The sequence below is a fragment of the Castanea sativa genome, chromosome 5 (genome assembly GCF_040712315.1).
Source record: "Castanea sativa cultivar Marrone di Chiusa Pesio chromosome 5, ASM4071231v1".
Classification (NCBI taxonomy): Eukaryota; Viridiplantae; Streptophyta; class Magnoliopsida; order Fagales; family Fagaceae; genus Castanea; species Castanea sativa.
The window spans coordinates 60,198,796-60,260,745 of NC_134017.1; the positions used below are offsets into that span (position 1 = coordinate 60,198,796).

General features: G+C 35.7%; 1 protein-coding gene and 1 pseudogene across 1 annotated transcript; both read left to right on the forward strand.

Annotated features, from left to right (window-relative positions):
• Positions 1-291: 291 nt before the first annotated feature.
• On the forward strand, positions 292-985 carry LOC142635542 (uncharacterized). The gene is made up of 2 exons (XM_075809679.1): positions 292-420; positions 653-985. Exons 1-2 carry the CDS (start codon positions 292-294, stop codon positions 983-985), a joined length of 462 nt encoding a protein of 153 aa, XP_075665794.1.
• A 6,493-nt stretch (positions 986-7,478) lies between these two features.
• On the forward strand, positions 7,479-41,598 carry LOC142636732 (putative LRR receptor-like serine/threonine-protein kinase At1g56130; annotated as a pseudogene).
• The last annotated feature ends 20,352 nt before the right edge of the window (positions 41,599-61,950 follow it).

The following is a 61,950-nucleotide window of genomic DNA, read 5'->3' on the forward strand; positions in this document are numbered from 1 at the left end:
TCTCGCAGAAGATTGAGCCCCGGAAGATGAGAAAGAGGCAGCCAGAGTACGGCAAACCTCCGCTCAGTACTGGTTATCTTTTGATCGGAAGCTATATCGCAGATCATTCGAAGGGTCATACCTGCAATGCCTTCACCCCAGCTAGGCTAAATAACTATTAGCTGAACTGCACGAGGGAGTCTACGGTAGCCATGTGGGGGGACGCTCGCTGGCGCACCGGGCAATGACCCAGGGGTTCTGGTGGCCGCAGATGAGGAAGGAAGCTACCGAGTACGCTCAGAGGTGTGAACAATGTCAGGTGTATGCGCCAATGATCTACCAACCGGCCGGGAACTTGAATCCAGTTTGCAGCTCGTGGCCATTCGCCCACTGGGGGTTGGATATAGTCGGGCCATTTCCCCAAGCAATGGGCAACCGAAGGTTCGTGCTGGTGGCAGTAGACTACTTCACAAAGTGGGCAGAAGCTGAGGCACTGGCCAACATCTGAGACGTTGACATTAAGAGATTCGTGTGAAGGAACATTATAACTAGGTTCGGCGTGCCGGAATCTTTAATATCGGACAATGGCCTGCAGTTTGACAGTAGGGTTTTCCGGGAGTTCTGCGAGAACCTCGGTATCCGGAACCGATACTCCACACCAGCCTACCTGTAGAGTAACGGCCAGGCAGAAGCGACCAATAAGGCCATCTTGAGCGGTTTGAAGAAAAGATTGGAGGGCGCCAAGGGTAGATGGGCCGAGGAGTTGCTAAGTGTCCTATGGGCATACCGAACCACTCCAAGGAGATCCACGGGAGAAACACCATTCTCTCTAACTTATAGGGCAGAGGCAGTCATCCCTGCTGAAGTAAACCTGTGTAGCACCCGAGTTGCGAGATTCACTTCTGATGAGAACGAGAAGTTGATGGTCAAGGAGCTGAACTTGCTGGAGAAACACCGAGATGTGGCTGCCATTCGGCTGGCAGAGTATCAACAGAAGCTTGTCTAAAGGTACAATAGAGCCGTCAGAAGGAGGGAGTTCACTGCGGGATATCTGGTACTCCGAAAGGTCATGGGGAATACGTGAGAGACGAGCGCGGGAAAGCTAGCTCTGTCCTAGGAAGGGCCCTACCGTGTGACTGCTATTGCCGGAGCAGGGGCATACTATCTGGAGGATATGGAGGAAAAACCGCTCCACCGGCCATGAAATGTTTGCAATTTGAAATTTTTTTATCAATGACCGGACACCTTCCAAAGATATAAACTTGATATAATCTTGCATTACCGCATGTTTAATATGAAGGAATTTATTCAGCTAGATTCCCCATTTTTCTTATTTCAAGTTATTATCGCCAGGCAAGAATTATAAAGAGGATCGCGAGGGTAAAGGCAACTCATTCATGGTAAGGGCAGAAACCTGCCCTCAATTCGATTCCTATCACTGAGCAGGTGAAAACCTTACGCTATTTTCGTCTAAGGACAGAAACCTGCCCTCGGTTCGATTCCTATCACTGAGAAGGTGAAAACCTTAGGCAATTTTATCTAAGGACAGAAACCTGCCCTCGGTTCGATTCCTATCACCGAGAAGGTGAAAACCTTAGGTTATTTTCATCTAAGGACAAAAACTTGCCCTCAGTTCAATTCCTATCATCGAGAAGGTGAAAACCTTATGCTATTTTCATCTAAGGACAGAAACCTACCCTCAGTTCGATTCCTATCACCGAGAAGGTGAAAACCTTAGGCAATTTTATCTAAGGATAAAAACCTGCCCTCAGTTCGATTCCTATCACCGAGAAGGTGAAAACCTTAGGCAATTTTATCTAAGGATAGAAACCTGCCCTCGGTTCGATTCCTATCACCAAGAAGGTGAAAACCTTAGGCTATTTTATCTAAGGAGAGAAACCTGCCCTCGGTTTGATTCCTATCACCAAGAAGGTGAAAACCTTAGGCTATTTTATCTAAGGACAAAAACCTGCCCTCGGTTCGATTTCTATCACCGAGAAGGTGAAAACCATAGGCTATTTTCATCTAAGGACAAAAACTTGCCTTTAGTTCGATTCCTATCACCGAGAAGGTGAAAACCTTACGCTATTTTCATCTAAGGACAGAAACCTGCCCTCGGTTCGATTCCTATCACCGAGAAGGTGAAAACCTTAGGCAATTTTATCTAAGGACGGAAACCTGCCCTCGGTTCGATTCCTATCACCGAGAAGGTGAAAACCTTAGGCAATTTTATCTAAGGACAGAAAACCTTAGGCAATTTTATCTAAGGACAGAAACCTGCCCTCGGTTCGATTTCTATCACCGAGAAGGTGAAAACCTTAGGCTATTTTATCTAAGGATAAAAACCTGCCCTCGGTTCGATTCCTATCACCGAGAAGGTGAAAACCTTAGGCTATTTTCATCTAAGGACAAAAACTTGCCCTCAGTTCGATTCCTATCACCGAGAAGGTGAAAACCTTAGGCTATTTTATCTAAGGACAGAAACCTGTCCTCGGTCCGATTCCTATCACCGAGCAGGTGAAAACCTTACGCTATTCTCGCCTAGGTACAAGGACCCATTCTCGGCATGGCCAACGACGCCGAGCGTCCAGTAACATAAGCCACTACGGCTTGAATTTAAAGGGGCTACTCCTGGCCCCTAAAAGCGAGAAAGTAAGGTATGATGGGCAACCTAACCTTAATCATGTACAGGATCGGCAGTTACCAAGCAAGCGACAGGGAAGCACAAACGATATTTAAACGACATTAATTAAAACAACGATATTCAAACGACATTAATTAAAACAACGATATTCAAACGACATTAATTATAATTGTCCGGAAGACAGGGAAATTGTTCCATCGCCACAGCCCGGCGATTTAAGCTCATCAAACGTCAAAAAAAAAAAATAATAATAACAGTAATAAAAAAAAAAAAAGAAACAAAGAAAGGCTAAATCTTCAAACGGCAGGGTCGGTTGGTGTGACCGTAGGAATAGGTTGCTCAGTTCCACTCACAGTTGTCTGGATTATTGGTGGGACCTGGTCTGGTGCAGCTCCGGCCCCAATGCGGATGTTTCTTGTAACCTCCGGGTTAGCTGCCTCCCCGTGAGCATCAATATCCTGCATGAGGTCAATCATACTCGGAGTCTCCTCCTCATCTGAAGCCTCGGTCCGACTTTGAACGACGGGGGGAGGAGGGGCCGGGTAAGGGATCTGCTCAGGGTCCCACAGCAAAGAGTCCACGGCTACTCCTATCGCCTAAAGGGCAGCTAACCATCCCCCCCCAAATCCATGGCGCCAAGCTTGGTGAATGATCGGCTCTGCAGAGTTTTCAGCCTTTGAGAAGCCAACATTATACCACTTTTCCTCGCAGGCTTCGAGGGACTCTTTCAGGCCGACGATTTCATTAGCTTAGGCAAGACTCAAGCTATCCACCGTTGCTAGCTTGAGCTCTGTCTCCCCTAGCTTCGCCTCCAGGATGGTCAGCTTTCTCTCGGCGGCCTGCCGGGCGTTCTCGACATCTGTTGCCTTCCTCTCCGATGTCGCAGCGGCCTCCCCCTTTTCCCTGGCCGTGGCCTCAGCAACAGCCTTTAGAGCCTTTTCCCCCTCCAGGGCCTCGGCCGCATCCTTCAACCGCCCGTTCACAATGCTGGTCATCTGTGTAGCTTGGAGATAGGATAGTAGCCAAATGGTGAAATTGAAAAAAAAAAAAAAAAAAAAAAAAAAAAAAAAAGACCACTCATTACAATGTACACAGCCAAGGGGAATAGAGTGTTACCGCAATGGAATGCCATTGTAGTCGTGTAGCAAGTGTCTCGTCATCGCCCTGGGCATAATAATGGACATCCTCAGGCAGCGTGAGGCCTTGCACCAAACTTTAGGCCACTCGCCCCCTTGCACCCCTGTCCCATAGCCGGACGCTGGTGGTTTCCGGCAAGCACTCATCACCTAATCGGAAGGTGTGCTGCCAGCCGACTCCCGGTCGGGAAGAGGATGCCACGTTGGTTCCAACCTGAACCGTAGGGGGTATGACCACTGGCCCCTCCGGAAGCCTAGAACCGTCCACTGCACGGGGAGGGGTCTTCAGCAAAGTGTCACCTGGGACAGGAGGGGTTTTCTTGGCAACCCTTTTTCTGCTCCTGTTTTCGCTCCCAGGAGAAGTTTGACCCGTTCCTTTTGGGGACTGAGTTTGAGCCGCAGGTCCGGTGCCAGGAATGAACTGAGAAAGGGTCATCTCCCAATGCTTCACCATTCTCTCCGCGTGGTCAGATGTAACGCCCGGAATACCTACTGGCTCGGCAGCTCGTTCCTCGGCTACGGGGGCGGTGTCCTCTGGCTATCCGATCGCTTCGTGCCTCTGTCGATTCTGGGACATGCGCTCAGCAGAACCGTCCCTCATAGGCGCGATGTCGTCTGCAGTAGTATAGCGCGGACCACGTTCTCGAGCCTCGCCTGTGGTGAGCCCGGGGGGAAGGAATGTCTTGTACCGCACGTCGATGTATGACAGGAGCGGGCTGTCTACCAAAAGCGCCTGGTTGAAGTTTTGCCAAGTGGTGTACACAGGGTTAACGCCGAGGATCAAATGAGATGCCCTAAGTTGCCTGTCGTCGTGCACGAAGATCTCCAACCTAAGAACGAAGTTGAGGTCTCTTGCGTGTATAACTCAAGGGTCCGTAAAGAACCTTTTGGATTATGCAATAAGTCCGGGAACAAACCGATTAGCTATAAAAGAAAAAATATATAAGATGCAAGAACAAATCAAACGGGGATTGTCGGTACTGACTAACTTCATGTGGTGAGAGCAGGCAAAGAAGCTCATTGGCATGCCAATTACCACGCACCTGAACGAACTCTCTGGCCGAGTTCCTATTAGAGTCGAGCAGGCAGGATATAAGCCGGACACGTATATCTCTAGTTTTCAAGTAATAACCACGTGTGAAGTTGCCGCACAGTTTATACATGAAATTTATGTCATGTTGGTTCAACTGCAGCCCGAATATGTGATTTAACCGGATGACACAACTAACAACCCTATAAAAGTTGGGGGGAAACTGGTCGGGGTACAGACCATAAAACCCTAGGGTACCTATTACGAGAGTGTCTACAGGAAACCTAACCCCACCCTTAAGTATGGACATCAACGGAAGGAACGCTGCGTTCGAGTCAGCAGCCCTCTGAAGTTCGAGATTGCCCACATTGCAATACTCAACGTTGACATCCCCTGGGACGCTAAAGGTCTCTCTAAAACTAGCCAAGGCAGCCCCAGGGGTAAGTAGGTGAGAAAACCCATTCCTAGAGTATGAAATGGAAGAGAATCGAAAAGGAAAGAGAGACAGAAAGAACTTATTTTGGGCTCTAAAGAGTGAAGAATTGAGGAAGTTTTTGCACAGGAGAAGAATGCTCGGCAAAGGAGGGATTGAGAGCGAGAGAAACACGAAAAGTGAAAAAGGAGTCTAAAATGTGCTTTTTATAGGAATTTAAAGCATTTAATGAGGCCAGGAGCGGGAAAAAACCTCCCAAATCCCTTTCTTGGATAACCCTCCATACGCGTGGGCACGGTTCACGAACCGTCGGGCGGTTCGCCAACTACCAAATATTAATTATTGACGTGACGACCTAATACATCGCCATTTTCGAGAAATCTGCTATGACAATTGCCCTGGCCGTGTGCAGAGAGTATACGTCCTCGGGAAGCCATCACCACGACTTGCCTGGGATCCTTGATTCATCGCCTAAAGTAGAGCATGAATCAAGGGGGGGCTATTGTACAGGCCTCACCCTCGTCAAGCTCAATCACCTTGAGGCCCATGAAGCTAACCCGTATAAGAGCCCCGCATTGATCACACATGGTAACGCATGTGCCATCTGAGGGGTTTGAGCTCGGAGTGCTCGAAGCAGCCTGTGGCGTGCCCCTGCCGAGTACAGAACTTACAGGCGGGGCTGGTCCCAACGCCACTATCATTTTCTCCCTCCCGTCACCAAACATCCACTTAGGCGAAACAGAATTGGACCTCCCTTCCATTGCCTAGGGAACGCCCCTACCGAGCATCAAATCCAGTGGTGGAGCCAGTTCCAATGCCACTGCTACCTTCCTCACTCACCATTAAACCTCCACCTAGGGGAGAAGGTATTGGACCTCTCATTCCACCCACCAAGGGAGTGATGATGATCACTCCACTAACATTTACCATAAATAGGCAAGGGGAACTTAGTTGGAGGGGTTGGCAATTCCAGAGTGGAAAGACTAGAGAAAATAATATTAATCATCCCCGAGGAAGAAAGGGGAGTGTTAGTGAGAAAAGAGGAGAGACTCAGGAAACGGGGCAACCGAGCATAGCGCCACCCGTGGAAATTCAAAAGCCCACTATACAAATAAATTGTAAGCTCAAATTCCCCCTAGGCCTAGTAGCCTTATTTTGGAGCGCACACTTATGATTTGTTGTGAAAATATCGTGGACATAACATTTTTTTTGTGTGAAAATGTTAAGATATCTTTGTTGTGACAATATTTTCAAAACTGGTGAGCTGTCAATTCTTTACAAGTCAAAATAAAATATATCAAAATTATAAATGTATGATGAAAATTTTGTGTCATTCTGTTGTGTTTTTAGAAATTTTTTGTTGGCTTAGTCAACTTTGTTGAGCTAAAATTCATCGTTTCACATTCAATTTTCTTGGGTTGACTTTTTGTAATTTTTTTTTTCTATACGCATCAATTTAAGTAAAAACATATAGTTTTATATACCAAAAAAAAAAAAAAAACACTTTTTATCCTTCATGTTTGGGATAGTTTATAATTCCTCCTTAAACTTTAAAATCAAACAATTTTTTCCTTAATATTTTGGGAAATAGCAAATATGTCATTTTGTTATTCCCTCAGTTAAACCTAAATGAAAGTTTATGATTATTAAAATATTTATTATGTAATGTCTAAAATGCTCCTACTAAATTTTAACATTCCAAAAATTTTCTTCATGTGTTTTGAGTTTTAGATAATAATAATTCTTGGAAAGTTAGAATGATGATATAAAGTGTTTTATTTGTTATCTAAAAAATATTGATTTTCTATGTTTAAATTTTCAAAACTTATAATTTATCTAATGAAAAATTCAATGACACATGCCTTTTGTTATCTTTTTTATTTATTTATAGCAAAACTCAGTTGTTTATTGTTGAAAGATGGTTATATTTGTTACCATTCTTAGAAGTTTTTAATGAGTGGATATATTGCTTTTAGCAAATAAGTACTAAAAAAACTATTAAAATAAAATAGATATTTATATGTTAAATAGCTACTCTATCTTTGTAGTTGATCAAAATTTTTATACAAATGAAAGTAACTTTTTTATGACATAGGTATGCAATCCGTACTCACAATGGCTATCACTATTCCTTGGTTTTGTTTCGGGTTCACTGCTTGACACGTGGCCAATACTTCCAAGTTGAACAATAAATTTAATTTGTCATGTCACATGTCCCTATATAGTGCTAAAGCTCCACTGGCCATTGCTACTACTCTAAGATATATTTGAGTGAAAGTGTTTTACATATCTACTTCATTTGTTCATGTAAAATAGGAAGCTCTGAAGATGAAAATGAAAGTGAAGCCACAGTCTTATTCAATATTTGCTTATGGTTGTTGTCTCTTGTTCTTCTTCCTAATATCGTTTGACATCTCAAACGCCCAAACTGCAACCACAGACCCTTCTGAAGGTACTACTCTCTCTCTCTCTCTCTCTCTCTCTCTCTCTATATATATATATATTGTAATTCTTCATTTCATTTCATTTCAACATACTGATGATATGAACCTCTCAAATCTGTATAAATTGTAATAAACCAAATTTGTATAGAGTTGGCTTAATATGAAATTGCAGTAAAGCAAGCACATCACATGGGGTTTAATTTAAACGTTGGCAAAGCCAAATCTGTCCATTTTTATTCCTAGCTTTGTATGAGATATTAAGAGATTTTAGCGAGGACTCACTCATACGGAGAAGCTCCTAGTAGTGTAGTACATGTTTACCAGCACCGACATAAATTAACATACTTTAGTTCTCTCTCTTTTTCTCGCCTCTATTAGTGTTTCTACTTTCTAGCATGAAGTTTTGTTAGGACAATGAGTTATTTTCACTTCAAAATAAAACTTGCAGTTTTTAAGACATCAAATTTTTTTTCAAAATATAATTACTTTTGCACTCATAAATTGATGAATAAATTCATCCAAACACATTAATTACATTATATTTTCTTAATCTTTATTTTATTTTACTTCATATATGTATCTTAACCAAGAAACGTGACATCTTCATGAGATGTGTTAGAGATTGATAGTTTTAACTTTTAATTTGATTGATATATTTTGGCGCGAACTTGATATCACATCTTCAATTATTTGTTACTTTAATTGCATCAACTTTTTTCTTTTCTCAAAACCTCCGTGCAAAATGTATCAATATATATGTTATGACTTTATTAATTTACCAAAATGTATTAATTTATTTTAAATTGAATGAAGTTTATTATAACTTTTGGAGGACAAAGTGTATGAAATCATAAGGATATAAACGACCACTTTTCTTTTTTGTAGTCACTACAAAAATCATACTAATTAACTGAAGAATTATGCACTAAATAGAATTTTACAAGATTTTAGCCCATATGTTGAGATTTTTAAATTCTTCTTTCACTACAGACAATGATTAATTATTTCGAGATTGAAATGCCTAGCTATTGAAAAATTAAAATATGAAATTAACCTCATTTCATAGATGTTTATTTATTTATTTTCTTCCTGGTTAAACAATTCATTCTACGTTCAAAAAGTGAATGTTGATTTGAAAAATCTCACTAAGCATTTTGAACAAAATTCAAAGCAAATTTATTCTTTTTCATCACCACCAACGCCTATGCATTGACAAGGCTTCCTCTATCGCATAACATTGGAATTATTTGAGTAAGATAGTCAAAACTTTAAAAGGATGGCATTGACATTTGTGACAACACATGACCAAAAAATGAAAAAAGGTACTACTATAGTACCTAATGCAATTTTTATCAAAGGCGGCGTGTTTAGTCAAACTTTATTATTGTTAATTTCATAGTTAAGACTTTAACAATAAAGTAGCTTGTACTTATCCAATTCATAGATGTTTATTTATTTATTTTCTTCCTGGTTAAACAATTCATTCTACGTTCAAAAAGTGATTAATGTTGATTTGAAAAATCTCATTAAGCATTTTGAACAAAATTCAAAGCAAATTTATTCTTTTTCATCACCACCAACGCCTATGCATTGACAAGGCTTCCTCTATCGCATCACATTGGAATTATTTGAGTATGATAGTCAAAACTTTAAAAGGATGGCATTGACATTTGTGACAACACATGACCAAAAAATGAAAAAAGGTACTACTATAGTACCTAATGCAATTTTTATCAAAGGCGGCGTGTTTAGTCAAACTTTATTATTGTTAATTTCGTAGTTAAGACTTTAACAATAAAGTAGCTTGTACTTATCCAATTCATAGATGTTTATTTATTTATTTTCTTCCTGGTTAAACAATTCATTCTACGTTCAAAAAGTGAATGTTTATTTGAAAAATCTCATTAAGCATTTTGAAAAAAATTCAAAGCAAATGTGTTCTTTTTCATCACCGCCAACGCCTATGCATTGACAAGGCTTCCTCTATCGCATAACATTGGAATTATTTGAGTATGATAGTCAAAACTTTAAAAGGATGGCATTGACATTTGTGACAACACATGACCAAAAAATGAAACAAAGGTACTACTATAGTACCTAATGCAATCTTTATCAAAGGCGGCGTGTTTAGTCAAACTTTATTATTGTTAATTTTGTAGTTAAGACTTAAAGAATAGAGTAGCTTGTACTTATCCAAAAATATAAATAAGGGAAAATTACAGTAAACCCACCTGTAGTTTTGTCTATTTTCACTTTGCTTACCTGTGGTTTAAAACTTAACACTTTACCCATTGAAGGTTACTTCCATTAGAGCTCTATTACCCACCTCTATTAAAACGAAGGTTAAATATGTATTTTTGCACCGCTTTTATGTCTCTCTCTTCTCAAAATATAAAACACATAAAAATTTAAGAGAATACAAGATCAAAATGTGCTATTGGTAAAAAATATTATGCAATTTCTTAGAACTTCAACTTGTATTTGAACTTATCATCTCAACCACAAACAAACTAATTATACATCTGAAAGCATGATAAAGCCGTATGAGAAAAATTGGATAAAAATTAAAACTCCTAATCTATCTCAATAACGTTAAAAAAAAAAAAAAAAAAAAAATCAAATCTCCTACTCCTCATGTCCAAAAACTAGAAACCCAAAACTAGCTCTACAAACACCATTAGAACCCACAACTACCACTATCACACCCAAAGTCCACAATCACTGCCCCACAAGTTCCCCGATTCGCCCTGATTTCCCCCAAATTTTTCCGAGCAAAACAACACCCAATTGCTTGAACATAAGGTCGTCGATTTCACGGCGGCGATGGTGACCTCAATGGAGTAGCCGTTGAAGAATCGAGAGTCATTGTTGGAGTGTAAGCAGAGGGACTTCCACAGTGTTTTGGTGGTGTCGATGAAGCGAGAAGAGGAGCAGCAACGAGTTGAGTCGCAGCAGAGGAAAGATGGGCTCATCGCAAAGAATCCGCTGATGGGTTCGGAGGAAACTTGGTATGGCATTAATGAGTTTTACCACCAACAACGATGGTGACCTTGATTTCACAGTGTTTAGACAGTGCTTTTTGAATTTTAGCGTGAGAGATGAGAGAGATATTTTCTTTCAGTGTGTTATAGAGACATTTTGTGCTTCGGTTATGGGGTTTAGTGTGTTACAGAGATATTAAAAAATGTCCCAATGTAGACCTTTTTTAATGGTTCATCATAAACAATCCTATCTTTCTTGCCTTCTTCCTTTCTTAATTATTTTCAAAGAAATTTCAGAAGAGGACCAGTAATTTGCATAGAGACACAAAACCCCATAACCCAAGATCTTTAAAAAAAATTCAAACCCTAAGTTTTTGATTCATGTTATGCTATGTTTTGGTGGTAAAAGTTGTTTTTTAATGAAAAAGCCAAAGGTGGGTAACAGAGCCCTAATGGAAGTAACCTTAGGTGAGGGAAGTGTTAAGTTTTCAACAACGGGTAGGCAAAGTGAAAACAAGTCAAACAACAAGTGGATTTACTGTAATTTCTCCTATTAATAATACCTTAAGTAGCTTCTATTTTTAATTAAGAATAAAGTAACTTCCTTTAATATTTTGATAGTTAAGAATTATTAGTTATAATGTACATTTGGGGGGGGGGGGGTCGAAACAGTTTTCTATAGTTATGAGAGTTTTAAAAGAAAGAACAACTTTTTTTTTTCTAAATGTAGCAAAAGAAACAAAAAAAAGGGGGTCATTAAAGTCATTTTATATTTCTGGAAAAAGAAAAAGAAAAAAACTCTAACAAATAAATCTATTATTATTTTTTAGATTTAAAAAAAAAATAGAAATATATGAATTGAGTGAAACTAAAAATAAATAATAAAAAAAATTGATAATTCACAATCAAATGATTCACTAATTGTCCACTAAAATTTAATCTATGAATTGGGAAACTTATTCCTTGACAAAATAATAAAATGAAAGATATGATAAATATAGAACAAACATAGTCATAAATCAAATAGAAACAACTAAAAAAGGTAATAGAATAATATTTATAACTCTAGAGAGAAAAATTAACCCTAGACACATCCATTTTCACAATGAAATCTACATACATTCAAATCTACATTTTCCTTATGTGTCAAGTCTTAATTAGATTTTCGGTCCCAAAAAAAAAGTCTTAATTAGATTTCAGTAACCAATTTACGGAGAATAGAGAGAGATTGCTTCGTTTATTTATTTGTTTTGGAGATAGATAAATAGTAGGAGAGGGAAAGGAAATCACAGACATAACTTAAGGGATGGATGTTATTACTCATTAATAGTGCACTATCACTTGATAGGAGACTTTTAAAATTGTTGTTTTGATGAAATGTTTAAACTTTAACGTGCTTTAGCCTTAAGGATTATCCAGAATAGATCTTGGGCTACATAGAAAAAAAGAAAAGAAAAAAGAAGAAGTGTAGTGGGCCTTGGCCATCTATAATTATACACGGGATTTGGGCCTTGGCCATATATTATATACTGGATTTGGTCAGGTCCTTTTGCAAGAAATTTTGAATTTGAATTTTGTTTTATTATTATTATTATTATTATTATTATTATTATTATTATTATTATTTACATCAAAGTGTATTTTGCAATCTGGAACGTCTTTATATTTTGGTTATATCATTTGAGTATGTGATAGTGATGTGATGATATTGAGAGTTGTGTTACAGTGAGGGCATTGAACTCAATATTCCAACAATGGAATGCACAAGCAATGGCATTGTGGAACATTAGTGGAAACCCTTGTAGTGGAACTGCCGTAAATAATACGGATTTGGAGGACCCAATGAATAACCCATCTATCAAATGTGACTGTACCTACAGCAATGGTACCATCTGCCATATTACACAATTGTATGCCTCTCTCTCTCTCTCTCTCTCTCTCTCTCTCTCTCACACACACACACACATAATAATAGGTCATTAAAAGAGAATAAATACTAGTTTGCATTTTATCACCAAATTCCTTCCATAATCTATTCTCAAGTTCTAATATTCACTCTAGCCTTGGGTCTAAACAAGTGGCAAGGTTTGGACATGTGTTTTCATCGTATCAGTTCAGAGTGCACTGGACCCAAGTTATGTCTGAATATCTTACCTTCTTGTGCCTTTTTTCTCTAATCCTAACTTCCATTTATAGACAGTTAACAGTCATTTGTTAGAGTACTAGTACAACCAAAGAAATGGACTCCATATCCATTCGAGATTCACATGTATGGCCAGTGTAGAATTAAGATTTACTCAAACTCTAATAGTAGATTGTAGAATATATTTTCTCTTTCCGTGTCCATTTGGCAAAGATTATTTTTCTCAACTTATTTTACTATTTAGCTTATTTTTATTACTATTTATGGATTTCACTGCACTTTTTGATATTATTCATGAGTTCCACTATACTATTTCAGCTAATTTTTACCTTTATCTACAGTACTTTCAGCAAAAAATTTTCAATTTCAACAAAATAAGCAGATCCCAAATAGACCCTCCACATTGACCCCTTGAGATATATCACTACATGTTGACCCCTTGAGATATATTCAACTCCCTTAGAGAGGCCATGAAAAAATGTTTGGGTGTCATCGCCCATCATTAATGTTACACCTTAAGAGATTCTCACTCAACATTGGAGAGTGGAGACATGTCTCCTAAATCCTAACAGATACATAGTGCCCTACTTTAATTCCTCATTTCTTCTTAGGCCCAACCCTCCTCCTTAGTATTGTAAGGATTTAATTCACATTTTACCTCCAATTTAAACTTTTGTGGGACAAAGGGTATTTTACTATGGTATCAGAATGGATACACTTGAATTTGAGTCTAGTTTCACTCTACCTTCCATTTAAAAGTTATTCAATATGCTGGATCCTATTTATTGAAGGCAATTTTGAGACCATATGTAAGTGGAATTTTTGGCTTATAACAAGTGGGAGAGGGGGAATTTGCGTAATGCCGCAAATTTTATAAATAATAAATGCCTATTCAATCTAAATAATCCATAAAAATATTAAATAAATGTAACTAACAACCTAAAATTTCATCATAATTTTCAGAGCTCTAATTCCACCAAAGATAAAAATCCTTAAAAATAATTCTCCAGTACAATTTTCAATACCATAAAAATAATGATGAAATCCTCAGTTTCACAATATAATTTGTAACTATTGTCTTCCAAGAATCTCTACTCCAATGATCTCTCAAGTGTATCTGTAAAAGGGAATAAAAGGAGGGTGAGATAACTCAATAAGTGGAATTCACTAGCATTGGGGTGTGGAAACAAACCTTTCAAATAAATAATTCTTACAACAAATTCATAACTTGTAACTCATCAATATTTTATCATCAAATATTTTATATATATAAAAAATATCTTTTATTGTGAGCCATCATAATACATATATCAATACCATCATATAAACAATTTCTTAAGCTTTGCTCACAGTCAACATTTATGCCATGTTGACAGGGTTGTGTTGTCCCCGTTTTGGACTAGAACCTTATTTTCATCCCTTTTCTTAAGGATGGCTCATTTGGAACCTAAAGGTGTACTTTCTTACTAAAGAGCTTCCTTTTTGGATCCTTAATAGTATACTCCCTTGCTAAGGAGTTATCAAATGTGCACTGTCCCATTTTCTAGAACTGTATCTTGTTAAGAACTAGCTGCAGTATGATTGTCCCTTGCTAAAAACTAAATACAATATTGAGCTTTTAATCAAGACTTGTCATAGGTTTTCAAAACATATTCAAGATGCTCACAAAAATAATCCATTCATAATTCTAAAAAATATAAGGATATATTCACACATACAAGTTTAAATAAATTTAGGTTGTCCCACAAGTTTTTCATAAAATGAATAGTCAATATGCACATCAAACATTTATAAAATATCAATTTATATATAGAATATCAACATATTTCTTTGATATAGAATAGTTTAATAATCAACACTATTTTGGGAAAACACCCAAAATTAGTAAACACCACTGACCTTTTATTTGCAAAATTATGAAACCAACCTCCCTTGAATCACAACAAGTCAGTAGAATTAGAACCTAGCAACACCAAAGATAGGTCTATCAATACACAATTTCCTACATAAAAATCTGTTTTCACGCTTAAACAATTTTATCCTAGATAATACTGATATATCCAAAAATTTTCATTTATTCACTTAAACTATCCAATGCACTTTTAGTCTTTGATCAGTTTTTTTTTTTTTTTGAACTATAAAATGTTGCTGCCAAATATGATTTTTCCATTGATATAATCATGGATATTCAAGAACTTCAATATGGCCGCATGAGGAAATCTCATCAATCTAAAATTCACATCCTTTCTTGTCATGTAGCTATATCCATCATCCTTAGTCTAATATAATAATAATAATAATAATTATAGGACATCCCTTCCCATAATATAAGGATAAGTGGAGATTGCTAAGATTAGAACATATGCTTAGAGTCCTTTTTCCTTTAATATATTGATAGGTTAGGTTTTATGAACTAATGCCTAATATCCTGTTAGCTACTAAAGTAAATTCATGCGCTCCTATTTAATTTATGCATATGAAATAAATTAATAATAAAACTATGGGGTGTTACATCCTCCCCCCTTTAGAAAAAAAAATTTTCCTCGAAATTGTACATACCTTCGTTAACAACAACTCTGGATAATTTGATTTCATCTCATCTTCTCTCTCCCAAGATGTCTCCTCCATTGTGTCGTGCCTCCAAAGGACCTTAACCAATGATATGGTCTTGGTGCGTAGAACTTGATCCTTGCGGTCAAGAATTTGGATTGGAACTTCCTCATAAGTCAAATTGTCTTTAATCTTAAGTGGCTCATAGTTCAAAACATGTGAAAGATCTGGGATGTACTTCCTTAGCATGGAAACATGAAACACATTATGCACTCCTATAAGTATAGGCGGTAAGGCCAACTCGTAGGCAACTTTACCAATGCGTTTTAGGATCACAAATGGACCAACAAATCTGGGACTCAACTTCCCCTTCTCAAATCTCATCACACCCTTCATTGGGACGACTTTCAAAAATACCATATCTCTAACTTCAAATTCTACTTCCCTTCTAGAGTTTTCATAATAACTCTTCTGTCGACTTTGTGCTGTTTGCAATCTTTTACGAATCAGATTAATCCTCTCAGATGTCATCTGAATGATTTCTGGCCCTAACAATTTTCTCTCACCAACCTCTTCCAAACACAATGGGGACCTGTATTTTCTACCATACAAAGCCTCATAGGGAGCCATCTCAATATTAGAGTGATAGCTATTATTATAGGAAAATTCTACTAAAGACAAGTATTTTTCCCAACTTCCTTTGAAATCCAATACACAAGCCCTTAACATATCCTCCAAAGTACAAATAGTCTGATAGTCCATTTGTTTGAGGGTGGAAGGCTGTACTAAAGTTAAGATTAGTACCTAAAGCTTTATGTAGGCTTTCCCAAAACGTTGAGGTGAATCTTGGGTCTCAATCAGACACAATTGATGTTGGACCTACATGAAGACTCACAATCTCATCAATATATATCTGTGCTAGTTGATTAAGTGAGTAATTCATCTTAACTGGAATAAAATGTGTTGTTTTTGTCATCCTGTTCACAATTACCCAAATGGCCTCATGTCCCTTAGGAGATCTTGGCAAACCAGTCACATAATCCATACATATATGCTCCCACTTCCATTCAGGAATGGGAAGTGGTTGCCGCAATCCTAAAGGTTTATGGTGTAGTGCCTTAATTTGTTAACAAGTCAAGCATTGCTTCACAAACTGAGCTATCTCTCTATTCATGTTATTTCACCAATAAGTTTCTCAAATGTCATGATACATCTTAGTGCTACTAGGGTGCACTGAGTATGGGGTACAATGGACTTCTTCCATAATCTCCTTCTTTAATGCAAAATCATTTGGTACACAAAGTCTATTTCCAAACCTCAAAAAACCATCATTAGACACATTAAATTTTGGTCTCTTCCATTCTTGTTCTTCTCCTATGATCTTTACAATTTGTGCATCATCAACCTATGAACTCTTAATCTTCTCAATCAAAGTGGGTTGTATTGTCAAATTGGCCATAAAGACTTGGGAATCACGCATGAAAATTTCAATTCTCATCCTCTCCAAGTCATTAATAATCTCTTTTTGAGTAGTTAACAAGGCAGCTGAGAAACCAGAAGACTTCCGACTAAGTGCATCATAATTGATTGAGCACATTAGCCTACATTAGCCTTGCCTGGATGGTAATTGATTGAGCAATCATAATCTTTAATCAACTCAAGCCACCTTTGTTGTCTCATATTCAATTCTTTCTGAGTAAAGAAGTACTTTAAGCTCTTATGATTTGTATAAATCTCACATCTTTCGCCATACAAATAATGTCTCCAAATCTTCAATGCAAACACCATTGCAGCCAACTCCAAATCATGAGTGGGATAATTTTGTTCATAACTCTTTAATTGGCAGGAAGCATAAGCTATGACTTTACCATGCTACATCAGCACACAACCAAGCCCTTTTCTTAAAGCATCACTATAAAGGACAAAGCCTCCTAAGTTGCTAGGGATGGTTAGTACTGGTGCAGTGACCAACCTTTGCTTAAGTTCTTGAAAACTCTTTTCACATTCTTCTACCCACACAAACTTGGCATTCTTACGAGTTAGTAGAGTCAATAGGGCTGCAATACCGAAAAATCCCTCTACAAACCTCCTATAATAGCCAGCAAGGCCCAAAAAGCTTCTAACCTCACTCACATTCGTTGGTCTTGCCCAATCAACCACAACTTCAACCTTACTAAGGTCTATAGAAATCTCTGCCTCAGATATCACATGTCCAAGGAACACCTCTTGATCAAGCCAAAATTCACACTTCTTAAACTTTGCATATAGCTTCTTCTCCCTCAAAATTTGAAAAACAATTCTCAAGTGCTCTTCATGTTCTTCCATGCTTTTGGAGAAGATTAGAATGTCATCAATAAAGACAATAAAAAAGCAGTCTAAGTACTCATGAAACACTTTATTCATCAAGTCCATAAATGCAGCAGGAGCATTGGTCAATCCAAAAGGCATTAAAATAATTCATAGTGCCCATACCTAGTCCTAAAAGCTGTCTTGGGTATGTCTTCATTCTTGATTTTCAACTGGTGATACCCAGAACAAAGGTCAATCTTAGAGAAGACTTATGCCCCTTGCAATTGATCAAATAGGTCATCAATATAAGGGAGAGGTATTTTTTTTCTCACAGTAACCCGGTTTAACTCACGGTAGTCAATACACAACCTCATAGTCCCATCCTTATTTTTCACAAATAAAACTGGTGCACCCCAAGGAGATGCGCTTGGTCTAATGAACCCTTTGTCAAGGAGTTCTTGTAACTATTCCTTGAGTTTCTTAAGTTCAGTTGGTGCCATCCGATAAGGTGCTTTCGATATAGGAGAAGTTCTAGGGAGCAATCAATGGAGAATTCAATCTCCCTATCTATAGGTATCCCTGGTAGGTCTTTAGGAAAGACATCAGGAAACTCTCTCACAACAAAGATATCATCCAATTTCAATACCTCTTTCCTAGTGTCCACAACATAAGCCAGGTACCCTTGGCATCCTTTCCGTAATAGACACTTAGCTCGAAGGGCTGATATCACCCTAGGTAAAGCATGCATCCTAGAGCCCCTATACCAAATTTCGGGTTCTCCTAGAGGTCGAATCACCATTTCTTTTCCAAAACAATCTATACTAGCATGATAAGCCACCAACCAGTCCATTCCCAAAATCACATCATAGTCATACATGTCCATCAAAATTAAGTCTGCTAACATTTCGCTATCCTCAATTTGGATGACACAAGACTTAGGCATAGAATTACACACCAAAGAATCACCCATAGGTGTAGCCACAGACAAGTCATAATCCATAAGTCCAGGTTTCCTATCACATAACTTAGCATATCGAGAGGAGATAAAAGAGTGTGTAGATCCACAATCAAATAGAGTTTTAGCAAAGTTTGAAAATAATGGGAGGATACCTGTAACCACAGTATCTGAAGCTCGAACATCTTATGGTGTGAGTGCAAACACTCTCCCTTGTGCCTTCCTCCTCTGATCATTCTTTCTAGGTTGTGTCATTGAGTTTTGTTGTACAGCTTCGAGCTAAGTGTCATGTCTTCCCACAATTATAGCAAGCCTTTCCTTCAAAAAAACATGGCTTATCTCCATGAAACCTTCCACATGTAGGGCAAGCATTCAAAATTCTACCTTGAGCATTGTGGGGTGGATTCTTATTTTCTGGCTTATTTGATGATGAATTACTCCCAGACCTCCCAATAGATCCTTTCTTGTTCTAATGACCTTAATCATTGTCTTGTCGAAAGCCTGTATATCCAGTGTTTCTAGGTGGGTTCTCATTTCTAACATCGTTCTTGAAATCTTCCTCTAGTCTCATAGCTCTCTTAACTGACTCTCCATAATTATCAACCCCTGATGCAATCAGATTGTGTCGAAGCCTCTCATTCAACCCCTTTTGAAATCTGCTTGCTTTCTTCGCCTCAGTAAGGATTAAGTGGTGGTCCAAAGTGAGATAACTCGATGAATTTAGCTACATACTACTTAACAGTCATACTCCCTTGCACCAAATCAACAAATTCCCTCTCTTTTCGTTCCCGAATCACCTCAAGGAAGTAGTTATCGTAGAAAACCCCTTTAAATTTCTCCTAAGTGATGGGGTTTCTCTCAGTGCCTATTCCCTCCTAATTGGCTTTAGTGAATCTCCACCAACGCTCAGCTTCTCCAATCAGTATCAACCCTTGCTTTGGTTGACCTTCACAAATTAACAATAGGTTCCATGCTATTGGAATTAGCTACTCTCTTCTTTTTGGGTGGCATGATATCTAGTTAACAAGGGAATCAAGAAATATAGATAGCGCAACAATTATTACTACTAAACATAAGAAGTAACATTGCCAAAATTATTTAAAATTTCTCATCAAACATAACCTAGACACCAAATGCTCTGACCAAAAAAAAAAAAAAGTCAAGATCATAACCTAGTTTCAATTGTCTATAGGATAATAATCTAGTTTCAAGTGTCTACAGAATCATATCCTAAGCTCTGATACCACAATTGTAACGCCCCAAAATTCATAAATAATAAATGTCTGTTTAATCTAAATAATCCATAAAAATATTAAATAAATGTAACCAACAACCTAAAATCACATCACAATTGTCAGAGCTCTAATTCCACCAAAGATAAAAATCCTCAAAAATAATTCTCTAGTACAATATACAATACCATAAAAATAATGATGAAATCCTCAGTTTCATAATATAATTTGTAACTATTGTCTTCCAAGAATCTCTACTCTAATGATCTCTCTAATGTATCTGTAAGGGGGAATAAAATGGGGGGGGGGGGGGGTGAGATAATTCAATAAGTGGAATTTACTAACATTGGGGTGTGGGAACAAACCTTTCAAATAAATAATTCTTACAACAAATTCATAACTTGTAACTCATCAATATTTTATCATCAAATATTTTATATAAAAAAAAATCTTTTTATTGTGAGCCATCATAATTTATATATCAATACCATCATATAAATAATTTCCTAGGCTTTTTTCGTGGTCAACGTTTACGCCCCGTTGATAGGGTTGTGTTGTTCCCTTTTTGGACTAAAACCTCCTTTTTATCCCTTTCCTTAACGATGGCTCCTTTGGAACCTAAAGGTGTACTCCCTTACTAAGGAGCTTCCTTTTTGGATCCCCAATAATACACTCCTTTGCTAAGGAGCTATAAAATGTGCACTGTCCCTTTTTCTGGGACCGTCCCTTACTAAGGACTAGCTGCAATATGATTATCCCTTGCTAAAGACTAAATACAATACTGAGCTTTTAATCACGACTTGTCATATGTTTTCAAAACATATTCAAGTTACTCACAAAAATAATCCATTCATAACTCTAAAAATATAAGGATATATTCACACATACAAGTTTAAATAAATTTAGATTGTCTCACAAATTTTTCATAAAACGAATAGTCAATGTGCACATCAAACATTTATAAAATATCAATTTATATATAGAATGTCAACATATTTCTTTGATATAGAATAGTTTAATAATCAATATTGTTTTGGGAAAACCCCCAAAATTAGTAAACACCACTTACCTCTTATTTGCAAAAATATGAAACCAACCTCCCTTGAATCACAACAAATCAATAGAATTAGAACCTAGCAACACCAAAGATAGGTCCATCATTACACAATTTCTTACTTAAAAATTTGTTTTCACGCGTAAACAATTTTATCCTAGACAATATTAATATATTTAAAATTTTTTATTTATTCACTTAACTATTCAATGCACAATTTACCTTTTTTTTTTTTTTTTTTTTGGAACTTAAAAATGTTGCTGCCTAATTTGATTTTTCCATTAATATAATCATGGATATTCAAGAACTTCAATATGGCTGCATGAGGGCAATCTCATCAATCTAAAATTCACATACTTTCTTGTCATGTAGCTATATCCATCATTCCTAGTCTAATATATAATAATAATTATAGGACATCCCTTCCCATAATATAAGGATAAGTGGAGATTGCTAAGATCAAAGCATACGCCTAGAGTCCTTTTTTCTTTAATATATTGATAGGTTAGGTTTTATGAAGTGATGCCTAATATCCTATTAGCTACTAAAGTAAATTCATGAACAACTCCTTCCTGCAAACGTGGGACGATTTCTAGCCATAATCAGTTTTATTTTTATTTTTTTTTAAACACTGTGACAATGTTGATTTTCCAAGTCCACACCTAACCCCTATGTTCTGTGCGGCACAAAGATTGATATACATAGAAATTCTCCATCCTAGGTGTGTGATATATCAATAGCTCTTAAGCTATGTAGACACTTGCTAGGTATCACATAAATACAAGAACCCAAGTAAAAAGGAGAGCTGACCTGATTCTCCTACACAGCCGTAGAGAAGAGTAAAACAAGAAGATTGCTTGATGCCCCTTTTATATATATATATATATATATATATATACACACACACACACACACACACACACACACACATATAACTCAGAAAAAACACTAGGGTTTTCCTTTTTTTTTTTTTTTTTTTTTTAAGCTTATCAAGGCCCATATTCACATACACTTATGTCACCTCACTTGGGCCTCTTATACCATAGTATTTATCTTATTTTAATATCTTAGGCCCAAATCAATTAAATCCATTTAATTGTAGCCCTCCTATTTAATTTATGCATATAAAATAAATTAATAATAAAACTATGGGGTGTTACAATTTGAACCCAACTTCTCCTCGTGAGAGAGAATCGATAGAGTTACTGAGCCATAAATCTCTTGGCACGTGATGGGATTGTTAGGATAATAGTTAAGTGATTAGATTTATCATTTTTCAATCAATTTAAACTTTTGGAATAAGTTGTAATCTATCGCATACTAACCGTAACATATCTTTTTGAATACATATTATTTTCTATACTTATTGCAAGCTAGCTATTCTTATATTTTTCCAGGAGAGTGTATGCCTTGAACAAACGAGGAGTGATTACAGAAGAACTTGTGGCTTTGAAATTTCTTACCTTCTTGTATGGATTTCTTCACTCGCTGCACTTGATTTATGATAGTTAACTCATTTTTTCTATTTGTCTCTTTTTAAGGTGTGGAAAGAAACTTATTGTTTATTAGATTGTTAAAATTTTCATTTGAATGAGAGATTCAGATTTAAAGATGATAATTTTGTTCTTCATCTGTAGGAAGATTGATCGAAATTTCTTCACGGGCCCCTTGCCAACCTTTATTGGAAACTTATCTGCATTGCAGTTATTGTAAGTATTGAAAGAAGGCATATATATAGTTCAAACTTTGAAGCAAATATTTGACTTTATGCTTGTCATCTATTAGAGTAGGTTCACGTTTCTGCAGTGACTAAGGTAACATAAGGACATTGTTAAATTGCATTTAAATTCGGTAAAAACATGTAAAACATATCCAAGTACCCATGAATCACACATATCCAGTGACGAAAGTGCAATATAAACTATCTGACCAAGAATCATTTTGGTTCGGTAGAACCTTAATTTGCTTGTGTTGTGGATGAATGCAAGTACCCATCATGTGGATGGAGTGAGGGAATGAAATGAAAGGCCTAAACCTAGCCTTCTATTTTATTTTAATAGTTGTTATGAGGAGAACTAGTTCATATCTAATTTTCAAAGGCCTTCTGCATTACGATTTCCCCAGCAAATGAATTTCAAATAATATGAATCTTCGCAACAAAAAATTCAAGTAATTGTCAAGGCTCCTCAAATCCACATCGCAAGCAGCACAGGAACATTCATAATGCGTGCATAACATGCGTTGATAATCAATTAATTATCAAGGCTCCTCAAATTACCCTTGTTTCAAAAAGGTGAAACCTTACATGTAACAAGAATTATCATGCCTTAGCACTTCTATTGCTACCTTAGACAGCTACACATTAAGCCAGCAACGTATGCTGTCTTGGACATTTTTCATACCAAAATTCTTTTGTCCTTTCCGGTTATAATCTGTTTACTATTTGTTCATTTTAACAATTATTTCATTTTCTTAATTATGCTTTTTGATACTTCCATATAAATATAATGTGATTATTTATAGAAATAATTGATCAATACTGGTGTGTAAATTATAAAGTATAATTGCTGAGAATATCTGGTTGTTGATTCCTAGATTTATTGTTTTTTTTAACATTTTAGGTCAATTGCCCACAATTTGTTCTCTGGGACCATCCCAAAGGAGCTTGGAAACCTGAAGGAGCTAAATATGCTGTAAGACATGAAAGCACCCTACAGTGAAACATCAATTATTCTGTGAAAAGAAAGCATCAATCAAAAGTTTTGTTTTGTAAATGCAAGGCCTTATTTTGATGGAAGTTAATTGCTTCTCTGAATTCTATGGAATGAAGATTCATTTTAAAATCTTGCAAATAATATAATAGAAAGTAAAAGTGAGTTTTAGAACAGTTTCATTTTGCAAAAAATACTACTTCTTGTTATTGGTAATGACTTTGCTGAAAATTCTTAAAAGGTAGCATTCTGGGCCTGGATACTAGCTACCATCATTCCTATCCAAATTGTGTTTTGCTAGAAATGTTAAGAGTTTTACATAAATATTCAAGCGATCTAGATTATAATTGTGAATTTTTTGATATGATAAAGGCTCATTGTCCAAAAGGTTCATAAACAGAAATCTAACTAGGACTATCTTTGATATTATCTCACTTATTTCATTGGAAACTTTACAAATATAAAGCTTTCATAAATGTCAACGTAAAAATGAAAATTTTACAAGGCTCATTCTATCTAACATTACTACAGAAGTCAAGAAACCTCTTAAATGGCAGTGATAACTTCTATTTTAAGATATTAGTCATCTAGGATCATGATCTTAAAATAAATTTCAGCTGGTACTGTTCTTGACAATATTTAACTAGTTTTGATGATTTACAAGCCCGATGCTTAAAATATGATAATATCAAAATTAGAAATTCTTATATGGCTCATTTTTTCTAACATTATTTCATAATAAATAAAAAGAAGGCCCCTTCTACTACTAGATTGAAAAAGCTCTTGAATTTTAATCAGAAGTTGCATTTAATTAAATAGTCAAAGAAATAAGTTTTGAAACTGACTACAGGGAGAAAAAAATGCACCATATGAATTTTGATGATGTCTTTGACATATAACTTCTCCGGATATATACCATGCAGGTCTTTTGGTTCAAATAATTTCTCAGGAACACTTCCTCCAGAACTGGGTAATTTGGTCAAACTTGAGCAAATGTAAGTTCTAACGTTCTTTTACTTCAATTTAATCATATGCAAGAGTGTGTCAAATTGCAATGTCTAAATCATATTAGCGTGTGAATTTTGCAGTTACTTTAAAAGTTGTGGATTGGGTGGTGAAATCCCTTCGACATTTGCCAACCTTCAAAACATGCGAATCATGTTAAGAGGACATCACCTTTAGTTATTTATTTTACTCATGTAGATGAAGATTTTATCATGGGCACAGCTTACAATAGATATGCTTGGGTTTCAGGTGGGCGTCAGACAGTCCTTTCACTGGAAGGATACCAGACTTCATTGGAAACTGGACAAAGCTAACATCTCTGTAAGTCATCAAAATTTCTGGATACACCTTCAAGTGAATTTTACGTGGATGATAAGTTGTAGTCATCTCTAGATTTTTAGGCATTCCTCCAAAGCAGAGAAGTATGGCTACTAATACTACTGTTGATAAGCCGGTTAAATGTTTTTGTAGGAGATTTCAAGGAAACTCTTTAGAAGGTCCAATACCATCCAGTTTTTCTTACTTGACCTCATTGCAAAGTTTGTGAGTATATTTTTCAAATTATTGTAATCTCTATCTCTCTCAACAAGACTAGTTTCATAATGTTTGTGTATACGAGTAGGCGAATCAGTGATATATACAATGTGAGCTCCTCCCTTGACTTTATTAAAAATTTGACGTCCTTGACTGACTTGTAAGTTAACTTACCCTGCCATTCGCTCATATACCATCCAACATTGTTTTTTTATCAAATATAAAATCTAAACTCATTCACTATGCACTAATTATCCATTGTTATTTCTCTCATAGAGTTCTAAGAAATGCATTGATTACTGGAAATATTCCGTCTGATATTGGAGAATACAAAATTTTACAAAAACTGTAAGTTCCATTGGACAGTCAAACCTTAAATTCTGACTGATTTCTGAGACTTCTTTCTGTTCTATTTATTTCTCTCAATTTATCACTTACTTTTTCAGGGATTTGAGTTTCAACAACTTAACAGGTGAAATACCAAGTGGTTTGTTCAGTATAAATTCTCTCAAATTCTTGTAAGTATGCCCTTGCCTTCTTGTTGTTCCTTTCTTCTTGCAACAGAAGGATTCAAAGTTACAAACTTAAGGCCTAAACCCAACCTGCCTCTCTACCACCTAAGCCAGGGCTGAGCACTTTGTCCCCATTGCTTGAAGATCTTGATCTATGCCCTCTTTTGTTATCATCGTGGACTTATGTTTTATCCACAATTGCGCCCCCCCCCCCCCCCAACTCCACACCCCCACCCCCCCCCCACCCCCACCCCAGTCCTTTTTTAATTCTCTTATGCTTTCTCTTACACTCTATCAAAATGGTTAGGTTTCTTGGAAACAATAGTCTCTCTGGAACACTTCCTAGCCTAAAGAGTGAAGAACTTCTGAACATGTAAGTTCTCATAACATAATAAAACGTCATCTTAATCTCTTAATGTTTTCCCTTTCAGTATGATTTAACATTATTCTTAGGTTCCAATGAGATTATAATAATGTCATCTTAAATATTTGATGTTAACCCTTCTAGTTTTTCAATTTGCTTCAACATTATTCTTTTTTATTTTTTATGTTTCAAGTGAATCTCCTAGGTATGTGTATCTTTTTCATTTCAAGCAAATCTGTGTGATTGTGTGTGTAAGTATTTTCGTATCTCTTAACAATATTCATCCTTGGAAGATGGCTAACTGAAATGGTCAACTAGGTTGAGTAGCATTACTTGAGATCCTATACTTGTTACAAGCCTAAAAAGTAGTTAGATTGGTTGCCCTTGGCAAAATATTGGTGAAAGCTCAAATTTGTGTTAAAATCTCAAGAGTTGTTTAGACCCCAAATTAATAAAAAAAATTACTGCTAGATTGTTTTTACTCTAACTTATCTAAGTGCGGAAACAAGAGTAAATGAAGTGCAATCAACCGATACTACTCTAGTGCAGAAACATGAACAACAAACAATAAGAGTAAAACACAAGAGTAAGGGAAGAGAGATGCAACCACAAGATAACACACCGATGTGTTATCGAAGAACTCGGAGAAAAATCTCACCACCGCCCTCTAAGTGATAAATCGATCCACTAGACAATAAGTTGGGATACACAAATAGCAAGATACCCTCCAAGCCTAATCTACCCAATGTACCTAAGCCCTCCAAGCTCCTACTCCAACAAGGCTTCTCGATATCGTGTCTTGTCTAGGTTTTCGGATCCCACAATACGCCCGATTGCATCCGCTAAGCCTCACTAGCTTCTTTTGGCAAATCCCCAAAGCTTTCCAAGCTCCAAAACACTTTCTACACTCTGAAAATGTGTGGGTTGTGTTTGGGTACAAATCTCCTCTCAAGGTATGACAATGGGAGAGGGAAGGAGAAGAGACTAGGATGATTTCTTAGTAAGAATTAGTAGCTCTCTCTCTCTCTCTAAAAGATGGGTGTGTGTGTTGTTGAAAACCTATCTAGGGTTTTTCTCTCTAAATGGCGTCTAATACTTTTGTGGGTAATAAGAGTATATAGTATGGGTGAAGGGTAAGAAAGTCACACTTAAAAAACCTTAGGCAGAGAGTTTCGCGGGTATCTCGCGAGAAGGCCTTACTCGCAAAACACTCCCAAAATCGATAGCTTAGCATGACTCTTCAGCTTCTAGCATATGTTACTCATGTGACTTTTAGCTGTCTTGATCAAATCTCCACCACTCAATACTAAACCCATTACAAATAAATCCCACAAAAATACAAGGAAACAAATTAAAGTAATTACAACACTTTTGTCATGGAATAAAGCCAACATTAAACATAGTTGTAAATCACAACTTTACAATTGGAATAACAGAAATTTTCAAACCACCATCAAGACTCACTTTGAAGCCCTATATGGGTTTCCGATTTCCACCCCCTTGGCTCATAGACTACATACCGTACCAGCAAATTATAGATGATTGAAGACATAGAAGCAGATCTTTTCTGTCCTCCAAAAAAAAAAAAAAATCTTGTAGCGGCCCAAGAAAGAATGACTATACAAGCTGACAAACACATAATTAGTTAAGAATACTCAATGGATGATTGGTTGTTCTTGAGACTCCGTTACATACAAAAATATTTGGGACTTCAAAGCCATTTGAAGCTGTCACTAATATACTTTGTTCCATTTAGATCCTTCAAAGGTTCCTCTGAATTTCTTAGATCCATCTAGTCTGTAAAGTTTTAGACCCCTTAACACAATATGTTTAACCTAGTGATTTAGTCAAGTGATTACTTAGATAAATTATTCAGTTCTAGGTTAACAAATATAAAGTCATATCATGTAAAGCAGCAGAAAATAAAGAACACAAAGATCTAATAACCCAGGAAAACCTAACCGGTAAAAAACCTGGGGAGGATTTAACTTAGCTATCCTCAAGGTAAAAAACAGATCCACTATGAAAGAATTGAAGTTTGTACAATAAGACTTAGACCACTAACATCCTATTGATACCTCAAATAGAAAACTTACTACCACGACCTTATGATAGCTCTGAGTCCATGAACCACTTCTTTCCTTGATCTACAGTAACCACGAGTTCACCTGCTTGTGACTTTGAGACTCTACTCAAAGGTTTAAGATCTTCTTTAAAGTTCTTTATGCAGCAGCTAAAACAACCATCAAGTTCTTGATGTGAATCTTAATCTTGATGGTTCAAAGTGTATGTATGAAGGTAAACACATCTAGATCTCACAAAAGATTAAACACACAACTTATCAAAAACTCTAGAGAGCTTTTGGGTACAAAACCCTAAATCTACAAAAGAGGCACAGGATGCACTTTAATCTCTTTCTAAAAAGCCTTTTTAAAAATGTGCTTAGGGTTTTCTTTATATACTAGAAGAAGTAAATATGAAACTCTAATCCTTAATGGGCTTGAACTACTGTTTGGGCTTAATTAAAATTCTGCAGATACGACTCTCAATCGATCGAGTCTGTCTCTCGATTGGTCAAACCAGGCAGTTTCTGAACTCTTCTTTCTACAGCTTGTATATTCTTGAATCTTGACTTGTATTACCTTGAGCATTGTCTAATAATACCTATAGACTCTAGGATCTATATCTAGACAAGTTTGTGTTCATGATTTGTCAATTGTTCTAAACTTTTAGAACCTAACAATCTCCCCCTTGACAATTTGTGACAAAACTTACATACAAAATGAAAGGCTCAAATACAAGAACAGCCCAATACCATAAAAATGCCCAAATACACATTGTTGCCCAAAATACAATTCAAACTAACCACTACCTATCAGTTGCAAGAGTAGACAATAGTTTCGAATGAATTAACCTGTAAATTTCTGAAACACTAAACAAACAATAAACGCATGTGTGAAAAATACAAGTAAAACAATATGAAACACAATATAAAAACTAACTCTCCCCCTAAGTTAGATATATCAAAAACTTTTATTTTCTCCCTCTTTCAAAAACAATTTCATTTTTTCTAAACAAAACATTTAAAAAATTTTTTCCAAATTTTATCTATGTCTCCCCCTTTTTGTCACTATTGACAAAGACCACTTAATCAAAGAGTAAATAGAAAAAATACGCAACAAAGGATAAGTGGAAATAGAGAACCAAGGAAACAACTCCCTCTATGATCAACATAAGTTTTAAAAACATCTTTCTCCGCCTATAAAAATAGGAAAGATAAAACATGTTTTGGGAAAAACAGTTTTGGGGAAAATGTAGGAGGCGAGGAAAAATAAAAATACAAACCAAACAAAAAAGAAATTGAGGTTACACATGAACACAAATACTCTCTTTCAATAAATACAAACTTGACACTATGTGACCCATAAACAGATGGTGTTTGAACTCAAATCAAGAAGAGAAAATATTTGCACATTATTATCCATCATATCTCTTAAGAAAAATATTTTCTACTGTTTACACATAAAAAAATAACATATACTAAAATGTACAAAGGACTCAAAAATTAATCAATCAATTTTTAAATCAAGTTGAGTATCCAATTTAGCAAAGTGTATGCATATTATGTGTGAAAATAATGAGAGATATGACTGCAAAACTGCAAGATGGATACAAAAAACAATGCAATGCATGTGAATCCTAAACAGAAATGATGCATGAAAAAAAATTTGGTCAAAAATCTAAAAATTCAATCGAACGAGCATCAATCGAATACCAATCGAGTCAGGCAGAAAGCAATGATTAAAAATCAAGGGATTTTTGATCGGTTGAAAATCACATTCGATCGATCGAAATTCTGAAAATTTGAATTTTTGGAAAAACTACAAAAGATTATGCAGAAACTACTCAAACCAAGGAATTTCATGAATGAAATGCATGAGAATGAGTTTAAATGTTTTTCAAAAACATGAGTTTTCAACCCAAAACCTCAAAACAAAGTTTTTAATCATCAAAAACATAATTTTTGCCAAAATTTAAATATATTTTGTAGCAAACACCATAGAAAACATAATCTTGGATGGCCAAATTAGATTCACACACAATTCCATTTACAAAGTTTAGAAAAGAATAACTTGTGAAGTGTGTGCAACTAGTAACAGCATGAGATACATGTGAGGTGACATATAGATAGTAATCAATCACAATTTCTACATTATTCATCACATAAATTTGAAAGTGACTATCACCCAATGAGTTACATCATATAACTCTCATATCTCCTAAAAAACAAGCTTACAATCATGTAACTTTTTATTTTGCCTCATAATGTACACATCATTTTTATTTCATTGTGAAATTGTTCTTTAAGCTAGATAATGTACACACCAATTTTATTATTAATTTGAGGCTGTACCTTATGTTTTTTTTGTGTATGTGCTACACTTCTCGGGCACAAAATTTTATGATATGCACTAAGGTGTTCATAATTGGCTAGTAAACAGTGGTGAGATGGTTATTTATGCCTTTCTCATTAAGTTCTATTTCTAACAATCAAAAGCATGTGACTTCAAAATTAAGGTTATGTAATCAAAAACTATAAACAATTCCCACACAAAATGCACTAAATAGCTAAAATTAGCAAAGTCCAGTAAAATAAGCTCATCCAAGCTAAACAAGGTACACAAGCATGTTATGTAAATATAATATGGCCAACCTTGACTACACATCCTTGATGTGTAATACAAAACAAAAACAAAAACAAAATCTTCTTGGATTTTCAAAAAATATTTTATGACAAAACATAAAAGGCACACATTATGCTTAATGTATAAAATGCAAAACAATGCATAACAATGCTAAACTAAGCTATAGAGGGTACCCAAACTAGAAATATCAATTTCTTAATTAACCCATGAGTACATGTACAAACTAGTACATACTCACTCAAAATCAGAAATAGCTTAGCACTTATATAATACATATTATTCAAGTTTCTCCACAATGTCAAGTATGTTCTAAATCAAGAGAGAGATAATATAATTCATATAATCCTTAAGAAAAATAAAACTAGGCACAAAATAAAATATTTTTGTCTTTTTGAAAATTTTCTATGTTTTTGGATTTTTTTTTTAATAAAAAACAACCTAAAAAAACAAAACAACAAAAAACAAAAACACGACATGTTCACAAATAATTGAAAGAATTAAATCAGGGACAAGTTAGCAACACTCACATTAGAGAATCTTTTCTCGCCCATATAGCACAAGTCTTTGGCTTTGTAGGTGAAAAACCATGAGAACTAGAGTGTATTTGAGGGATTACATCAATCTTCTGAGAAAGACTAAAATCCTACAATTTCCTTTCACAAGGCAACAAGCTTAAATTTTTCAAAAGCATATGAAACAATTTATTTGGACTTATGGCAGGAAAAATATCATCACATATCCTAGATTGAAATACAAAATGTTTAAATTTTAATTTATGACAATTATGATGAATGTGACCGGAGTTGTGCCATTTGTCGAACCGTGAGCTGTGTCATTCCACCTCAAAACCAATTGGTGATGAGAAAGACACACTCAAATCTTTTTTTTGGCATTCGACATCACGTCACGTGGGCCTGTTTTTAGAGTGGTTGTAGGGAGTCAAATTGTGGTCCCTCCAACAATCCCTCTCTCACAATGACACTCCCATGACTCAAACCTATGACCTTGGCTCTGATACCACTTGTAAAGCTTTAGACCCCTTAACAAAAATATGTTTAACCTAGTTATTTAATCAAGTGATTACTTAGATAAATTATTCAAATCTAGATTAACACATATAAAGTCATATCATGTAAAATAGCGAAAAATAAAGAATACAAAGATCTGATAATCTAGGAAAACCAAACGGGTAAAAAACCTGGGGAGGATTTAACCTAGCTTTCCTCAAGGTAAAAATATAGATCTACTATGAAAGAATTGAAGTTTGTACAATAAGACTTAGACCACTAACATTCTATTACTACCTTGAGTAGAAAACTTACTACCACGACCCCATGATAGCTCCAAGTCCAAGGACTACTTCTTTTTTTGATCTGCAGCAACCACAAGTTCACCTACTTGTGACTTTGAGACTCCACTCAAAGGTTTAAGATCTTCTTTAAAGTTTTTTTTGCAGCAACTGAAACAACCATCAAGTTCTTGATTTGAATCTTGATCTTGATAGTTCAAAGTGTGTGTATGAAGGTAAACACATTTAGATCTCACAAAAGATTCAACACATAGCTTATCAAAGACTCTAGAGAGCTTTTGAGTACAAAACCCTAGATCTACAAAAGAGGCACAAGATGCACTCTAATCTCTCTCTGAAAAGCCTTTTTAAAAACATGCTTAGGGTTTCCTTTATATACTAGAAGAAGTAGATTTGAAACTCTAATCCTTAATGAGCATGAACTGCTATTTGGGCTTAATAAAAAGTTAGCATATTCGACTCTCGATTGATCGAGCCTGTCTCTCGATCAGTCGAACCAGGCAGTTTCTGAACTCTTCTTTCTATAGCTTGTATATTCTTGAATCTTGACTTGTACCACTTTAAGCATTGTCTAATAATACCTATAGACTCTAGGATCTATATCTAGACAAGTTTGTGTTCAAGATTTGCCAATTGTTCTAAACTTTTAGAACCTAACACAGTTTTTTGTGTATCTACCTCAAGCCAAAAATTGGGACAACATACCACTCCTTTGTCAACATTTCCTCAAGTTAACAAAGAGTGGGATCTCTCTCCTGAACCCGGAGAAATTTTACAAAGAATAATTACCAAACCGGGCAACAAGGTTGCTATAGAGGTTTTTGTCAACTCAAGGCACTCATGCAGATTATGTTACATGAGAGTTATCCCATACCTTGCAGCTCCAATTCCCTCACCTTGTGGGCAAGGTGCTTTTCAGGGGGAGGGATATCTTGGGAGCTTAGTAAGGACCTTGTGCTATGCATACCAAGCAACCCCAACCCATGTGTAGTGTGCAATCAAGACAACAGCCAAGATTATGTGTGTAAGCGTGTGAAAGTAGCATCATGTGTAGGAATTATGTTTGAGAATCATGGCATGTGAGGGAAATAGGCAAGTAGGTAGCTAAAGATTGAATTTCATTAAGGTAGTTGTTAGAGCACTTTGTTACAATTGGTTTGTTGATTATAAGTTATTTAGAGATAATCTTGCTTAAAAAATACCAAGATCTCGAGTAAAAATAAAATCATGTATTTGTGCTGGCTCATTATGTGAATGATAAGCCAGTTCTCTCTAAACTCTCTCTACCTTCTCTTGGGAGTCCACAATTACCTCAAATTACCCACTCCAATTCTTCCTTCATTAGTTAGGATCCATACAGCAGCAAATCTTAGGGACTAGTAGAAAAATTACACTAAGAATAGAAAAGTACAATGGGCCTAAGCCCAAACATGGACTTGGGCAAATATAACCCTAACAATGGAGAAAGTTCCCTTTCCCTATAAATGGAGAAACTCCCCTTCTTTTTTTGCTTAAATAATAGTATTGTCATATTCTAGTTTTCTACTTTCTTTTCTTTCTTTATTTTTATTGCCTAACTACACATAAAATATGTAAAATATATCTAAAAATATTAATTAATTAAGTAATTTATGTTATTATCATTTCAAGTTTGCATAATTCTTAAATTAAATTGATCAAGCGGCAAAAAAGAGAAGAAGAAGAAGAAGCCTTTCTACTTTGTATGGTATCTTCTAAATTTCACACAATAAAGCGTCCAAATCAGAATGTTTTGCATTTGGCATGTGACCAATTGATAGAGCAGTCTAGTTGCTTTGTAGATTTGTTATTCTAATTTTTTTTCTTTTTTTCTTTTTGTTGGGGTGCATTATGTGTCTGCTCAATACTTTTCACATTCCTTTACGTTCAGAGATTTGTCCTACAATCATCTGTCTGGAGGATTTCCCTCGTGGGTAACTGCATCCTCAAACTTACAACTGTATGTATCTCAAGTGATAATACTCTTTTCTTTCATATCTTTTTCTGAATTTAACACCTACGTACGAACACCAGGTGCTATTGACATAAACCTAACTGATTTATTTTAGTATATGCCACACGCATGTAATTGAAGAATCAAATTAATTTATTCCAGCCATATTAATTTAAAGAATATTAATAAATACTGGTTAGAAACTTGAACTTGATTTCTTTCATTCTATTGGTGTCTATCTATACTAGAGCTTCTGTAAATGATGATTAGCTACCTCAAAAGAAAACTTCTAATGCTCGATTTTAAAAAAAAGAAAAAAAAAAAAAAAAGAAACATCATGTTAACTAGGTTGACAAAGATGATGGAAACTATATTAGGTATAGCCCATCCTGCATAATTCTTTTCTATTCATTTTTTATTTTAAGGTCATGTCAAACTCTAATAAATCTTTATGCCTCTTCTATTACATGGTTAACCGTTTTCCCTTATTTTATGAGAACACTAACAATGCTCTTCACTATACCTCAGTGGGTGTTAACTACTGATTTTTGAACAATGGTGGCTTCAGGAGCCAATGCTCATTTGTAAATATCTGCTGTACCAATGTTTTAATTTATTATCCTATATATCTTGTCTAATAAGTATCAGTTGTGATAGTGATGAAGGATCATTGGATAAAATTATGTAGGAATTTGGTGGCAAACAACTTCATATTTGACAAATCAAACATAAGGTGAGCTGTGGTTCCTCCTTTCACCCTCTTTTAACAAAGAAGTCCAAAAGTAGGCATGAGAAAGAAAGTGATTACCATTTCACATCTTTAGTTGAATGAATTCTTTCATGAAATTTGTAAATTCAGACAAGCAGTAGTTTTTCCCTGTGTTTGCAGTGTTATGTCAGGGCTGAATTGCCTCCAGAGAAATTTCCCATGCAATAGGAATTCTCCACTTTGTAAGTTATTTCTTTCTTATACTTTGTTATGGGATATGACAGGGCACAGTCTATCATGATTGATGGGCCCTAGTATTTTCCCATAGGATGGTGGGATCATATATAGATTTATATGATCCAAATCAAACTGTATCAAATTAATCTACAACCATAAAAAATTAGATATCTTCCAATTTTCTTGAGTGTTGTGTAGCCAAACAATGTTTGAACAATCAATGGTATTTCCTGTATAAGCTAAAAAATTATGTTCATTTTTTTGAAAAAGGAAAGAATAATCTAATTCATCCTTCCCCTTTTAAGAGTTTCCTTTGATCTGTTGAATGGCCGAATTTTTACAAAACCTGACATTTTTATAGCAGAAAGTGGGTCAGACCTGTTAATCTTGATAGGGTAGTTTGCTATAGGTTATCCCTTTAGTTATTTATGATTTAATTTAATATCAAGTTAAGGAAAATTGTGCTAGATCTCAGGTATTATTTTTCTATTGATACTTCCTTTATATCATAAATAAAATCATTAAGGGGATGAAACACATTAGTGTTCTTGTCACAATGAGAAACTTGAAGTAAGAAGGCAGGCTAGCTTATGTTAATTCTATAGATGTTGAAAAAGGAACAAGAAAGTCATACTGAAATTTGGCTTTGTGGCAGCTCTGAGCTGTTCTCATTACAGCTCTTTTTGAGATTAAATAATCTAAAACTTGGATTGTTATTGATAAAAGAAGTATGCATGAACTTTGCTACAACTTGGAAAGGCAGAAATTTTACCAAGTTGAGCCTATAGACACAACTTTAGGATGGACAGAAGCAATACCGTCTTATTTTATACATGCTTGTGTGTATTAGAAGAGAGAGAGAGAGAGAGAGTTGTTGCTTTCTGCAACTATTAATTTTACCCTGATAACCTGAATGGTTAACGTATGATGCCTACTTTACGAATTTCTATTATACTTGGAAATGAAAGGTAAAATATATTGCATTGACATGTAACTTACATAACCACACTCTTCCAAGCCAAAATCAACCTGAATATATTTATTCTGAACAGAAATTTGTATTAGCTTCTTTTGGGAAAACATCAGTAAGTGAAATTGGTTGAGTTAACATAATCTAAAAGCTTCAGTGTGAATCTTTTATTTTTTAAGTTTTAATTTTCTATCATGATGAGTGCAATCATAATGATTCTACAGATGCAAACTTTTCAATCAAGTGTGGTGGCCCAGAGATGCCTGCTGAGGGTATAGTGTACGAGGCTGAAAACTCATCATCCTTTGGTGCAGCATGGTATTATGTAACTAATACAGAAAAATGGGCAGTCAGCAATGTGGGGTTGTTTGCAGAGAGAAATAATCAAACTTATGTTGAAAACACTTTGGCACAAGTCATTGCAACTAACACCCCAGAACTTTACCAAACTTCAAGGATGTCCCCAGGATCACTTAGATACGATGGCCTAGGTCTTGATAATGGTCTTTATAATGTCAGCTTGTTTTTTGCTGAAACTGGTTTTGATGATCGAAGCTCTCAAACTTGGAAGAGTCTAGGGAGGCGTGTATTTGATATTTACATTCAGGTGATTCTAGATTGCTCTAGAGAAAAAGTGTACTCCATTCTTTGACTAAAGATCATTACCTCCTCCTCTAGAGTTTCTATAATACAATTTCTATTTATTTGCATAGAGTTCCATTTTAGTTCATTCAATAATAATAATTCTTTTCTAGGGTAGTCTAGAATTGAAGGACTTTGACATATCAAAGGAGGCAGGTGGGGTGGAGAGAGCAATTCAGAAGATTTTTAGGGCTAATGTGTCAGAGAATTATCTTGAAATTCATCTGTTTTGGGCTGGTAAGGGCACTTGTTGCATACCTGTATACGGTTATTATGGGCCACTAATTTCAGCCATTCATGTCGTTTCAGGTAATGTATATGATATAATCTATGAATTGATTTGTGATGTTTTTGATATGATTATTTTCTACTTATTACGACTGATAAATAATTACTCAGATTTTGTATCTAATGTTCCTGGGATTCCACCAAGCAATCGAGGAAACAAAAGCAGGTTGGGTTTGATTGTAGGAATTGCAGTCCCTGTTGGAGTCGTGAGCTTGATTTTCATATTTGCAGTTTTCTACATGAAGAGAAAATCACAGCACTATAATGAGGAAGGTAAGAACATAACAGCTGTAGTGGAGGTTCTGGTGAAATACAGCCTAAGAAATAAACACTAATGGACTCTGTACCACTCACTTTTGGCTAAAATTCAAGTTACTCTCTGATATTTAGAAAATGCTAAATCCTAGAGTAGTTGTTAGAAAAGTATCAGTACTATTATTGCTTGGATAATGATATGGATCCTTCTCATGAAAGGGAATAAGGGAAAAGTATCAGTACTATTATCTGCTTAAATTTTCTGCATAAGTAATATCTTCAAATTGAAATCCAATGCTACCAACACCCCTGCCCCCCTCTTCCCCCCCCCCCCCCCCCCCCTCTCAAAAGAAAAATCAAATTCTTCAAAATATATAACTATGACAATAATGAAGAGTTTAAATCAGTTAACTAGATCCTCTCTTGCTTGAACCTGCAGAGCTTCTTGGAATAGGCCCCCGACCAAACACTTTCAGTTATGCGGAGCTAAGAAGTGCGACCGACGACTTCAACCCTTCAAAAAAGTTAGGGGAGGGAGGATTTGGACCTGTTTCCAAGGTAAAGTACATTATTGTATTTAATGTTGGATATACACTTGACATTACATTTGATGACAAAACTAAGTCAGCAAAATCTTCACCTAAATGATACTAAAAGCAACTAAAATATTCTTTTAAGAAAGTAATTTCTTTAAAAAATATATATTTATGTTTCCAAAGTCTTAAAAAAAAAAAAGTGAGAGCTTTGTGTACTGAAAACAAACTTTTTCCTAAGAATTGTATGTAATTGGCTATCTTCAACATTTTAGCTATAGTCAGTAATAGATTTTTGACATGCTATATATTGGAGTTGCTTAAAAGAATAAAGGAGTAGTGCAATTTTCAAGGAACATACCAACATTCCCATTTTTGAACAACCAAAAAAAAAACCCTGAATTTCACTTTTCGTGTCACTGATTTTTACAATTTCACAGGGCACACTATCTGATGGGAGGATTGTAGCTGTGAAGCAATTATCGGTGGCATCTCACCAAGGGAAGAGTCAATTTGTAACTGAAATTTCTACCATATCTGCTGTGCAACATCGTAACCTTGTGAAGTTATATGGATGCTGCATTGAGGGAGATAGGCGCCTTCTTGTTTTATGAATATCTTGAAAACGGAAGCCTTGATCAGGCACTATTTGGTAGGAACATACTTTATACTTAATTAACACCTTCCATTCTTCCCATAAAATCATCGTTCATTCAATTATTAGAAATATTTAATTATTGTTAGAATTATGAAGTTTAATTACTAAATCCACCATCTCCTAAAAGCTTAAGCTTTTAGGAGAATATGTAATTTAATATGGTATCAACTTAGGAGGTCCTAAGTTTGATCCTTGTCTCCTTCACTCTACCTCCCATTCAAAATTCCCCATATTGAGCCTCACCTATTAAAAATGAGTTTAAGCTCACACGTGAGGGGGAGTATTAAATTATGTGGTTGAATGATTAAATTTACCATTTTCTAATAGGTAATTTAACATTGTATTAGAGCAATAGTGACTAGATTAGTCTTTTTGGGATATAAGCAGATGTGGCTAGCAATTTTTTTTCAAGTGGTTACGGATAATATTAAAGCCAAATTGGTAACCTCTTGTTGAGCTCAGAGACATTGCCCCCACAAAGTGGGCTTGGATGAGAACAATAGGGATTTAAATGGAGGATCTTGTGATGCCCTAAATTGATATTGAATAGCAATGTGTGTGTTGAGTCCCACATAAGGCGTATATTGGGTTGTGGGTTTTATGAAAGCTATCTCAAGTCTCAATTGTGACCACACTAGCCCTTTCGGGGTACAACACAGATTTGAGTAGTGCTTTTCTTTTGGTGGTTACAAAAAATTTTGGAGAGGGTGATTGAATATAGATTAAGTCATGAAACAACAATATCAGAGAATCAATTTGGTTTTTTGCCTACTATTTTCTTACTTAATCATCTAAAGGAAAGATATAAAAAAGTCAGTAAAGATCCGCATATAGTTTTTATTGACCTAGAGAAATCATATGATAGGTTATTTGAAGAGGTTATGTGGTGATTTTAAGGGAAAAAAAGAGTTACTTTTATGTATATTAAGTAGATTAAGGATATATATGAAAAAGTTGTAACTAGTGTGAGGACAAAGAAAGACATCACAAGTTTCCTATCCCTATAGGTTTGCATTAAGGATAAATATTAAATCTATATCTCTTTGTGTTGGCTATGGATGAGTTCACCGTACCAATTCAACATGAAATCCTCTTATTTATGCTTTTGTAAATGATATAGTTTTAGTGGATGAACTAAATGTGGCGTCAATGTCAAATTAAAAATTTAAAGAGATGTTTTAGAATATAAAGGATTTCTGCTAAGTAAAATTGAAGTAAAGTACAACCTATCAAAAAGAAATTGAAGTACATAGAATATTTTTTTGGTAACAATATAAATAAAGTTCATAAGTTTTAATACTTGAGAGTCAAGAGATACCAAAGAGTTAGTGCCTTTGATATCTTAGATCCACAATTCATAAGGGTGGAGAGTTTGAAGATGATGTGAATCATAGGATATACGAAAGCAAGGTGAAGGAAGTGGAGAAGTGCATTAGGAAAATTGTGTGATCTTAGAGTACTTATTAAGTTAAAGGAAAAATTTTATAAGACTGTTATAATACAAACTATGATTCGTGGTACTAAATGTTAGGATCTTAAGAAAAAACATGTTCATAAAATTATTGTAGTTTAAATGAGAATATTAAGATGAATAATTGGAAAAAAAAATGGTATTTGAAATGAAGAAATTTGCTTTGAAATAGAAAATAAATTGATGAAAAGATGAGAGGGAGTCACTTGAGATGGTTTAGTTACATGCAAAGGAATGTGATTAATATTCTCATTAACATTACTTGAAGTAGTAAAAAAAAAAAAAACATGTCAATTAAGGAAGCAACAAAGAGTATGATTTTAGATAAGATAGAATGACAGAAGTGAATACATAAGCCTAATCTTGATTAATCTATGGAGGATCTATAACCAATCCCCAAGTTTTGGGACTAACGCAATGTTGTTATGTCATTAAGCATTGTCAATTATGTTTTGGACCACTGCCAAATAATTTGGAGTAGCCCAAATCTCATAGGACAATATGTTTTTTACCCCGGCCAAGATATAATCTGATTTTTCCAAACTCTAATGTTCTCTGACAATATCCATATGGGAAGCTTTGTATCATTGCACTCAAATAACTCCTAAATCAGAATTTGGAATTTGATTGATAACTCTTAATCTAATTAGATGGGAGCTTCTACTAATGCAGGAAAAAGTAAGCTGCATCTTGATTGGCCTACTCGCTTCAGTGTTTGCTTGGGAACTGCAAGAGGACTTGCTTATCTCCATGAAGAGTCAAGGCCAAGGATTGTACATCGAGATGTGAAGGCTAGCAATATTTTGATTGATGGAGAGCTATGCCCGAAAATATCAGATTTTGGATTGGCAAAGCTTTATGATGACACTAAAACCCACATCAGCACTCGAGTTGCAGGGACCATGTAAACTCCTTATCCACTTTCTCAAAGCCATTTTGTCTTTAATGGCCTGTTTTATATTGTACCAAGGTGCATGATATAAATCCTTATTTAAGTATCTAATAATCAATCAATAATCACTAGATTCAATAGAAGAATGATCAATAACTATTACAAACTTGAGCATGCTATTGGAATTTGTTTTTTCATTACTGATAATTTAGTTATCTATGGAAATTGAACCTGATCAGATACATTGATGGTTTTAAATAAACTTGCATATTAATTTTAAATATTACAGAGGCTATTTGGCACCGGAATATGCGATGCGTGGGCACTTGACTGAGAAGGCTGATGTTTTCGGTTTTGGTCTTGTTGCTTTGGAGATCCTAAGTGGGAGACCAAACTCAGACAACAGCTTGGACACTGAAAAAACTTATCTCCTTGAATGGGTATGGGAAAGGAATTTGTTTTTTCTTTTTTCTTTTTTCTCTTTTTCCATTTCTTAATTTATTGCACTTAAAAGAAAATTCTTATTTGTTATCCTTGTCATGAATCACCAGGCATGGACTCTACATGAAAATAATCAGAGTTTAAGGCTGGTAGATCCCACATTATCAAAATTTGATGAAAATGAAGCTACTCGAGTGATAGCAGTGTCTTTGTTGTGCACACAGGCATCACCAAACATGCGGCCACCAATGTCACGTGTTGTGGCCATGCTTGCTGGAGATATTGAGGTAGGCATTGTTACATCAAAGCTGAGTTATTTAACTGATTGGAATTTCAAAGATATAACAAGCAGCTTTTTGAGTGAAGAAGATATAAAGCATAATAGGGACAATACTGATCTTAGCCAACTCGGTGATCTATTGCCTTCTCCTGTAAATGTTACTGAAACCATGTTTGGTGGCATAATTGGAGATGGAAGGTGAAAACATCTGTCTTTGTTGCAGTCACTCAGTAACGCTGCCTTTGATATCTAAGGCACCTCAAATTCAAAACTCTTTATGCTTGACTGGCTTTCACCTTTTGCAAATGATAATATGTGATGTCATGTATGTAAATACTGAGATATTTGTCTTGTCTTGTATCATGATTTCAACCAACAATGAAATTTTTCTTCTTTGGGAATTTATAAGGTTATAGCTGCATAATATCAATTTGAAATCATATGCTTAACAACAATTTATTACTATCAAAACTTTATTTTGACGTTTCCAGTCTTCTTCTCACTATTTATCCTATAGATGAAATGGCATACAGAGTATGAATGCTACAGAAATATGAGAAATGGAAGGATTGGTGAGCTATGCACATAGGAAACACAAATTAGCCTTGTTTGAGTAGAGTGGATTAGACCCTCCAACCAACATAAAATGAAGCACTACATTCTTACATTTCTCAGTTCTCACTCAATAGGACTGTGAGATATATAGGCCAATAAATAGGCGAGATCTCCTTGATGTAAGTCCTCGTTTGGTAGTACTTATTCAAAGTAAAAATAAAATAAAATCACTAAATGATACTAAGAAATCAGCTTTGGCCATTTGGAACCAATTTGAAACATGCCTTTTGGGCTGAAAAGGTGAGTTTTTAGAATGGGCATTGCAATACTTGATAGTGGGCAAAATTTGCTCAACAGCATTTTTTCACAAAAATATTAGATAAATAGCATGCGGCTGAAAGTAGTTAGTTAGATGGACTACTTTTTGGAACTCGAGTTTGTGAAACATGAGTTCCAACCCAAAATCGAGTTTCTCAAACTCGATTTATGCTTGATCTGGATTATTAAAAAAAAAAAAAGGTGGAACTCGAGTTGAGTAAACTCAAGTTCTATTTTAGGAAACACGAGTTCCATTGGGTTTTTTTTTTATAAAAAGCATGGAACTCAAGTTCACTAAACTTGAGTTCCACCTTTTCTTTTTTTTTTTTTTTCTAATCCAGGTCAGGCATAAATCAAGTTCGAGAAACTCAATTTTGGGTTGGAACTCAAGTTTCACAAACTCAAGTTCCCAAAAACAGTCCAACTTACTGAATAAGTTCAAAAGTGTGCTAGTCATCCAAAAAATGTACTATTTACCAAATTTTGCCCTTTATAGTGTGGATACTAGACTATGGATCGACACTGTTTTTCGTTTGGTGATGAGAGTGTGGGTACCTTCCCTATGTGTGCTTCTTGCATGTGTTAGGTCATTGACAGTGCATGGATTGTAAATAAAGTGAACAGAATTACCACCAATCATTCAAATTTTTATCATGTGATAGGTCATGTACATATATTCGATTTTAACCTTGATATAAGTTGTGAGGATACGAAGAGCATTAGTATCACATGGCTTTTGCATTTGACACACCAAACACGAAAAAACACCTACAACACATGTTCCAAATTCTAAAACATTTGGCATTCATCTACAGTACCATTCTAATAATAGAACAGTATGGCAGAATGGCAGATGTTGTAAAAATTGTTTTACTTATTTTAGTTAACTCTCTCTCTCTCTCTCTCTTTGTCTCTCTCTCTCTTCATGGTTGTGGAGGTGTTTTTTTGGGTTGTTCTGTGGTTTGATTTTGGTGGTTGTGGGTTGATATTGGTGGTTGTGTTTATGATGTCCAGTGGTGGTTAGGTTGATTTTTAAGAATTGTGGTTAAGATGGTTAGTGCTGGTTGGTTGATTTTGGTTGTTGGTGGTGTTTAGTTGATTTTGGTTGTTGGTGGTGTTTAGTTGGTTTTGGTTGTTAGTGGTGTTTGGTTGGTTTTAATTGGTGGGGTGGGTTTGTAATAGTGGTGGGAATGGGTTGTGGTTGGTGGTGGTGGTAGTTGTAGTGGTGTTATATGGACTTTGTATTTTGTATTTTTTTTTATTGTTGGAATTTTTAATTTTTATACGTTATTTTAATATGTGTATATATTATTTTAATGTATTAAACTAAAGAACAGAAGATGTGATGTATGGTGTATTGTAAAATGGTGTGCTAAAATAATAAATTAGCTTTTTGATATGTTAAAATAACATATTTTTAGAACAACAGATTTGTTAATGCTCTAAGGTAAGCTTCAATAAAATCATGTTTTAAATAAAGAATAAAAAATCAATGATTTGATTATGCGTGGGGAAGGTATTAGGCGTCTATTAAAACGTGGTACTTAATTTTAAGATTTTAACTATTTCTAGAAAAGTTATTATTATTTTTTTGTTTTAATGTCATTTGGAATGTTAAAATGCTAACAAGTAGAGGCATTAGTAGTGGTAGTAATAGTGGGCCTCTTTCTTTTGGACCTTTGATTTTTGGATCTTCTTTGGAAGAATGCGACACCACCCAAGTCACTCCAATTCACCAAAAAAGAAAGCCCTAGAAATTTAAAATGGTTGTTTGGTTTGAAATTGAATTGAATCGAAATGAAAGCTTGGGTTTTTATTTGTTGAAATTTATTAGAGGCACTTATGGCTATAGAAACCACATTTTAAACTGCCTTCCCCAAGAGTTGAGCTTAAGCACATATGATATCAATATCACAACATGTTGCTACTAACATTACTCTAAATTGAAATTGGAAAAATTGAAGCCTAAAGCTCAAGGAAAGGAGTGCCATTTAAATTTTTTTTTTTTTCCCCTTTAGTGGCAAAGCAATGTCTTTTTCTTGCATAAGGGACCTATTTTGTTTGAGTGCTTATAGGGACACAATAAAATCTTTCAACATTTTTACAACAATATGGAATGTCAATCCACAGTATGTCAAAATAAAATAAATATTATTACGGAATCCACCATAAAAATGTGTTAGGAGTGAATAAGAAATTGATGGCTAAAGTTCCCAACAAAAAATGGTTTAAATTGGTGGAATCCATGAGTCCCACATTAGATATTTACCGTGTAATGTTAGAGTCATATTTTTTTATGTAATTGACTAATACTTTGACAAAACGCACTTTACTTGTAATTGGGTAGATCTAAGTTGGGTTTAATGTATCAAGAAGTATGTTACTCAAACATATCAAGTGGTATCTTTTAAGACATGAAGATTGATCCAAGAAACAAGTGAAGAAAAGCTGATTCATTAAGTCTCGACAGAAGCTCAACAAATATTACTATCGAGGTTAAATGAAGAAGCTCGACACAAACTCGATCTATCGAGAATTACAATTTTAGAATTTTCAGATCTGAAATTTGGCCCATTCTATTTTATATGATTAGGGTTTCTTTTCTCATAACCCTAGTCATATATAAGACAGATTTTAAAAGTAGTCATATACGAATACAGAGACATAGAACTCATATTTCTCTGCGTGAAGCTACTGCGTTTGTACGCCTTAAGGTTTTGTAACCGAGTGCTTCCCGATCTTAATTGTTAATGAAGTGAAAAACTTTGCAGCCAACAACAACCATTCAAGTTGCTAGAGTTAGTCACGTACTGGGATCCATACAAAAGATTTAGTCACAAATTGGAGATGTGTGCAACAAATGAAAGAAGGTAGCTACAAGAACAAGTCCAATTGGGTATTGGAGCGAAGGTTCAACTATAGGTTGGTATTTTGGGATAGACCAGGGTAATGGTTAGATTCCTCATACTTGTAACGGCTTGATTATTGATTAGTGGATTCTTGAAAGTAGTGACCTTAAATTCGCCCGGTGGAGTTTTTGCCTTGCGAAAGGTTTTCTTCATTTGTCAACAAATTACCGTGTCAATTTAATAGCCGCTGCATTTGGTTTATTTGGTGATTTGTTGGTACCTCCACAGTTTGCATGTAATTTGACCAAATTAATCAACTTGGATAATTGAATTAATTAACTTGGGTCAATATATTTTAACTCAACATGTAGTAATTATTTTTTTATAAAATAGAGTGTCTATTCATATGGCACAATACTAATAGAGAGTCCCTCATGCATAAACGTTGGTTTTTTAAAATAATTCTAGAAACCATATTAGTTTCAAAGTCAAAGAGAGAAAGAAACACAATTTTATTCACTAGACACGAAGATTGGAGTGTTGCTTCTGAGTGAGAGGGGCAAAGTTTGCTCTGAGGAGATTGTATCAAACACAAGACGTGATCAGTTCTGCATTACTTATTCTTCACGCATCTAGACTATAAGTTATTAACTTCTTTTGCACATTTCTTCTTATATATGAAAGCTATTTATTGTTTTTGTCTATAATAAATAACAATTATAATTTTCAGGATATCTTATGGTTAAAAAGTGGGTAGAGAGTAGACTAGTCTGGCAAAGACTCGGACACCACTTCGTTATATATATACACACGCACACTAAGGAATAACATGTACAAAAAAAAGATCTTGTTTTTATTTTTTATTATTAAATCACGGTCTTGGAAACAAGGGATCCAATTTCATACTGAATGTCATTTTAGTTTGGCGAGAGGAACAAATTGTTTTCATATCAATTGATACTAATGTACCATTTCGCGTTACGCTATTTATATACTTACATGTATAAAATATGTGTGTATGTATTAATGTATGTACATATGTTTTATTTATTTACATGTTTATAAACATATAATTTAAAAGTCCACATATTTTATAAGCCCAAATAACATGTTTAATAATTTTTATATTTTTAACACTTGAACTTGAAACCTTGTTCCTTGAAGTATTAAACACATCCTAGATCTACCTAATTACAAGTAAAGTGCGTTTTGTTAAAGGATTAGCCAATTCTAAATGACATATGTTCCTAACAAGATTCACATATGATGAGGAATGAAGAAAAATGTACTCCAGACCGTCCATGGTCATCCACACCAGCAGCCGTCCAGAAGAAAGCACCAAGACGAGGCTAACGCCCATGGTCGTCCATGGACGAAAACACACCCGCAGCACTCGTCCTAGGAAAGCGCCCATCCCCGTCCTAAAGGGATTCGTCCACAAGAGGATCCCTGCACGAGACTTTTACACTTGGGAATTACTGAGTACATTTCACCATTCCGTAACATACGCATAACTTCCGGTGACCGTTGTATGAGAAAATATAACTCCTAAACGGTTGTTGAAGTTATCCTTCAACCCTCGCACCTCCTCAAATCCAGGGGAGATTATAATCCCAATAACTGCTCCTAGGACACTATATAAACACTCATTCAGACCAGAAAAAGGTACGTTTTTTACTTCTCCCAAAAAGTTGGAACTCCAAAACTATGGAGAGAAAACTAATTTTTCCATCGGAGGGTTCTTGGCTAGCGACCCCGATCACCTGATCGCTTTTCTTTCTTTTTCAGGCCATTGAGAGAGCAAGTGGTCCTTTCAAGTCCAAAACATCCAGCCTACTGATTTTCTTCGCATCATCAACATATGTCCTAACATATCTTATGATTAAGGAGTGGATAGGGAGTAGAATAGTCTTACAAAGACTTGGACACCACTTTGTTACACACACACACACACACACACACACACACAAGTGAATAACATGAACAAACAAGAGATCCCTTTTTAATTAAACTCAAGGTCACAAGGGAGTCAATTTCATACCAAATGTCATTTTAATTTAGCCAGATGAATGAAATGTTTTTGTACCGATTAATACTGGTGTACTGTTTCGGGGTTACCACTATTCATATTTACATACATAATATATATTTGTATGTATTTATGTATGTACGTATGTCTTATTTATTTACCTGTTTATAAACATATAATTTAAAATTCACATATTTTATAAGCTCGGATATTAGTTTATGAAAGTTCAAATAGCGTATAAAACACTAATGAATGTTTAGACCCCCAAAAACAAAATAACCAACACAAACTTATACACAAACAATATATGTATGGAAAGATGAATATAAGCTAAATCCAAATAGGTAAAACACTCCAAACCGAAATTAATCACAACCATAGCAGTAATTAAAAGGTATAGAGTAAGGGAAGAAAAATGCAAACACAAAGATAACACGACAATGTGTTATCGAAGAGGAAACTGAAGTACTCAGTGAAAAATCTCTCTGCCACCATCCAAGCGGTCAATAATCTACTAGAGAATGAAGTTGGGATACATGAATAGCAGAAGACCCTCCAAGCCTAATCTATCCAGTGCACCTAAGGCCTCTAAGCTTCTTGCTCCAACAGAGTTTTGCCGAACCTTGTCTTCTCTAGCTTATTGGACCCCGCAATAAGTCCATTGCATCAATCAAATGAATTGGTCCTCTCTAAACTACTTCCCAAGCACCCAAACACCTCCTCACTAATATGAGTATGGTGAGATAAGGATTTGGCAAATGTACCTCTCAAGGATATATCAATGGAGAGGGTGGGAGTAGAGGAATTTGGAGAATCAAATGATAAAGATTGTGGATGAGTCAATATTAGTTTTCTCTAGGGTTTCTCTCTCAAAATTCTCTCTAGAAACTCTCTATATTTCGTGGGTATAAGGGTATTTATAGTAGGGTGTATGAGGAATGCGAAAAGTCTATTTTCATCAAACAGGGCATTCTCGTGACTTAACCTCGCGATTGGAGCAAGTCGTGAGTTTGAACCGCAAGCTAACTACCTGGCTAGATTAGAAGTTTTGTCCTGTAGTGCTCCAATTTTCGTGACCCTTCAACTCCCCTGCATGCTTCACACATGTGCCATTTTGGCGACTTGGTAGTCGCAAGACTCCTTTGAATTGCACACATCTTGAATTTTTCTTCACACTCTCACACGCACAACTTTTACATAAATCCCACCTAAATATAGGGTATCTAATTGCTAAATTACAAGAAAATTTGGCACAGAATAAAGCCAACACATGATTGAATAAATTCAACCTTACAGTTTAGATACAATAACCTAATATATTAGTTTAAATAATCTGTTTAATAATTTCTATCAATTTTAATTACTTTTTTTTTATAATGGCCAAAACACCTTAAAAAAAGCTATGATATAGCCAAGTATTTTATTCAATACATTTTATAGGAGTACCGGTACTAGTTTAATAGTTGGTATGGTATTGAATATCTTGCTTGGAAATCCTTAGAGGAATGTGTTGGGTGTGTTTGAGTATGGAGTTGCTACTTATTTTATTATGGAAAAAAAAAACCCTTTAGGAATATACATCTTTATTAAAAAATTGAATGAAATGCATCAATGGATCAAAAGAAAAATAAAAATTAAATGGCTTTTGTACTTATTAAAATCTATTTAAAAAAATTACATGGCTTTTGTGATAATAGCGGGACATTTGTGTGTTGGCATATTATGAAGAGTTGTAATTCATTCTTACAATTAAAATAATTGGCTTTTTAAAGCTGTTTTGGTGATTTGCCATTCCATTTCAATGATTAGTAGCTTTGGTTTACAACAATGAAACACCATGTTTTATGAAGATTAATTCTCTTCTCCTCCTCTTGCATGGGATGAATATTAAGAAAATGATAATTACATATAAACTTATTGCTCCCATAACTGTATGTAAATTAACAAATATTCAAATCTATTCTAATAATTAATAACTAATTTCTTGCTAAAATTATATTAATTGAGATAATTAGATATAATGGTTTTCTTTTATAATTTTAAAAAATAAAATTAGATTCACCAAATTCACCAATCTTGTATTGTTAAAACTTACATCCCTCAATTTAAGTATATATTGTTGGGCTTTGTGGAGCCTAGTTATGCTTGATTCGGTTGACGACTCGACCCGACTCGAATAATGTTGCATGGTTTTTAATGGGAGATTTTCTGAGGCTTAGTCCATGGAGCGAAGGCTTGGGCCGATAAACCCAAGCCGGAGTGCTCATTGTGAATCCTGTGTGCAAGATGTAGAAAATGTTGTTTTTGTGATTAGGATTTGTTGTTGTCATTGTGCGTGAGATAGAAAAAAGACTGTAGCCACACTTTGTATTTTTCCCTAATAATAGTGAAATTCCTGCAACTTTATAGACGTAGACAAATTGCCGAACCACGTAAATACTGTCTTGTGCGTGTGATTATTTTTCTTTGGCGTGTGTTTTTTTTTTTTCTCACAAGTTTAGGAATTCGTGAAAATTCCCTACAATTGGTATCAGAGCCTAGGGTTAGGTTTGGGTGGGAGCAACAGCAGAGGAAGCAGGAAAGGCGTCTGGAATAGAAAAGTTCGATGGCACAGACTTTGCGTATTGGAGGATGCAGATTGAAGATTATCTCTATGGGAAGAAGTTGCATCTACCGCTGTCTGGGAGTCATCCGGTTAACTCTGTCTAGGTCTGTTGCACACAATATTGTAAAAGCGAAGACCACAACTGATCTGATGAAGGCTTTGCCTAGTATGTATGAAAAGCCGTCAGCAAATAATAAGGTGCATCTGATGAAGAAACTGTTCAATCTGAAGATGGCAGAAAACACATTAGTAGCACAACATTTGAATGAATTTAACACTATCACAAATCAATTGTCGTCTATAGAAATTGATTTTGATGATGAGATCTGTGCACTGATCATTTTAGCTTCTTTGCCAAACAATTGGGAGGCAATGAGGATAGCAGTAAATAATTTTATAGGAAAAGAAAAGCTGAAGGACAATGACATACGAGATTCAATTCTGGCTAAGGAGGTTCGCAGAAGAGATGCAGGTGAAACCTCAGGATTTGGTTCTGCCCTAAACCTTGAGACAAGAGGCAGAGGTAATGATAGAAATTCTAACCGAAACAAAAGAAAATCTAGATCAGGCCAACAAGTACAATGCTAAAACTGTGGGAAAGCAGGTCACTTTAGGAGGTAATGCAAAAATCCTAAGAAGAAGAATGAAGATGACTCTGCTAATGCTGTAATAGAAGAGGTACGGGATGCATTACTTCTTGAAATAGATAGTCCACTTGATGATTGGGTTCTGGACTCAAGAGCTTCATTTCATACCACTCCACACCGACAAATCATACAGAATTACGTTGCAGGTGATTTTGGTAAGGTGTATTTGGCTAATGGTTCAGTCTTGGATGTTGTGGGTATGGGAGACGTCCGGATATTGTTGCCCAATGGGTCTGTTTGGTTACTGGAGAAGGTTCGACATATTCCTAAACTGAGGAGGAATCTGATTTCTGTTGGACAACATGATGATGAAGGGCATGCAATACCATTTGTTGGTGATGCTTGGAAGGTTACAAAGGGAGCCAGAGTATTGGCTCGTGGAAAGAAGACTGATACTTTATACATGACATGAAGTCCAAGATACACAATTGCACTTGCTGAAGCAAGCACTGATACAACCTTATGGCACCGCAGACTTGGTACATGAGTGAGAAAGTGATAAAGATGCTGTTGTCAAAAGGGAAACTACCAGAATTGAAGTTTGTTGATTTTGACATGTGTGAAAGCTGCATCTTAGGAAAGCAAAAAAAAGTGAGCTTCTTGAAAACGTAGGACACCAAAGGTTAAAAAATTAGAGTTAGTACACATTGATTTGGGGGGGCCTTCTCCGGTTGCATCCCTTGGAGGTTCAAGATACTACATCACTTTCATTGATGACTCAAGTAGAAAGGTATGGGTTTATTTTCTGAAAAATAAATCTGATGTATTTGAAACTTTTAAGAAGTGGAAGGCTATGGTTGAGACAGAAACAAGTTTGAAAGTAAAATGTTTGAGGTCAGATAATGGAGGAAAGTACAGAGATGGAGGGTTCAGTGAATATTGTGTTGCACAAGGAATAAGGATGCAGAAGATCATTCCTGGGACACCACAGTAGAATGGTGTGGCTGAGCGCATGAACAGAACTCTCAATGAGCATGCTAGGAGTATAAGGTTGCATGCTGGACTACCAAAAACTTTCTAGGCTGATGCTGTTAGCACTGCAGCTTACTTGATAAACCGAGGACCATCAGTTCCTACGGAGTTCAGACTTCCTGAGGAGGTTTGGAGTCTTAAAGAGGTAAAGTTTACCCATTTAAAAGTTTTTGGTTGTGCTTCATATGTTCATATTGATTCTGATGCTCGTAGTAAACTTAATGCAAAGTCTAAAATATGTTTTTTCATTGGCTATGGTGATGAGAAATTTGGCTATAGGTTTTAGGATGAACAAAATAGGAAAATCATCAGAAGTAGAAATGTGTTATTTAATGAACAGGTTATGTATAAGGACAGGTCAACTATAGTGTCAAATGTTACAGATGTTAGGACATATGTGGTTCACTTGTTAAGAACATATGTCATTCTTTTATGTAATTGGCTAATCCTTTGACAAAACGCACTTTGCTTGTATTTGGGTAGATCTAGGATGTTTTTAATACTTCAAGAAATAAGGTTTCAAGATCAAGTGTTAAAGTCATGCAAGTCTGTTCGAGAAACAAGTTGAAGAAGTGCCTGTCATTAAAGTTTGACAGTTGGCTCGATAGCTAGCATCTATCGAGCTAAGAAGCTAGTATCTATCGAGCTTAAGAAGCTGTTCCAGCCCTAAGGCTCGACAGCTGCTTGATAGCATCTCGACACCTCTAGCTGTCGAGGTTTAAGAAAAACAGATTTTCTGATCTGTTTTGATTCCAATCCATGGATATGTCTTTGGGCCTTCTTTTCTCATAACCCTAGACATATAAAAGGATTATTTTAAGGGCTGTCAAAGTAGACACAAGTTGTACAAGCATTGAGCAAAATCTGTTCAAGCAATTTGTGACCGGAGACAAAGTTTGCCCTAATTTATCTCTTTGTGAAGAAGTTGCTGTGTTTGTGCACTATAGGGTTTTGTAACCAAGCATCTTCTTGTTCTTCACTGTGAGAGTGAACTAAAGAACTTTACAACCAACATTTTTCTCAAGTTGGTGATTGAAGTCGCGTAATGGGATCCGCGCAATTGGTTAGTCACGTACTGGGAGCCGTACATTAAAAGGAGAGATTGTCACTATAAAACAAGTCCAATTGGGTATTGGGGTAAACGTTCAATTGTAGGTTGGTAGAAGGTACTAGGATTCCTTTACTTGTAACCGATTGTTTTGATAATAGTGGATTCTCGAGAGTGGTGACCTTAAAATCACCCGATAGAGTTTTTGCCTTAGAAGTTTTTCTCATTCGTAAATAAATCACCGTGTCAATTTATTTTCCACTAGACTTTAATTTATTGATGATTTGTTTGTGCTACCACACATTTTCTTGTTAAATTGGTTAATTAATTAAACATGGCTAATTAATCAATTAATCCATCATAAAGGGTCAATACGTTTTTGGCCTATCAAGTGGTATCAGAGCAGGCACACTCTGATTAGGGTTTAATCCTTGTGTGTGATCCATTGACCCCTGTTTGTCATGGATAGAGGACAATCTCTTATTATCCCTCCTATATTTGATGGAACTAACTATGCATACTGGAAGGTACTCATGAGAGCTTTTTTGCAGTCTCTAGATGAGAAGGTGTGACAAGCTGTAGAGATTGGTTGGACCAAGCCAAAAGAAGCGCCGACCGATTGGGATGAGGCTAAGATCAAGGCGGCAAACTTCAACAGCAGGGCATTGAATGTGTTGTTCAATGCAGTCACGAATGAGGAGTTCAAGAAGATATCCTCCACTGAAACTGCAAAGGAAGTATGGACCATCCTCCAGAAAACCTATGAGGAAACAAAGGCTGTCAAGGATTCGAAGCTACAGAGGCTCACTACAAGCTCAAAGACATAGTGAACTCTGCCTTTAATCTTAGAGAAACCATCCTAGAACCGAAGATTGTGAGAAAGGTGCTCAGATCTCTGCTCGAAAGATTCCATGCCAAGATCACTGCGATTGAGGAATTAAAGGATATTGATAAAATTCCTTTGACAGAGCTGGTCGGAAATCTACAGACCTATGAGTTGGGTTTGTCTAGAATCAAAAAGTCTAGCAAGAGTAAAAGTATGGCACTGAAGGCCAAAAGCAGTGAGACAAAAGAGTCTTCAGATGATAAAGATTCTAAGATGAAGTCCTACATCACCAGGCAATTCAAGAAGTTTATGAAGAATGCCAATGGAAAAGGCTTCAATTAGGACCGTAGGCAATCTAGTTCTTCTCAATTCAAGGGCTAAGATAAAGGGAAGAAGGATGCTAGGGATGGCGGTTAGTACACTGTTCCTATGGGACCTAAGTGCTTTGAGTGCCAAGGCTTCGGACACATGAAACAGGAGTGCCTAACATATCTCAAAACAATTGGGAAAAGCAAGGCACTTGCTGTTACGCTAAGCGACACCAAGCCTAAAGATGATTCCGACAATGAGGATGATGGAATCTGGAATGCCTTCACTGCCACAGTTAATCCTACTGAGGGGATTATTGAAGATGTGGAGGAAGAAGAGGAATTGGTGGAATCCAAGTTTGAGAAGATGGATGATCAAGATGATATTCACACAGCCTATGCTAAGTTATACAAGGTCTTAGAAAAGCACAAGAAGCTGTATAGGTTGACCACCAAGAAGCTTAGTGATGTGGAGCTTGAACGTGAAGAGCTTTCCACAAATTTTGATGAAGCAAATCAAACTATTAGAGCACTGAGATTTGAGAATAACTTCTTAGCTGAGAAGACTAAGAATTTTGAGGTAGAACTATTCCAAGTCAGAGCTCAATTGATAAAGACTTCAAGCGCTAAGCTCGATGAGATGCTCAGTTTTCAGAAATCTACTTCAAACCGAACAAGTTTAGGATATGATTTTTCTTCCTCAAATATTACTTATTCTAGTACTACTGTTTTTGTTCCTCCTAGCAATAATGTTGAAATTGAGAACACTAATGTTAAAACTGAATTAGCCAGTGAGAACATAAACAAGAGTAAATCTATCTTAGGAGCACCCCCTAAGCAGGATAAGAAGGAAGTTAAAAACCCTAGGGCTAAGAAGGCTAACTCTCAAAGGCCTAAACAAAAGAAACAACATCTCTGTCATCACTGTGGAGCAGCTGGTCATATTCGACCAAATTTCTATAAGTGGTTAGCCACTCAAAATAGCAACAGCATGATGGCGTCAGGAAACCAGAATCAGTTTCCGTCCTCGTTTTCTCCTCTCGGAGATCTTCTCAAAGCCCTCATGTTCCTTTCAAACTTGAATAGTATCAATTCTTCCCCCTCACCACCGGTTCAAGGGTTTGCAAGAAGGAAAGGTTATTCCAAGGTGTGGAAGGAAAAGGGTTCCAAGTGATTCAATCACTTTTTCTCTCTCTCCATCGGTTTTTTTTTTTTTTTGCATTACTTGTGTGCTTTGCTTTAATGTTTTGAGTTAGTCTAGTTTTATGCATTGCTTTGTTTTGCTTTACATGTTTTTGGTTGTTAGTTTTTCAGTTTTAGTTATTTTGTTTTGTTTCAAAAATTATAAAAATTTTTTGAAAAATTCAAAAAAAATACAAAAACAGTGTGTGTATGTGTACATTGGTTCTTGTGAACCTTAAAATGGCCATTGAAACAGAGTTTTCTAAATTTTGTATCATTTGTAACTTAGATGAGCATCTCTATGTACAACTAAGCAAGTAAGCTTTGTGGCTCTTTGTTTGTGATGAGTAAGGTTAAGTGATCTCTTGTACTTAACACTCGTATCACTCTTTTTGACAAGAAGGACTAGAAAATTCTAAGAGAAAGGCATAAATAACCATCTCACCACTATTACCCGCCAATCATGATAGTGACATATGTATGCTTTGGCATAGCAAAAGTGCAATGTCTAAAAGCTTAACATAATTGGGCATTTCTTTTCTTTCCTTTGTATACCCATGCATGGTTTGCTTAATAAAAAGAAAATATGCAAAGAAATAAAAGAAACAATAACAAAATGCTTTAAAACATGATTGCAAGCGTGTTTTCTAAGAGATGTGGAAGTTATAGAATGTACCTCGAAGGTGATAGTCCCTATCAAACAGTTATGATTGTGTGTGAGTTAAAGTGATTTTCTCATATCTCAGATCGTCATAACATAGAGACACTTGTGCAATCTTGCAATGTTTTTCACACACAACACGCAATATTCTTTGCTACTCTTGATACATGTGCAGGTATAATGTGATTTGGCCATCACAAAGTTTACATGTGTTAATGTATACTCACTAAACTGTCTTAACTTGTTTTTGAAATATAAAATTGGTTAGACTTGTTTAGTGTGTGTGTGTGTGTGTGTTTGGGATCTAAATGCTTAATTTTTTAGTGTTGAGAGATGTTTTTAAGATTTTAAAATGTTGTTTAGATCTTTGGTTGAGTTGCATGCTTGATTGCGTTCATACCTATGTTTTTGTCTCTTCTTGAAAAACTGTTTTTGAGCAATCTTGACACATTCTCGACACCTCTCAACACCTGGCTTATTTGTCGAGATCTTAAGCTGTTTCTTATCACAATCTCGATAGCTTCTCGACAGCTGGTGGATTGATCAAGAAATCTCCTGGCCTCTTGATAGCTTCTCGATAGCTGGTGGATCGATCAAGCTTCTTTTTCGTGTCTAATGCTTTGTTCCTTGACACCTCCTCGACAGCTTTATCTATCGACGCCTGTGTTCTCGACACTTATCTTGACACTTGTCTCGATACCTCTCGACACCTCTATCTGTCAAGATTTACTGAGGTTCTATATATCTGTTTCAACGTGATCTGAACTTCATTCTCTCAATCTGTCCACGCCTGTTCATCTCCCAATCACTCTCTTCTCTCTCAAAACCTTCAACCCACGTGATTTTTGGTCTTTCTTGCTTCAAATCAATTGGTATGATCTCTCTTTCTCTCCTTCTTCATGACCTTTTCATGCATTCATATCTAGGTTTTGAGTTTTTGAAAATTTTTTGGGGTTTTTCAAAATTGTTAAGTTTTGTGAAATTTTTGGGATGGGTTTTTACCTAACTGAGTTTCAAATCTCATACATTGCATTCCATGAGCATTATAACTATATTATCATGCATTTAGATGTGTACAATTTGATTGTGTGCTGGTAGGATTGGATTGGGCGGAGTCTATGATGTCTTTTATATTGCATGTCACATGTTCATGCATTTTTCATGCATACGTTCTTTCCTTTCAATATACTTGTTATTTTGAAATGTGTTGGGACTTTTCTGAGTGTTTCTTTCTTCCCCCTCTCTCTCTCTCTAGTTTGCGTTAGTGTGTCAATGGCACCAAAACATAAGTTTGTTCCTTCCAAAACCTTTTTCGTTCTAGGGCCTCTTCGTCCTCTGATCCTACTCCTTCTTCTGTTTGGGTTCGTGATGAGAAAGCCCAAAAGGACTTCTCAAAGAACTTCTCTAAACGAGGTGTTCATTCGGAACACCAAGTTCTTTTGTCGGATTTTGCCGACACTGACCTTCCTAATGTCATTCACAGTCAGGAATGGGAGTCACTCTGTGACGTCCCAGTCACTTTTCCTTCCGTGCTTATCCAGGAGTTCTACTTCAACATGCATGGAACTGATACTTTAGTACCTCTCTTTCATACTCGCATTCAAGGTACGCGCATAGTAGTAACACTGGAGTTAGTATCCGATGTGCTCCGTGTTCCGAGGGCTGTGCATCCTGACTACCCTGATTGTCAGCGTCTACGGACTGTGTCCAAAGATGAGATGATCTCTGCTTTCTATGAGCGCCCAGCTGATTGGGGTGAGCGTCAATTTACATCATGTCGACCTTTTGCTAAAGGTCCTAGATTCTTGAACATGGCGATGACTTTTGTTTTGTATCCTTTCTCTCACTACAACTCTATCACTGAGTCTTGTGCTCGTTTTCTGTTATCCCTTCTTGAGGATCTTTCTATAGAAATTCCTTCACACTTCTTTATTTCTATCATAGATGTGTATAAGGATACAGAGACCGGTGATAAGTTAATCTTTCCTTCTGCTATCACTCAGATTTTATGCCATTTTTCTGTTCCCTTTCCCTCATCTGACCACTTCTCCGTTATGTGTGCCATTGACTATGCTACCGTTAAACGTAGTGAGGCGCAGTTTTATTCAAGGCGGTCCGGTTCAGCAGCTCCTCCCACTCCTTCAGCTCCTTCTACCTCCACTCCCTCTGCTTCAGCGGGAGTTGTGACTTTGGATGCGATCATGACGTAGCTTCAACGCATGGATGCTGGCCTTGATACACTTTCTACTGAGTTGTATCAAGTGAACACCCATGTTGGCCATATTGCTAGACAGCAGGCTCGCCTTGGTGGTTTTGTGGAGTCTCCATCTCCTCCTCCCGAGGCATCCGAGACACCTGATGATGGTTCCGGTGACGATGACGATAATAAGGATAGAGATGCTAGCTCTTCCAGTTCTAACAAGATGTCTACTTGACACTCTTACCCTTTGTCACTCGTGACAAAAAGGAGGAGTAGTTTTGGATATGAGAGTAGTCTTTGTTAGGGGAAGAGTTAGGATATAGGAGATTTTTGTTAGGGGGAGTGTTTGTTTGTTTTTGAGGGATGTAGTAAGGATTACATGTATCTTTTCTTTTCTTTCTTTGTTAGAGATACATTGTTCTTATACCGAGTTCTTGTGATCAATTTTTACATACATAATGCTTATCTTAGATATATATATGTAATGATGTATGTTTTATTCACCTATCTCTACATGTGTTATTTCTTTTCTCTCTTTATACACATGCTTCTTATTTTTTTTGTATACAATCTATTATTTCTGCTTCATACAAAGATGCCTTAATGTGTTTTGTTTAAAGTGTTCCAGAAATACAGGTTGTCAAAGTCTACTTGTCATGAACTCTCTTCTTGCAAAATTTTTCAAGAGTTTGTGTTAGGGTAGATTTTATTGTATTCAACAAGTGAGCATGAGTTGAGTGCTTTATGACTTTTCTCATATGCTCATTTGTTCGTTGTGGTTTTGTCACGGATTACCAAAAGGGGGAGATTGTTAAGGACATATTTTATGTAGTTAGCTAATCCTTTGACAAAACGCACTTTACTAGTATTTGGGTAGATCTAGGATGTGTTTAATACTTCAAAGAACATGTTGTTCAAGTCTAGTATTAAAGCCATGAAGATTAGACCAAGAAACAAGTGAAGAAAATGTGTTTACTAAAGCTGGACAAATAGCTCGACACCTGTGGACAGCTGCTCGACAGATAACTATCTATTGAGGTTTAATGAGGCTCGACAAATACTATCTATCGAGGTATCTATCGAGGTTACGGAAATTAGAATTTTCAGATTTGATTTTTGGGCTAGGCTTATGTATTTGTGTAGGGTTTCTTTTCTCACAACCCTATACATATATAAGACTTATTTTAGAGGCCATCACATAAGAGAATACAAGGAGAACATATGAAAAAGGTGACCGAAGCCTTATTCTCTCTGAAAGAAGCTACTGCGTCTTTGCGCCTTAGGGTTTTATAACCAAGTGTTTCTTGATCTTCATTATTGATGAAGTGAAGAACTTTGCAGCCAACATTCTTCTTTCTAAAGTTGGTGAGTGAGTCACGTACTAGGATTAGTACAAATGAGTTAGTCACGTACTGGGATCCGTGCATCAAAGGGTGTCGTTCATATATTGAAGAGTTTAGAGGTTCTGAAGTAGTAGAAGGTTTCTGCTGTAAGTTCATCTACGGGGATTGTAAAGTCTATGGACAATGGTTTTATACTAGATCTGAAACTTCTCTTTACTATAGTAAATTGCTTTTTGAGAAGGTTTCCCCCCAGGTTTTTTACTGTGAAACTGGTTGGTTTCGTTGGTTTTCCTGGGTCATCATATCTTGTCTTATTTATTTTTTCGCTGCATATGATTTTGACATGATATTGATGTTTGTTTGTTTTAACAATTTTTATTCATAATAAACCTAATTAACAACTTGGGTTTAAAATTTGTTAATTCTATCAACCGGGGTCTAAATTTCCCAACAAATGATATTAGAGCAGGTACACTCTGATCAGATTAATTTCCTAAGTGTGATCCTTGACCCCCGTTGTCATGGAAACTCTTGGTGAGTTATTATAAGTTTTGAGTTTTTTAAATCAACTTCAGGGGAATTCTAATTTCTCTATGTCCTTTAGTAGTCATACTAGTACACATGTCTTTTCATCTTCACTGCCAAAGACTCATGTTGTGTGGGTGAGAAAAGAGCCTAAGACTTAATTGTCTTTTCTGTTTTTCCTTTGCTTTAATTCTTTCTATTTAAAGTAGGACTCTCTTTGCTTGATTTCTTATCTGCTTTTGAAATCATGTTTTCATGCATCTGTATTTTTCTATCATGCTTTCATGCATATGCATCTTTCTTTCATGCATATGCATCTTTCTTTCATGCTTTCATGTTGTTTGTCTGTTTTTTGTTTGGTTGTTTATTTTTTATTTTGTTTTGTTTTCAAAATAAAAAAGGGAAAAATTAGAAAAATACAAAAACAGTATGTGTATGTGTACATTGGTTCTTGTGAACCTTAAAATGACCATTGAAACAAAGTTTTCTAAACTTTATATCGTTTGTAGCTTAGATGAGCATCTTTATGCACAACTAAGAAAGTAAGTTTTGTGGCTCTTTGTTTGTGATGAGTAAGGTTAAGTGATCTCTTGTACTTAACACTCGTATCACTCTTTTTGACAGGAATGACTAGAAAATCCTAAGAGAAAGGTATAAATAATCATCTCACCACTATTACCTGCCAATCATAAAATGATATATGTATGCTTTGGTATAGCAAAAGTGCAATGTCAATGACATTTGTATGCTTCGGCATAGCAAAAGTGCAATGTCAAAAAGCTTAACATAATTGGGTATTTATTTTCTCTCTCTTGTATACTCGTGCATGGTTTACTTAATAAAAAGAAAATATGCAAAGAAAATAAAAGCAAAAGAACAAAATGTTTTAAATATGATTGCAAGCGTGTTTTCTAGGAGATGTAAGAGTTATAGGATGTACCTCAAAGGTGATAGTCCCCATCAAACAGTTATGATTGTGTGTGAGTTAAAGTGATTTTCTCATATCCCAAATCGTCATAACATATAAACACTTGTGCAATCTTGCAATATTTTTCACACACAACATGTAATATTCTTTACTACACTTGACACATGTGCAGGTACAATGTGATTTGGCCATCACAAGGTTTACATGTGCTGATGTATGCTCACTAAACTGTCTTAATTTGTTTTTGAAATATAAAATTGGTTAGACTTATTTAGTGTGTGTGTGTGTGTGTGTGTGTGTGTGTTTGAGAGGTTAAAATGTTGGTTGGATCATTGGTTGAGTTGCATGTTTGATTGCATTCATATTTGTGTTTTTCCCTTCTTGAAAAACTGGTTTTAAGCCATCTCGACACCTCTCGATACCTGGCTTATCTGTTGAGATCTTCAGTTGATTTTTTATCACAATCTCGATACCTCTCGATAGCTAGGTGGATCGATCGAGAAAGTTCCTATCCCCTCGATAGCTTCTTGATATTTGTTCGATCCATCGAGGTATACTCAATAGCTTCTCGACACCTCTTGATCCATCGAGATTCTCTTGCATGCATTGTTTTTCACGTGTTTTGCATGTTTCTTTGATTTTGTCATCCATAGCATCTTGTTTCATTACATTCATGCATTTTTATGGATTCTTTGTGCACCCTTGATCATCCTTATGTTTCTTGTACCCTTTTTCAATCATGAAAAAAAGGGGGAGAAATTGAAGAATTTGTGGTTTCTTTTTAAGATTCTACATGTTAGGGGGAGAAATACATGCCTCTGTAAGGGGGAGTGATAACGCCTTAAAATGTATACTTGTTATATATTTATGTGGGCATTATCTTCTTATTACTATGCTTAATTTGTATATATTAAGTCGTGATTTGTATTAGTCCATATTATTTATCTTTACATAATTTCTTGAATAAGATGCCATTCATTGTGTGTAATTTTCTACTTTTAGGAAATCATGTGAGAAAGATGAGTTTACAGGAATTTGTGAGAGAATGGAGGCCAAACTAGAATTAAGTGGAGCTAAAGGACCATGCTTAAATGTCTAAGGAGGTGCAGCTGGAGTGCTCGGATTGCCTACCATGATTGGAAGCTTCACATAAGGAAGGAAATCAAAGAGGCAAAATCTGAAAAGGAAAAATCTGATCTAAGCACGGATCAGTATTATGGGCGTATCTCTCTTCTCAAAAATTCAATTGACACAAGGCTAGATGGGTTGGAACCATGACTTAAATATCTACAACTTTTCAGTTTTAAGTTTTTCGTAATTCTTAAGTTTTGAAGGCCGAAATTAACTTACAAGTTACCGCTGTAAACCTGGACGGAAATTAAAATAGTAAAAATTTTATTTTCTTGGGACACTTTTTATGTTAGGGTTTTGAAGGGAGGCTGGGAGAACGAATTTTGGGCAGAGAAAAACTTGTATTTTCCTTTCTCTAATGGCAACCTAAACTCTTTGCTATGGCTAGGGGTTATGTTTCTTCTATACGGTATGAATATTCAATGTGATTCTTTCTAGGGTTTTATCAATAACATATTTGATTA

Coding starts and splice junctions, on each gene's coding strand:
- LOC142635542 (XM_075809679.1), top strand. CDS start 292: ATGTCAGGTGTATGCGCCAATGATCTACCAACCGGCCGGGAACTTGAA. Junction 421..652: donor CAAGCAATGGGCAACCGAAG/GTTCGTGCTGGT, acceptor GCCTACCTGTAG/AGTAACGGCCAGGCAGAAGC.